This window comes from Odocoileus virginianus, chromosome 9 (genome assembly GCF_023699985.2).
Source record: "Odocoileus virginianus isolate 20LAN1187 ecotype Illinois chromosome 9, Ovbor_1.2, whole genome shotgun sequence".
NCBI classification, from domain to species: domain Eukaryota; kingdom Metazoa; phylum Chordata; class Mammalia; order Artiodactyla; family Cervidae; genus Odocoileus; species Odocoileus virginianus.
The window spans coordinates 76,032,543-76,093,893 of NC_069682.1; the positions used below are offsets into that span (position 1 = coordinate 76,032,543).

General features: G+C 46.7%; 2 long non-coding RNA genes across 2 annotated transcripts; one reads left to right on the forward strand and one right to left on the reverse strand.

Annotated features, from left to right (window-relative positions):
• Positions 1-4,593: 4,593 nt before the first annotated feature.
• LOC139036808 (uncharacterized) lies at positions 4,594-16,707 on the forward strand. Its single transcript, XR_011489673.1, has 2 exons — positions 4,594-4,706; positions 16,215-16,707. It is a non-coding gene; the product is annotated as an uncharacterized lncRNA (long non-coding RNA).
• A 7,092-nt stretch (positions 16,708-23,799) lies between these two features.
• Positions 23,800-51,398, reverse strand: LOC110151132 (uncharacterized). Its single transcript, XR_002317963.2, has 4 exons — positions 51,230-51,398; positions 50,446-50,605; positions 48,500-48,663; positions 23,800-26,116 (listed from the first exon to the last, which is right to left on the reverse strand). It is a non-coding gene; the product is annotated as an uncharacterized lncRNA (long non-coding RNA).
• Between the last annotated feature and the right edge of the window lie 9,953 nt (positions 51,399-61,351).

A 61,351-nucleotide genomic window follows, 5' to 3' on the forward strand; every position in this document is an offset into this window, starting at 1 on the left:
ATTTGCCGCTGAAATCTGATTTGATTTGACCTGACTCATTTGGCCGCAAAATAGGGCCTGAACTAACGCAAGGCTTTTGATGGCCTGTATTTATCTAATTCAGCCTTTCTCTGTTTCCCAGCAAACATAGCAGTGAGGTGGGTTAGGAGTGCCGCCCCAGGCTCTGCTGAGAAGCTGTGCAACATAACGACACAGCATCACTTTTCACTTCTGAAGTCCCCAATTCTCTAATTTCAGAAGCATATTCAGCCATAAGGGTTTGCATAAGAGATAGAGATGTATGTTCTTCCTCATTTCAAAGCTGAGGAATAGAGAGACTCAACTAAATAACAATGTTTATTCAGTGGACATTGTTGTTGTTTAGTCACTAAGTCACGTCCAACCATCTCTTTGCAACACTGTGGACTGTAGCCTGCCAGGCCCCTCCGTCCATGGGCCTTTCCAGGCAAGAACAGTGCAGTGGGTTGCCATTTCCTCCTCCAGGGGATCTTCCTGACCCAGGGACTCCTGCACTGGCAGGTGGATTCTTTACCACTGAACCATCACGGAAGCCCAAGGAGTAGACAGATGAGACTGAATAACAATGCAGACCTGAATGCAGGACTCTGACCCCTGAGTCGCCTCTGGACCCACTCGGCTCTCTCGGGAGAGGGGCTGGAACTGGTCAGCTGGCTGAACTAAGGGTCGGTGAAGCTGCCTGGGGCTTGTTCCCACCCCTGTGCTGGTTGGCCTACTGCTGGGGCCTCCTGCCTTTACTCTGTCAGAACATCCTTCCAGGCCAAGTGTCGAAGTTACAAATGTGCATGTAAAACACGCGATGCAAGCAAACACGCACATACACGTCCCCCTTAGAAAGGAGCCTCACACAATTCTACTTCCTGGAGCTTCGTGTCCTCCTCCTGTTTGCAGTAAGCGCATCTGTATGAATCAGGTGACAAAACCCACTAGTCGGCTGGCAGGGGAAAGAAAGCAGATGCTTTCCCCGCCGGGTAGGATTGAGCTGAGCAGTTTGTCACTGTGGTTAAACTCTTGTCTCTCTCAAGGCACATCCCCTTGTTAAAAAAAAAAGAAAAGAAAAATCATGACTGTTCTGTCTCTGGCTTTGGGAGCTGCTCTGGTCTGGGCGCTCAAAGCCGCAGCCCTCAGGAAAAGTGTAATTTGTCTGTTGCGGACAGAGATGAGAACAGGGCGAGGGGGCGTGGTAACGCTGCTTCCGGGGGCTTGAAGGCATTGGCTTCCTTCAGTCAGGAGGGGAAGTGAGCCGCCCCTCGCGTGCTTCAAAGCTTCCTTAAGAAGTTGTCTCCAGAAGGCAGTGGAAAGTTAACATGGTTTCAGCATGCAAGATTATCTTTGAAAAAGCTCAGAGAAGTGAGACAGGCTGAGCTTCGCCAGGAGGAGACACTGTTGATTAAACACAGTTGTAGACTACGAATACTATATGGTTTCCTCTTTGGGTAAGACAAGAGCACGAGTGTGTGTGTGTGTGTGTGTGTGTGTGTGTGTGTGTGTGTGTGACAATACAGAAGACGGATAAGAAGAATACACCCTCAGTGTTAACACAGGAAGTAAACGAGAAACAGGCGGGGGTGGAGGAAGGCGTGTGTGTCGGAGAAGGGGGGCAATTTTCTATTTTCAATCAAATACATGCCAGTATTCTTCCATTGTTTGTATAATCAATCAATCAATAAACAAATAAATCCAATAAAATTGACTGGTAAGAACAGACGAGCAAACAAAAAAGTCCCTCAAGGCATCACTTCAAAATAAACAGAAATCCCTTGACTTCTAAGAATGAGGAGGCTCCAGATACCAAAGGTCTTCCTGGTTTGGGGCATTCCTAGTTCATTCATTTTTGGAAGCTGACCTCAAATGCTACCCCACCCCCAGAACAAGGTGGACTCCTTATGTTGTTATGGACGCTTGACTGCTGAACAAAAAGGAAGTGTTTCATTCCCTGCTCTCTCACATACTCTCCTTAAAGTTTTGAAGATTAAAAAAAAAAAAGAATCATCCAAATGACTGATGTTCTTTGTAATTCATCCTTTAAAGCCACATCTTACTAGATTAAGGCATCAAACCCTACCTTGGAATGCTAAACAGCAAAATCACATCTAAAAACCAACCTTTTTAATAACCTATAAGGGAAAAGAATCTAAGAAAAAGAATATGTATACATATATACATAGACACGTGTGTGTGTGTGTGTGTGTAACTGAAGCACTTTGCTCTATACCTGAAACTAATACAACATTGTATATCAAGTATACTTCACTAAAAATAAATAAATGACTAAAAAATAACCTCTTTCAGAGACTAAGAGTGTGCTGTGTGTAGAGTTGCTTCAGTCCTGTTCAACTCTTTGCGACCCCCTGGACTGTCCCCCGCCAGGCTCCTCTGTCCATGGGATTCTCCAGGCAAGAACACTGGAGTGGGCTGCCATGCCCATGGGAGGATTTAAAGATTTGTGAAGCAGCAAACTATTCTCTGAGGACTGAGACTTTTAGCTTTACAGGATACTTCTCTGGTTGGCAAAAGTTTGTCAAAATCCCTCAGGTTTGCAGACTTAGGAAAGTGTGTTAGAAAAAGTCTATTTGCACCCACATTTTAGAATTTTTTTTTTTAATAAGGATCATATAAGAAATTTTGTTTTCATTGATCAAGTGAGATGAAAAAAAAAACTTTGAAAGCTTGGTCCAAATGTTAGGTTTTGTTCCTGTCCTTTTCAAAGCACCTCTTGTCATATTATTTCTGCTTTGATCCTCGTAGCAACGTGAAGGCTGTCAGAGTGAGTAACTACTATGTTACAGAGGAGAGAGAGGCATAAAAGGTTAATTCATGCATGTAAATAACTGGCCAGAGAGCGTTTAGGATTCCCAGTCTTTTTCGCTTAACCTTTTGAGCAGAGACAGGTGTAATCTCTATCACATTTTATTCAGGTGCAATTCAGTCAATTCCTGGCTTCATCTTGTACTAAAGGTTCTGGAAAAATTTCCAAGAGTACAATAGAATTCAAAGAAGAGGTTTATTTAACTATGATTCACCCCACCGAATACCTATTTCAGACTTTGGGGAAAGGACTGATTTCACCTTTGTCATCAGATACACACCACAAGCATTTGCAAGTCCTGCCAGGAGCTTGTCTATTTTTACTTTATTACCTGAGGTGACTGTACAGCTGTTGGTCTTCTAGGACCACACTAGGTCTCCAGGAGTGGACAGCGACGTGATTCTGTGGACGTAGATAATTCGCGGCAATCCCAGGCTCGCTTTTACTCCGGGGTGTGCCCCTTCATTTACAGAAAGGAAGACTGAGTCATGGAATGGAAAACAGCTATGACACAGCAGGTCAATGACAGAGCAGGAAACAAAAGAATGGGCTGACTCTTATTCCCCAGCTTAACTTTTAGACTAAATTGTCTCGAAGGCAGCCTTTGATCCCAAACTTGAGTCCTTTTTCACGGCAGCAGAAACTCAAATGTCTCGATCCACTTAGACTCGATGTCTAAGTGGGTGATCATTTGGGTTTTGCTCAAGGAAAGATAAAACTAACCTGATTGTTGTTTAGCCACTAAGTCTTGTCTGACTTTTATAGCCTACCAGGCTCCTCTGTCCATGAGATTCCCCAGGCGGGAACACTGGAGTGGGTTGCCATTTCCTCCTCCAGGGCATCTTTCTGACCTAGAAACCGAACCTAGGAATCTCTTGCACTGGCAGGCAGATTCTTTACCACTGAGTCACCTGGGAAGCCCGAAATTAACTTTGTTCAAGTACAAAACATGGAAGTCAGGAATTTAGTGGTGATGAGGAGCAAGTAATAGTTTTCAAGCATGTACAAAAGTGATGTAAAATTAGCAACAATAATAAAGCTAATCATAAATAATAGTAAGAGCTCACTTATAGCTATATATCAGACACTGCTTTAGGTGCTTTGCACATATTGTTTCATTTAATGCTCACATCAACTCTGTAAGGTGGTTGTTATTCTTATTCCCACTGGAGACCTGAGAAAGCCAGGGTGCAGTGAAGTTAAGACCCTTGCTCAAGGCTGGTGGTGAAGAGACATTACAGTCATCATCCTTGCCCTGGTGATGCTTGCTGTTGCTGTTCAGTTGTGTCCGACTCTTTGCGACCCCATGGACTGTAGGCTCCAGGCTCCCCTGTCCATGGGATTTCCCAGGCAGGAACACTGGAGTGGGTAGCCATTCCCTTCTCCAGGGGATCTTCCAGACCCAGGGATCGAACCTGCGTCCCCTGAGGAGCACGCGGATTCTGAGCCAGCAGGGAAGGCCCTGGGGCGACTGCAGATGCAGTCTCGGTTGCTCGTCCTCCTCATTCGTGGCTGCTCTTTCACCAGGACACGGGCTCTCCTGCCTCCGGGCCACCTCACTTCTGCCGCTCCCTCTGCCTGGACTGCTTTTCTCCCAAAGAGTCTGTGGACAGCCATTCACCAACACTTTCTTCTGTCTCTACTCCCACATCGCCTCTCCGGAAAGTCTTCTCCAAACGCCCCCGAACCCCAGCTCGGAGCCCCTTCCCCTGCCGGCCCCTCCCTCGGCTCCACCCTCCTTCGTGTCTAGCACGCGAACGGAAGGTTCCCAGGGGCTCCTGCTTGTCAGCCGCCGGGTCCAGATGCTGCCTGAGACCACGAGGCGATATTGAAGGCAGTTGCTCTGAGCCCAGGAGCTGGTGTCTTCACTCTTCCCCAGGTGAGAGCTTCGAAATGAGTCTTGAACTATTTCATCAGAAAGAACGTGGGGAGTGGCGATAAGGGCAAAGCTAAACAAACGTAGAGAAACTGCCGTCCGCCCAGGTCAGGAAGAAAAGGAGAGCGTTCTGCGTGCGCAGATGTTTTTAAAGATGCTGTTTGCCAGAGCACTGTCCCGGGCCATCTGCCGCCGCAGGTCCGCCCGCGTTCCTTTGAAGAGCAGCGGCTCTCCTCCTCCGTGCCTCCTAAGCCGACCAGGATAAATACTGCTGATGGCGAGGGGGTGAAAGAAGAATCCCACTCAGCTATTTTTAGTTTCCCCTTGAAGTCTTACATTTCACGTTTTAAGTTTGTTTTCAGAGTTCTCTTCCAACCCAAATAAACCCAGGCTCAGAAATGAAAGGACTTGGGTTATTACTTTCTGAGTCCCCGGGGAGCAGGCAAGGAAGCCAACTTCCCCTGGGCTCCCCGGCGAGCGAGGCCTTCTGGACGAGGACCCGGGCCGGCCGGGGCTCGCTGCGCAGCCGCCCGGCTGCTCCTCGCGAGGGGGCGAGCGGCTTCCTCTGCCCTTCGGGATAGCCCACTGAGATCCACTCTCCAGGACTTTCTGTCTGCATTCTGTAAAGGCTTTCTAGTTGAATTTCTCCATCCCTTGCTGATTTGACTCATTCATTCATTCAACATTCATTCACTCATTCATTCAACAAATTATGGGGCGCCTACTGTATGCCTGGTATTGTGCTCAAGAGTCCCCCCTCTCAGGTTACTTCTTTTCTCCTAGTGAAAGTGAAGTCGCTCAGTCGTGTCCGACTCTTTGCGACCCCACGGACTGCAGCCTCCCAGGCTCCTCCGTCCATGGGATTCTCCAGGCAAGAACACTGGAGTGGGCTGCCATTTCCGTCTCCTTTTCTACTAGGGGAGGTAGTAAAACACGAAGTAACAAGTGAATGAACTTATAAATCAATGCAGAGTTGACTAGATTGCCTGTTATATTTATAATAACTACAATGAGTAAAAGAACTGTATTAACACACGAAGAATCTTGACAGAGTACTTATTACATGCTGGGTGGTCATGAATCTGAGCAAACTCCAGAGATAGTGGAGGACAGAGGAGCCTGGTGGGCTACAGTCGATGGGGTCGCAAAGAGTTGAACGTGACAGCAAAATTTTACAAATGGGGAATCTAAGAAACCGAAAGGTTAAGTATCTTTTTGAAAGCCAGCTGCATGGTCAGTGGGATTTGGAGGTCAATCATATGGATTTAGAGTCTTATAACCATATGACTGGCCCAAGTCTGATTATTTTCTAAATGAATTAGGTAATTGTATTTTTGGCTGCTCTGGGTCCTTGCGGCAGGCGGGGCCCACTCTCCGTTGCAGTGCGCAGGCCTCACTGCTGTGGCCTCTCGGGCAGAGCACGGGCCTGAGGACGCAACGACTTCGGGAGCTGCACATGGGGGCTGGGTGGCCTTGGAGCACGGGCTCCATGGTTGTGGCCACGGGCCTGGTTGCCAGCTGGCATGTGGCGTCGTCCCGGGTCAGGGATCTAACGCATGTCCCCTGCATTGGCAGCTGGATTCTTTAACCACTGGACCACCAGGGAAGTCCCTCAGTCTCATCTTTAAGACAGCAGATTAACAAGTAGATGGGACGGTGGCAGGAAGTGACAAGCACCACGAGGGGGGCAGTGGCCTGGGGGGCGAGGAGTGTGACTGGTGGGTCGGCGGGCAAGCGCCCTGAGGAGCCAGAGGGCCGCACGCGTGCCCAGGGCGTGCGCTGGGCAAAGCTGGTTAGCGGGGAGCCACGGAGGCACGCGCAGGCTGGGCGGAGGGGGCAGATCCTGATGGGTTTTCAACCCAGCCGCTCTCCAAAACAGGAAGTTCCTTAATGGGTCATCTTGCTGGGGGCTCTGTGGGGGCCTGTGGTGACTGGCATTTGTCGGAGCTCGGGGTATGCAGGAAACCTGTTTCACAGCAGCCCTCGGGGCTGAAAACCTTGGAGCATTTTCGAGTCCGTCCTTCCACAGTAAGTCTCTGAGCATAACCGAGTCGCTTGAATGATCGGTGGTCTGACCTGGCTTATAGTCAGGACCTGGTGACCCATGGTCAACGCCAGTGAACCTGTAACCATCTGAGTGAGTAACCATACTCACAAAAACTCACGCAGTGTTTCCTTGGTTGTGGTTTAAAAATAAAACTTGAAGATTAGGTTATCTTCCTATGATTTACATGATGTTTAAAAGTGGGCACCGGACTGAAAATCAGAAAAAAAGGAGGTGGGCTTTATGCAATCCATTTCTAGTGCATCAGGACATTTCTGTCATTTGTGTATGCCTCCACGGTGGGGACTCTTTACAGACCTATGGCTTGGGTGGGGAAATGAAAGGTCTGAGTTAAGGGAAAATAAATAGCCTAGCCAATGACCAGATACTTTGGTCAGAAATACCTGCACTGGCCCCACCTGGGATGGAGTAATAGTCTGAGCAGAACAATCGAAACCTGCTGGCAGCCCTGTTTCTTAAAGCGCCTCGCCACAGACAGATCCCGTGAAGGGCAAGGCAAGCCTGCTGCAGCTGCTCTTGGGGGGGCGACACTCGGAGGCTTCACAGAACGCTCGTCAGGAGGGAGTAAGGGGTCGGCCAACCTCAGCGAGAACTCCCAAATCCTCTGTTCCGTGATGTGTGACATCACCTTCCTGGCCTCAACCTCCTTATCTGCAAAATGGGTATAACAGTGGCATCCACTTCCCAGGGCTGTCCTGAGGATCATCGATACCCTGGTTCATAGTAGGGTGAACCCACGTAAAGCAGAGAGTCCAGAACCTTATGTGAGCGTGACCTCGACATGCCTTTCTCCATGCTGCTTCTTCCATCGTCCCTTTCCAGCCCGCAGCCTGTGGCCCTGGCAAAGTGCACAGAACGTTTCAAATTTACTGTTTTTAGGGGACGTCCCTGCTGGTCCAGTGACTGAGGCTCCATGCTCCCGACACAGGGACCACAGGCTCCATCCCCGGGTGGGAAACTAAGATCCCACATGCCGAAACAAAGTGGGATCTTTGATCCCAATTGCAGCAACTAAGACCTAGGGCAGCCAAGTAAATAAATAAGAAAAATATTAAAAAAGGGGCGGGTGGGAGGGAGGCTCAAGAGGGAAGGTATATGTGTATGCAGATGGCTGATTCTGTATGGCAGAAACTAGTACAGCGTTGTAAAGCAGCTAAAATATAAAATAAACAATAAAACCTGTTTTTTAAAAACCTTTAACTAAATTACATACCCCTATTGGGGTTCTCAGGCGGCACTAGTGGTAAAGAGCCCGCCAGCCAGTGCAGGTTCCATCCCTGGGGCGGGAAGACCCCCTGGAGGAGGGCATGGCCACCCCCTCCAGTCTTCTTGCCTGGAGAAGCCCACAGACAGAGGAGCCTGGAGGGCTACAGTCTATGGGGTCACACAGACCGAAGCCACACGTATAGCCTTACTGCTGGGGGAAGGGAGGAAGAGAGGCTGGAGGAAGGATGAAAAGGAAGGAAGGAAGGGACAGAGAGAGAGGGGGAAGGAAGCGGGGTGAGGAACTGTGTCCACAGCAAAACCGAAACAGATCAGAACACACACTCCTACACATCACTACAGAAGTTTGATAAAATATGCTCGAAAACCACTGTTTCTATGTGTGAATCTATATATCAAAGTATCTCTGGGCCTAACTCTCACACAGGTGTTCAGAGCAAAGGCTCCTAGATGGGAAACCCAGGGGCTTGGATCTCAGCTCCAGTCCTCATGAAACATGTGCTAGTGGCCAAGCTGCTTCACTTGCCCAAGCCTCAGTTTGTTCATCTGTGAACGGGAGCGATCACGATGCCTCACTTGGCACAGTGCCTGAAACACTCACTCATCGTGGCCTCTTAATATTTGCAAAAATATGTATGGCATATGCCATGTGCCGAACACAGAGCTAAGCTCTTCCCACAAGTTGGCTCATATGCTGAATGATGAACTGATGAAACAGGTATTTATTTCATTCCCAGGCTATAGGTAAGGAGCCTGCCGTTTAAAGAGTAACCAGCCAGGAGGGGGACGAGCAGGCAAAGAGCTTAGCAGTTGGCTCTCTCAATGACTCTGCTGTCTGCTACCATTCAGAACTCTGAAGTCTTCCCTAAACACAGCAGAGAGAGGCTCTGTCTCTCTCCACTTCAGGATGTCTCGCCTTGGGATAATCCAGGAATCTTAAGGTACTTCCTAAGATTTTTTATTAGGATCAGTTATTTTCTGCTCTCACTTGCCATTCAGGAAATCCGCGGAAATATCCCCAATTCAAAAAGGCCGCAGGAACCTTGGAGACGCCTGAGCTCTGGGATTTGCTGCAGTTTCTCGAGAACCTAGTCAGGGCAGCGACGTTCTGTCACTTCTGTGTGTTCTACGGTCACATGGACCAATCCTGATACAAGCGGGAGGGAATTTCAGAAGAATGGGGACAGGAGACACCATCTCAGAGGCTGGCCAGCACACCAACCACACGCTGGTGTACAGAAAATTTTTAAAAGAAAATAGGCTTTGGCTGGAAAACTGACTTTTATGAAAGATTTAGCCTCACATTAGAGGTGATTACTTCACTTGAAAAGTTACTCTTGGGAAATATTATAAACTCCCTTCATGTAAAAGATAAAAGAGAAATATGGTATATTAGGTTGGTCTCTATTTGAGTTTAGATCTGGAAAAGCAAATTAGATAGAAACCTCTACTTTGATGAACAGATAGTGAAGCTAATGTATGTAGTTCTAAAACTGATATCTCTCTAAGAATACAGTAAGTGTTGTCTGAAATGAAAATGACTCATGGTACAACAACTTGTATATACTAACGATGTTAGCAACACTAACATGAAGTCATAGTTCACCAACATAATAAAAATGTACAGCAATTTTAAAAAAATAGTAAATTAGTAAGATGAGTAAACCCAAATCCTTTAGAAACATATGCTTGGTCAGCCTTTGAGATTCTATTTGTACATCCAGGGTTAAAGATTAGCTAGGTACAATTCTGGGCCCAGTGGTAAAGAAACCACCTGCCAGTGCAGGAGACACAAAGCACACAGGTTTGATCCCTGGGTCAGGAAGATCCCCGGAGGAGGAAACAGCATCCTGCTCCAGAATTCTTGCCTGGGAAATTTCAGGGGCAGAGGAGCCTGGCGGTCCACGAGGTCGCAAAGAGCTGGACATGACTGAACGTGTACACACACACACACACACACACACACACGTCCTTTGATAAACCATAATGGAATTTATGTATGCAGAGCTGAATCACTTTACTGTACAGCAGAAATTAACACAGCATGGTAAATCAACTATACTTTAATAAAATTAGATGTGTATCCTGTCAGTAGACAGGAAGAAATAATTTTTTTGAATATCACATTTAATTTTTCATAAAGTGCTATTAGCTCCAAGGCCCAGCAATGGACATGAGCTTGAGCAAACTCTGAGTGACAGTGAAGGGCAGGGAAGCCTGGAGTGCCGCAGCCCACGGGGCCCCAGAGTCGGGCACGACTGGGCGCCTGAAGGTGTGTGACCTGAGCCCTGCTCGGAGGTGAGCCGCACCTCACCCGCCACACTCTCGCTGTGATGGACAGCTTTCTTTCTAATTTCTGGTCACACCACACAGCACGTGGGAATCTTAGTTCCCTGACCAGGGGTCAAAACGGTGCCCCCTGTGTTGGGAGGATGGAGCCTTCACCACTGAACCGCCGTGACTCCTCCACAGTGGGCGACTTCCTAGCTGTCAAACGCAAGCCAGCGCCCTTCCTCGGGGCCTTCCCCCTTTCCACTGGCTTCGTTCCTCTAGGCGCGCACCGCAACCTCACTGACCTTTACTTTCTAAACTGTTTGTTGCCCATCTGCCCCTAAACATATAAGCTGCATCTCAAACACGTTTGTCTCTCCCCAGTACCCTAGAACCATATCTTGCCCACAACAGGTGCTAAATAAATCTTCTCTGAATTTGTTTTTGACTTTCTGAATTTACACATAGGTGACCAACATTTGGCTGCAATCACTTTGGATTGGTTGTTGTTCGGTCGCTAAGTCGTGTCTGATTCTTTGCAGCCTCATGGGCTGTATTTCCAGTTGCTAAAGGTTGCCTCATTTAGGGATGACAACCCCAAAACATTTGCTGTCTCGTGTACCGTGATCGTGAAGCTGAAATGTCAGGTGACACCAGAGAGAATCAGTCATGGCAGCTCTTTAAACATGTTAAACACATCAAACATTCAGCGTATCAGTGTGGGGCTCACGGAGAATTCCAGCCTTCCCTTAGCACATGGCAAGTTGGGGTTTACAGTCAAAGTCCACTTATAGCAAATGTTTATCCTACGAGTGCTTTCCTTTTGTTTCCTGTAAGTATAGCTTCACGCCCTGCCAGGATCTGAGGTCACAGAAACACGAGGAGGTTATTAACATATCAATGGAGAGATCTCTCTGGAATCCAGAATTTGGAATAATATTTGCATCTCAAGCTCAGAAGCCGCCCAGGCAAGCCTGCTTATTGATTGCCTTTAATTTCCCCTTAAAACAGTGTCTGCTTCTGAATAAAAGATTAATAGAGGAGGGTTCAGTTTGTCGAGTGATTTATACTCAAGTTCTGCCTCCTTTTCATTCAGGAGTGCGGTGCACACACGTCTCCACCCCTGAGACGTTCCTTCTCCAAGAAAAATAGCTCCTGGCCACTGAAGCCTGCAGCTTAATTGAATTTGTCTTTGTCCACTTAATCTTCACGCTTACAAAAAGTGGGGTAGATGGGATTTGTGCAGGAAAAACATACCTGAAAAATACATATGATCACTAGAAGGATGGGCAGAGATAAGGGGTAAAATGCCTGTAAAACATGAAAATCAAGGATGCCACTATTGGTCTGGGCTACACTTCCTTTTGCTTTAGTAGTAACAGATTGACCAGCATCGTCCCAGTATAAACATGGTGACCTAAAAAAGTAAACTATTGCGCCAACTTAGAGCAGTGTTATCATTTTTGTCCTGGCCGCAAATTTCTGTTTCCTTTTGAGGAAGAAAAAAAATGAGAGGAAAGGGAAGATTTCTGTTTCGTGTAAAGAATGGAGACCTCTTTTTTTATAAATGAAGGATTGTTAATAACATTAATAATAGCAATCATTTATCAAGCACTTTTTCCCCTAACCATTGTACTAAATGATTTATAGTCTATCTCACTTAATCTTGGCTCCAAAACTCTAAGGAGGTCCTACTAATAATCTCACATAGACAAGCCCTGGAGAAGTAGGAAGCCCAGGTTGTAAAGTGGCGTAAGCTGGGTGCATTGACTTGAAAAGCCAAGGCTCTGATCCTCCCAAGACAAGTGCAGCCCTACGGGCTGGCCTCACCTGCACTTCTTTCTTCAATGTGGCAGATGAAGGACGAACCTTCCAGGTGGGCAGCTGGCTAGGACGCAGCAAGCCTCTGAGCCCCGAATCTGCTTCTTACTCCCTACTCTTCCCTCGCGGCTCAGTCAGTAAAGAATCTGCCTGCAATGTGGGAGACCCAGGCTGGATCCCTGGGTCGGGAAGATTCCCTGCAGGAGTCATGGCAACCCGCTCCAGTATCGTTGCCTGGAGAACTCCTTGGACAGAGGAGCCTGGTGGGCTACAGTCCGTGGGGTTGCAAAGAGTCAGACATGACGGAGCAACTCACACACACCCACTGTCTCCCATGGCCAAGCAGGATCCCTGGGGCCAGCTCTCGCAATCTGTCGACTTTACCTACTACAAAGTCACTTTCCACGCAAGTAATTTCTGTGCTGTCAAGATGTAGGAAACAGAGTAAAGCTGGATCAGTAAGAACTAGAATATCCAACGGGACGCATTCCACCCCAGCCAGAGAGAACCACATCCTAGGCACAGATAGAGGGAATGACACTCCTGAGATGTCGCTCACTTGAAAAGCAACAATTTTGCCCTAAATACTCCTAATGATGTTCCAGGTTGGTTTTCCAGCTCCAGAGCTGCCCATTTTGAAGTTTTTAAAGTTTCCCTTCTTTGATTGGACACGTGGAGGATAATTCTTGACCTGGGGATCAACGTGGAGCTAGAGTTAAGGTTCTGGGGGAAAGAGTGAGACCTGATTTTGGAAGGCAGGAAGCAAACGCGCCTGCTTTCTGGGTTAGGATAATGACTCTCCCATTCTGTGACTCTCCGCACATCCCCTTCCCCGCTCCAGTGACCACTTCCATGACTCAAACCGAAAAATCAAGAGAAACAGAGGATACTGTCGGAGCACGGACCACGTGCCGGGCTCTCACAGGCACTGTGTCTGACACGTCAAGCAAGACAAGTTTCTTACAGCTGATTACATGGAGACATACACTGAACAAATACAGCCTCACAGGCTAACATAATTACCATTTAATATTTGCTATGAAAAGGTCTGTATCGTCAAAGCTATGGTTTTTCCGGTAGTCATGTTCAGGTGTGAGAGTTGGACCATAAAGAAGGCTGAGTGCCGAAGAATTAATGCTTTCGAACTGTGGTGCTGGAGAAGACTCTTGAGCATCTTTTGGACAGCAAGGAGATCAAACCAGTCAATCCTAAAGGAAATCAACCCTGAATATTCATTGGAAGGACTCATGTTAAAGCTGAAGCTCTGATATTTTGGCCACTTGATTCAAAGAGCCCACCCACTCACTGGAAAAGACACTGATGCTGGGAAAGATTGAGGGCAGGAGGAGAAGGGGACAACAGAGGATGAGATGGTTGGATGGCATCACCAACTCAATGGACATGAGTTTGAGCAAGCTCTGGGAGATAGTGAAGGACAGGGAGGCCAGGCGTGCTGCAGTCTGTGGGGTCGCAAAGAGTCGGACATGACTGAGCGACTGAAAAACAACGAGAAGTAACGAACTTCAGAGGAGATGAGGGTCTATCTGAGCTGCGTTCGCGCTTCCATCATACCTCCTGCCTCCTTGTGCTTCCTTTCCTATTTGTTTCGATGCAGGGGACTGGCTAAGCATGTAGATCCCGAAGTGCCTCCCTCCAGAGGGTTTCAAATCCTGTTACCAATCAGTGGTGGTGACCGCAAGAGAAGTTACTGAACCTACATGAGCCTAGGTCCCTCAGCTACAGAATGGGAATAGCAGAAGTCCACGTTCCTAGATTCATCACTAGAATCAGAGGAGATACTCTCAGGTGAAACCTTGAGCTGAAGAGATGAGCACCCTGAGAGTGCTTGATTAAGGGCTGCTAGTCTCTGAAGGTGGTGTCTCTTCTCTTCCATCCCCTACGCCCAGAGACACTGGACTGCTTGCTCAGGATGTGACAGGGGCATGACTTGGAGAATGCCTCGCCAGGTCAGAAGCCTGGAAACCCTGCAACAGCTGTGTGTCTCTGGGCAAGTCAGGTAGCCTCTCTGGATCCCACTTCCTTCATCTACAAAGGGAAGACCTCAGATTCTTTGGAGAATTAGAGCTGATGCACATAGAACACGTAGTAAACAGCAGCTGCTATTAATATTACCACCTTCTTATTTTTAGACTTTATATAAAACAGAACAAAGCCTAATGATGCCTTTTAATCCCACAGGGTTAGTGGTGTTTATATCCCACTTTCAAAGTGGGATTCTGAAAGTCTCTCTCCCTAGAGTGGATTGTCTCTATCCCTCAACATTTTTCCTGAAAGCTTTTATTTGGTGAGCAAAATTTACAGCAGGGATGGGAGATAAGGGATTCATGTGGAGTTTGTCCTTAAAACACTTCTTTAATCTCCACAGTTGCCGTGGAATTCATGTCATTCTTGCTTGGGTGATTAGATTACGTTTCATAAACAATATCCCCTATGTTTAAAAATCTTTAAACAGCCACTTGTAAGTGGCTTGACATGGACTCCAGCTAATGCCGTGTTTGACGTGGCTTTTCCACCGTCAACCGTGCTGACAATCCACTGTTTATGTGTGCATCAGACTCCGAAGTAGAGACCTGTATATTTCAGAATCCTCTTTTTTAATCTGAAATATTTCCTGAGTCTTCTGATAACCTCCTATTGAAGAATCGGAGAACACCGACTATCTCTCGTAACCTTCCCCAAATTGGAATTATTGTTGCACCTTTAGATTTCTTATTTTCCCCGGTGTTCATCTTTGTTTTCTTCACTCCAGAACTTTCAAACATCAAAACTGCCAACTCACCCTCCATCAGCATGCTGGGGCAGTTGGAGCAAGCTGAAAATCTTAAAGTGCTTTCTCAAGTTGGGTCTTAACTAAATTACAACTTTCAAATTGCAAGATTTAAGCTCCTTTTGTTTATAGACTGCTCTGCAGGTGACTCATTTGATTGGGGCTATTCAATTAATACTCTTCTCCACAGAGTCCTAGCAGGTTTTTATCTCCACAAATGGATCACAGATCCTTTCCCTGGTACTCCCCACCCCTTTTTATTTGGATGGTGCATCTGCCTGCTTTTTTCCTCTGTATTTATTCATTTCTGAGGCTGCTCTGGGTCTTCACTGCTGCTCCTGGGCTTTCTCTCGTTGCAGCGAGCAGGGGGCCGCTCTCCAGCTGCGATGCGTGTCATCGCGGTGGTCTTGTTGCGGAGCATGGGCTCTGGACATGCGGACTTCAGTAGCTGTGGTGCAGGGCTCAGCGGCCCCAAGGCTTCTGGGATCTTCCCTGACTAGGGGTCGAACCCGTGTCCGCTGCGTTGACCGGTGGATTCTTACCCACTGGACCAGCAGGAAGTGCCATCTACCCGCTTTTCTTGTTTCATTCTTGCCCTGCTTCAACAGATTGTTCACAGAGCAGCCAGAATGGCTTTTTAAAATGCACAGTTGACCAGGCCAGCTCCCTATGTAAAACCTTCCCACTGGGTTCCCATACTTCGAATAAGAAAAAATTTTCAGCAGGTGTCTGGCCCCTGCTCCTCCCTGAATCACCTCCAGGTGCCTCCACTCACTGGATTGCAGCCACACTCTGGCAACCTCCTCTTTCTTGAACAAGCCAGGCGTGGCTGGGCCTGAAAGCTTTGCGCTCTCTCTCTCTCTCTCTCTCTCTCTCTCTCTCTGCTCTCTCTCTCTCGGGCCTCCAGGGCTTGTCTCCTAGACACTAGGGTGCCCAGCTCCTTCCTGTCGGTATTCAGCGGAAGCGTCCTGTCCTCAAGGAGCCCGTGGCTTCCCTGGTGACTCAGTGGTGAAGAAGCCGCCTGCGATGCAGGAGATGTGAGTTTGCTCCTGGAGTTGGGAAGATCCCCTGGAGGAGGAAATGGCAATCCGCTCCAGTGCTCTTGCCTGGAGAATCCCACGGACAGAGAAGCCTGGCTAGCTGCAGTCCACGGGGTCGCAGAGAGTCAGACAGGCTGGGTGAGCATGGTGCACACAGGCGCCCGCCCTGACGCCCCCTCTGTCCCAGGCAAGAGCCATCCCGGCCACTCTGTCCATGCCTGGATTCACTGACTTCGTGGCACGGAGCGGTATCAGGCCTTGCCTTTCACTTGTTTATTCTAACTTTGTTTTCTCTTTTCCAGGACAGGGTGGGGCAGGAGGGGTCAGCCTCGGCACTCCTGACAGCGGGGCCAGACAACATTGTGTCTGGGGCTGCGGGCTGTCCGTGCATCGCAGGGTCTTCGGCTGCACCTCTGGTCTCTACCCACCACATGCATCTTCCTCTGCGCCCCGAGTCGTGACAACAAAAAAGATCTCCAATGCTGACACAGAGAATGGACCTGTGGACGCCGCCGGGGGAGAGGGCGGGCTGAACCGAGAGCGCAGCAGTGAAATATGTACATGACTGCGTGTGGAACAGTGAGCGAGAGGGAAGCGGCTGTAACACAGGGAGCTCAGCTCAGTGCCCTAGGAGGGCCTGGGCGGCAGGGGGATGGAAGTGAGCGGGAGGACGACCCGAGAGAGAGGAAATGCACTGAACTTACGCTGACTCACACCGATGAACGGCAGAAACCAACACAATATTGTAAAGCGGTTATCCTCCAATTAAAAAAAACTTAAAAAAAAGAAGAAAAATGCCTCCAGATGTTGCCAGTGTTCTTTAAAAGGCAAAAATGCTCTTCATGGGGAAGTTCTGGTCTAGATTTTAAGGTCTTGTCTCAGCTTAAAACAGTGCCTGGCACGTTGTTGGTAAGGAGTTAAGAGTTTACGTGTTGAAAAAACGAACACTATTCACTCATGGTGTAGTGATCCCCACTGCACGCAGCTGCTGAGGGTCTGTGGCCGACCTGAGCTGCTCAGGGTGATGCAGCGGGCGTTGGAGCTGGCTTCCACCCAGGTTGGTCTGAAGTCAAAATTCAATCTCTTTACACCACATTAATATACAGATAATATAAGGATACCACTACCTAGGTGTTTTTCATAGTGATCGTTTCTACATGCTACCTTGAATAACCTCAATTTTCACTACGTTCTATGCAGGCGGTACCATTACAAGCACATTATTTAGCTAATTTCATCTATTTTTTTACACAGTGCAGAGAAACAAAAACATTTTAACATCAAGCAGCAACATCCTCTTAGAAAATTATTGTTGCCCTATACACCTTGATAGCTTTTTTTAAACAAGTCAAGCTTTTGAGTATTAATGCACTCACATGGTTTGAAAAGATAACATATAAAAGGAACGGCACGAGGAGTCCTATGCCTGCTCACACTGACCCATTCCTACCTGCTCTGGCCCCTTTCTGTTAGTTTCCTGGGTGTCCTCTCGGAGTCTTCTTTTGTACGCGAGGCACGCACCAACATTTTCTTGTTCAATGGTTTACTTTCTCAAGGCAAACTCTCGTGTAACATACATCTTCTTAGATATCTTATTTCACTTATCTTGGTGTCTTTTCACATTAGTGCAAAGAGAGCTTCTTGCCTCTTTTTTACAACTGCAAAAGATCCTCCTTTATGACCACATGCAGGTTTGTTTGACTGGTTCTTGGTTGCTGAATATTTGGATGGCTGCTTTCTTGTCTGCTATAAACAGTGCTGACACGAATAGTCTCAATGGGCAGTATTTTCCTGAGCTTACCAGAGAGATAAACCTTCAGATTATATAGAACTGCTGGGTCAAAAGGACAGGGCTTTTCATAGATACTGCGATGGTCTCTTTGAGTAGAAGAGTCCAGCTATCTAAGTATGGTTATCAGAAGGGTTAAGGGATAGATATGAAAAATTGATGAGGATCAGTTAGAACAATGGAATGGGGAAAAGGTGGAATTTCAAGGTAGGCAGAAGTTTCCAGAACCTAGAGGAGATATAGACAGAAGAGGTCAAAGATGGGAGGGTGGGGTGGTGGGAGGCAGGATAATGAAGACCACATATTTCTAGTGAAAATTTTCCAATGGCCAAGATGGGGGAGGGGCTTCAGAAAACACCTTCATTTCCTCCTGCTGTTCAGTCAATTTCAGCTACATTGGGGGGGGGGGGGAAATCTAGAGTGGCCACAAGACTGGAGAAATGGAGGACCCCTGGTGGTATGTGAGGTCAGTTCCACTCGTATTCCCATTTTCCAGATGTGGAAGGTGAGGTTTGAAGAAGCTGGCCTGACTCCATAACTGAGATCTGCACTGTGGGTCTGAGGACAGCTCCTGTTTTGTTAAGCGCTCTGTTAAAGGCCATTAGGTAACAACAACGACAAACGTCTTTTTTTTTCTTATGTGGATTACTTTTTTTAAAAGTCTTTATTGAGTTTGTTACAATCCTGTCTCTGTTCCACGTTTCAGTTTTTTGGCCACAAGGCATGTGGGATCCTAACTCCCCAACCAGGAACCCAAGCTGCAGCCCCTGCACTGGAAGGCGAAGTCCTAACCACTGGCCCACCAGGGAAGTCCCAACAAATGAACAAGTCTTATTTAAGCATTAAAAATGCAAATAAACCTGATGAAAAGTCCAGGACTTTTGTTATTGTTACCTATGTCTTCTTGTGTCATTAAAACCAACCAATTATCATGTCTTTGTGTTTATGTCTTCTGTGTTTCTAAAGGCTAAAGGGACCCATCAGACAGTTTGCCTGAAAACTGTTAACACTGAGAAACATAAAGTTAAGCTAGCCAGAGGCTCATAGGACAGGTTTGCCTGCAGAATGCCCAGTGAGTGTCGCTATGATGTGAATTTCCTGTCCTGGGAGGGTGCGTCTCTGGAAATGGGAGCCTCCTTTGAATCAGCATTAAATGCCTGCTTTGCTCTGTCCAACTTGGTCACGTTCCCATCAGGACTCTGGTCCCACCTCTCTCACCGGTTCTTCAAGGTCGTCCGTGACATCTCCTCTGGCCGCCACGATGGCCGTGGCTCCTTCATCCTGCCCCATCACTCTTCTGCTCCCTGGGCCTTTTATCCTTGCCTGCATTCAAACTTCCAGTAGTACCTTTCCTTTTTTTTTTTTTTAATGCATGCAGAGACTTCGTGGTGGTCTAGTGGTTAAGAATCCTCCGTGCAATGCAGGGAACCTAGGCTTGACACTTGGCTGGGGGAACTGAGATTCCGCGTGCCTCAGGGCACCTGAGCCCGCGCCACCCCTGCAGTGATCTCTGTGCTGCAGCTGAGACCTCAGGCAGCCAACAGGGGCTTCCCGGGGGCGCCAGTGGTAAGGAACCTGCCAGCGCCTGAGAGGCGAGAGACTTGGGTTTGACCCCTGGGTCAGGAAGACCCCCTGGAGGAGGGCATGGCAACCCACTCCAGTCTTCTTGCCTGGAGAATCCCATGGACAGAGGAGCCTGGAGGGCTACAGTCCATAGGGTCACAAAGAGTCGGATACAACTGAAGCAACTTAGCAGGCACACAGCCAAATAAGTCAATAAATATTTGTTTTTAAAAATGCATGCAGGAGATCACGCAGGACTCAGAATCAGCACTGCACTCAAGTCTGAATCATGGAATGCTACAATGCCCTGGTCAGAGGAAAAAGGCATGGCCACCAGGAAACTGAGATCATATGATAGGACTCAGAGCAAGGGGAGGCGTGTGTGTGTGTGTGTGTGTGTGTGTGTGTGTGTGTGTGCGTGCACTTGTGTGAGTGTATTAGATTATTATGAATTTATTTCAGGGATTTGCACAAAAAGGTATCAAAACAAAGCCTCACAAGGAATTCCTGACACTCAGGGCAGTATTAAATAGGAGATGAATCAAAGTGCAAAACTTCAAAGGGTTACTCGCTCAGTCATGTCTGACTCTTCGTGACCCCAAGAATTGTAGCCCACCAGGCTCCTCTGTCCATGGGATTTCCCCAGCAAGAATACTGGAGTGGGAGCCATTCCCTTTGCCAGGAGATCTTCCCAACGCAGGAATCAAACCCAGGTCTCCTGCACTGCAGGTGGGTTCTTTACCAGCTGAGCCACCAGGAAGCCCTGGAGGAGACGAAAGGCATCAAACTTGCTGGCTCTGGCTCTGGTCTCCATTCAGCCAGTAACACCAAGTTCTTCAGTGAGAGATATTAACCCACAAAACTAGAAGGCATGATGGTTGAGGATGGATTGGCAAGTGATGATCCAGGGACAAAATTCAGTTTATGTCTAGTTTTGTAACTTAAAGGTCATATTTGAGCTGCATTCTTAGGTAGGGTTTTGCCATGCAGATTTGGAAGGAAGAACATTCTAGGATGGGTTGGCAAACCTCAGTCTGTGAGCCAAGTGGGGTGCACCTGCTTGCTTTTATGAAGTTTCATTTGAGGACGACCATGTCCATTACTCACATATAGTCTGCTGCTGCCTTCCCTTTGCAAAGACAGAAACTAGATGGCCCCTGAACTCTGAAATATGTACTGTCTGATCGTCTACAGAATATAATTTGCTCACCTCTTGTGTTTGGGTTAAGCACTTAGGTTGTCAACAGCCTTTATTCAAATCTCAGAAAAAAACCTGCCTTCTGTGTAATTTGGTCACAAACCTATAAAACTGGAATACAAATACGTCAGGGTTGATGTGAGAAGTAAGTTCAATAAACCTAGTGCTGTTGACTCTGTGAGAGTTATTCAGATTCATCTAAATTAAAGGTTTCCAGAGCTTTCTCCATATTCTTGGGTCTTTTCTATCCTTATAAAAATGAAACATCAAAAACATTTGAGGAATTTGTGCAGCCACCCTTCCTGTTCCAGGAATATAAAACCATAAAATACTTGAAGTGTATTTTTAGTATATTTAATGTTGATTAATAGAGGCATGGCAACTTAGGAAGTATCCATTGGTGTGCCTTGGAATACTGATTTTTGGTCTATTCTGGGTATCACTGCACTTCAGGACTGAAAAATTAAGGCATACAGATGAAATTTCTAAGAGACCAAAACTTGATATAATAGGATCAGGATTCACAATGACCCTCCATAGCACCAGACGAAGCCATGGAAGAAATAAGAACATTTACCAGGGATTCCTGTGGATTCTGGCATCAATTATTTAAGTCTGGGAATGGGGAGACGTGGCCAGACAGCAGCTCCTGGGAAGCAGATCTGGGGCTTCTAGTTGGCCACAAGCTCAATTTGAGCCAGATGTATGCAGCTGCCAAGGAAATGATCGTAGGCTGCGTGAGCAGGGGCAGGAGAGGGTGGGTCCAGGGAAGGTACGAGGCTCCAAGGCAGGCAGAGGAAGAACACAGTTTAAAGGAGCGAGGCAGCCCACATCTGGACCAGGGAGGTGAGCCGCGGAGACAGGGGCGCTGCAAGTCGTGCAGACTGAAGGGGCGGTGGGGAAGTCAGGCTGATGAGTCAGCGGCATCCGTCAGAGTGAGGGGCGACCCAAGGACCTAGGGATGTTTCCCAGGGAAGGAGACGACCACAAGGCAAGATGGAGCTCCTTTTTTTCTGTTTCAATAATTTCTATTTGTGTGCGTGCTCAGTTGGCCCATGGACTGTAGCCCGAGAGGCTCTTCCGTCCCTGGAATTTCCCAGGCAAGAATAGGAGTAGGGTGCCTCCCTTCCCGGCCCAGGGAGGGAACCCGGTCTCCTGCATCGGCGGGTGGGCTCTTTGCCACTGCACCACCTGGGAAGCCCCAGGGCTTGTTTATTAGCTCACTTATGGCTGTGCCTGGTCTCCGCTGTGGTTCAGGCTTTTCTCTAGCTGTGGTTATCAGGGGGTGCTCTTCACTGTGGGGGGTGGGCTTCTCCCTGCAGCGGCTTCTCTTGTGGAGCACGGGTTCCAGGGCACACGGGCTCAGTAGTTGCAGAGTATGGGCTTAGTTGCGCCAAGGCATGTGGGATCTTCCCAGACCAGGGATTGAACCTGTGTCTCCTGCATTGGCAGGCAGATTCTTTACCACTGAGCCACCAGGGGAGCCCAAGAGGGAGCTTTTTGAAAGCCCCAAAGTTCTTCCACATGGAGGAAGCTGGCTTACTATCTGTATAGTTTTTTGGCAAACTTTGGGGGGGATAAATGTGATACCTCTTGGGGTATCAGTTCAGCTCACAACAGCTTCTCCATCACTCCTGTGTGTACCCCTAGTCCACGATCTCAAGTGAGGTGAGTCCCTGGAGGACGCATTTGTCCACAACCCTGCCTTCCTGTGACAGCTGATGCGACAAGGCGTGGATGCTTGCCAGAAGCCAGATCGATCCATCCTTGCTCTGGGGAATGTGGAATTGCCTTGGGGATGGACTGCCAGGCTGCTTCTCCGTATGATAGCATCTGATATGTGTAAACATGGGACAGCCATTTGCCGCCATAATAAGAGAGTAGTGGAGAGAGCAATCACAGAAGAAAAGAATGTAGAATGCAGAGAGGCAGAGGTGGAAGATGGAGGGTCTTGTCTGGCTGGATTCTCTCATCCTCACTTTTTTCTTTAGCACTGACTTTGGCTGTGCTGGGTCTTGTTTTGGTGCACAGGCTCTAGATCACCTGGGCTCAGCAGCTGCGTTAAGTGGGATCTAGCTCCCAGTGTGTGCGGGCACGCCCAGTTGCTCAGTCCTGTCTGACTCTTTGCGATCCCACGGGCTGTGGCGCAGAGCAGGGCCCAGACCCAGACCCCCTGCACTGGGAACAGCGTCTTACCCAGTGACCACCTGGCGAGTCCACGGGCTCCCGCTTCTCGGCATTCTTTCTTCCGAAAGCCTGACTGCCTTCCTGGACACAGGACTCCTTTGTGCCCTTGTTATAAATCCCCTCCCTTTTTTATTTCCACTAGTCCAACTGGGCTGCTTCCCTAGTAACTGAGTGTCTTAAGTACTGCAGAGTGCAGCAGAAGGTGGCTCAGTGTGCAGAAGACATAATAGCAAGTCCAGTTCAGCCGCTGGAGGAGCAGCCTCAGGAAGTCAGCATATTTATGTCTCTGGGATCATTTAAGTAGGAGCTGAATGACCCTAGGTAACTGGGAATCATAAGGAGATGGTTGGATGTCATCACCGACTCAACGGACATGAGTCTGAGCAAACTCCGGGAGATGGTGATCGACAGGGGAGCCTGGCGTGCTGCAGTCCACGGCGTCACAAAGTCGGACACAACCTAGCAACTACACAACAAGGAGAATCCTGCACTTGATTTCAGAGTTTTGAAACTGACTGTGGGTTTTGCCACTCCGTTGCTTTGGGCTCTTGAACAATGTTCTTAAGTTTCAGTGGTCCTATTTTTTTTTTTTTCTGCAGAAAGGGGGAGAATAGGCAACCTCATAGAACTATTGTGAGGATAACGTAACCTAATATGCTAGTTTCTTACTACTCCTGTTCCAGTTCCAGTTCAGTCGCTCACTCATGTCCGACTCTTTGCAACCCCATGAACTGCAGCATGCCAGGCTTCCCTGTCCATCACCAACTCCCGGAGTCCACCAAAACCTATGTCCATTGTGTCAGTGATGCCATCCAGCCATCTCCTTTGTCGTCCCCTTCTCCTCCTGGCCCCAATTCCTCCCAGCATCAGGGTCTTTTCAAATCAGTTAGCTCTCTGCATCAGGTGGCCAAAGTACTGGAATTTCAGCTTCAGCATCAGTCCCTCCAATGAACACCCAGGACTGATCTCCTTTAGGATGGACTGGTTGGATCTCCTTGCAGTCCAAGGGACTCTCAAGCGTCTTCTCCAACACCACAGTTCAAAAGCATCAATTCTTTGGTGCTCAGCTTTCTTTATAGTCCAACTCTCACATCCGTACATGACCACTGGAAAAACCATAGCCAGAAACAGCAACAAACTTAGTGGCTTGAAAAAGAACAAATTTATTATTTTCCAGTTCTGGAGGTCAGACATCCCCTCTGGAGGTTCTAGGGGAGAACCCACTTCCTTGGCTTTTCCAGCTTCTGGAGGCTATGTGCCTTCCTTGACTCACGGTCCCTTCCTGCATCTTCAAAGAGCATCTCTTCAGTCTCCGCCTCCATAGTCACAGCTCCTCTGATGCTAAGCCTCCCGCCTCCATCATTCACTTACAGAGACCTTGTGATTATACTGGACCCTCTGGGTGATCAAAGATACTCTCTTAAACCCATCTGCAGGGCAGCAGTGGAGACACAGACATAGAGAACAGACCTGTGGACACAGTGGGGGAGGGAGAGCGGGATGAATGGAGAGAGTGGCAGGAAAGACGCACATCATCATTTCGGACAGTCCGGGAGAGCTCAGCCCCGTGCTCTGCGACGACCCAGAGGGGTAGGACAGGGTGGGAGGCGGAGGGGCGTTCAAGGGGGAGTGGACGAATGGTACCTGAGGCTGTCATGTTGATGTACGGCAGAGAGCAACACAATATTGTAATAAAGCAGTTGTCCTCCAATTGAAAATTTTTTTAAAAAAGACACTCTCTCATGTAAATCCTTAGCTTCATCACACCAGCAGCATCTCTATTGCCACAGGAGGCACTATACTCACAGATTGCAGGATCGGGATGCAGGCATCTTCAGGGGGCCGCTATTCTGCCTTCATACCTAACGATAGGAAGAGCTAACTTTTATTGAAAGCTGTCTAAGAGGCACTGTGCTAAATTCTTTTATGCAGATTGCTTTATTGAAGCATCACCACAGTTCTGGCAAAGAGACTCAGGAAGGTGAAATGACTGGCCTCAGAACATCCAGTTGGGAAGTGGCAAAGCCGAGACCCGAGACTCGTCATCTTATCTCGGGGTCCTCTCTGAACCACCCGTGAGGGCTGCAAGGCCGCATGCCTAACTTCAGGCTGCAGTCTGTGGGAACCAGAAAGGACTCAGGCCTTCTTCCGAGCTCAGTGGCTGTGGAGCTCCAGCCCAAAGGCGCCAGTGTTCCTGCAGAATCCCGATGTCAGCATCATTCATGTGACATGGCCCAATTATGACATGCTGGAAATCAACTCAAATGTTTAAAAAAACTTTGTGCAGACAAATAATATGGACTGATGGGTGTACCTCACCCCTACACTATCAATTTAAGATATCTTCAGTAATAAACTATATATATATTGGTATTTGAAGATCTCTGGCTCATCGTAATGACTAACAGGTGGTTAGCAGTTACTATATGCCTGGCATGATGCTACATGCTTTACTGTCTTATTTCATTCACTAGTCTGGATTCCTAATTAAGAATTTAATTCCTTAGTTGGAAAGTTATTTTTATTTTTAATAGGATTCTTACTGGCAAGTGTAAGATGTTGACGAAGGCTCTTCTAGAGCAAAGGTTTAATCTTGGGCTTTCCTGGAGGCTCAGATGGTAAAGAATCTGCCTGTAATGTGGGAGACAGGGTTTGATCCCTGGGTCAGGAAGATCCCCTGGAGAAGGGAATGGCCACCAACTCCAGTATTCTTGCCTAGAGAATCCCATGGACAGAGAAGCCTGGTGGGTCCATGGGGTCGCAAAGAGTTGGACACAACTGAGTGACTAACACTTTTCAGTTGATCTTGGTTCCAAACTTGGCTACCCCATTTTACTAACTGTGATGGTGAGCAAGTTAATGTACCTCTCTGAAGGTATTTTCTCATCTATAAAGTTTGTTCATAGCTTTCTGAAAGGATCTCTATGACAACATGATCGTAGGTGGAAGCACTTTCTGAAGCACCATACAGATATTACTTATAATTCACACGTAATTTACCAGAAGAACTGACTCAGGAGGTAGACAGCACAGAGACTGTGGTTCCTGTTATAAATAGATGATGGAGATTTTTTTTTTTTATTGGCTTTGTTTAGCTCACAAAGCCTCCAAAAATTTGCGTGCTGAAGCGCTCATTGCTCCCCTCAGACTTGATGATGGAGATTAAATGTGACGTTTCCAGCTAGAACGCGTCATGTATCGAGGCTCAGGGCTGCAGGGAGCCTCCACCGCACAACTTCAAGCGTCCTGGAGCAAAGACGGACATTTGCTGGCTGGGAGACAGGAGTTACAAGTATTACCTTCTTGAGTTTCTAACTCACTGGAAAGATCTGTTTTCTACAGTGGAGACTCACAGACCCAAACTGGCAGCAAAGACTGGGTCTCAGGGAATTCAGGTGCCGCCCGCAAACTGGTCACAAATAAGATGGCTTTAGGACTTTTCCGTTTTCTTGACTCAGTTTTCCCACCTGGCAAATGGGGCAAATTGGAAAAAAATTATGTAATCTCTAATATGATCTAGCCTGTTACTTAAAAAAAAAAAGAACTAAAAAGAGATATATGAATTCCTTGCCAAGCAGCTTTAGAACTTTTTGTATTTTCCAAAGCCGTTTCTGTCTTGGAGAGTAGAATGGTGGTTACTAGAAGCTGGGGTGGGGACAGGTGATGGAATAGGAGAGACGTTTAAGGTACCAACTTGTAACTGGTAGAAAAAGAAGTTCTGGATCTAGCACACAGCATCGTGACTGCTACAAACAATACCGTACTAGAAACAACACATTTGCTAACAGACTAGATCCTAATTACTTCCGCCACAAACAAAAAATTATGAGACTCGATGGACACATTAGCTAACACGACAGTGGCAATCACATTGCAATTATAAATTAATCAACCCACTGTGTAGATCATAAACTTACACAATGTTATATGTCAAACACATTTTAATTTAAAAAATGCTTTCTGTTTTAAAGGCATCTGGATTAAAGAAAATTTAAGAGAGAGAAATAATGAAAGAACCATTCAGTAATATCCCAACAACCTAAAGACAACCAATAATTGATTTTCATTCTTTTTTTCTATCCCTAAACTCTGGGTTGCTGGGGGATGGGGTGGGCTGGGGGTGGCGGGGGCGGAGGAAGGGATAGTTAAGGACTTTGGGAAGGTCACGTACACACAGCTTTATTTAAAATGGAGAACCAAGAAGAACCTACTGAATGGCACAGGGAACTCTGCCCGACGTCTGTGGCATCCTGGACGGGAGGGGCTGCGGGAGGACGGATCCATGTGTATGTGTGGCTGAGTCCCTTCGCTGCCCACCTCACACTGTCACAGCATTGTTAATTGGCTATACCCCAGTACATAATGTTTCTGGTATTAAATAAATAAAAAATAATTGTACTCACGAATATAAAAAAATAAAGGCATCTGGACATCAGAAAAAATGTAAATGAAACTTTTATAATATTCATGTTGTCAAAGCTAAATGTTCAGACAAGACCTCCCTCTTTTGGTCATGACCTTCCAGCTTTCACCTTCAGAGGCAGCCACAGTCACAGGGTTCTGGTATGTTCTCCAGAGACGGTCTGTACCAGTGGCTCTCCGCTGGGGGTGATCTGACCTCGGGGACAGTGGGCAATGTCTGGAGACAGCTTCGGCTGTGACTGCTGAACGAGCTGCACAATGGGCACCTAGCGGGCAGAAGCCAGGGGTCTTAGCGTTGTCCCGGGCCACCCCACAGCAAAGAAGCATCTGGCTCCGAATGTCAACAGTGCCGAGGCTGAGAACCCTTGTTGTGTGCACATATTAGCACATACAAGTGTGCATGCACACGCAAACACAGGTACACACCTGCTCTCTTATATACGAGCAGCAGACACACCACCCACTTCACTTCGCCTTTTCCTTTCCACTGAGCCGTGGAGCTTGTTCTGTATCTGCACAGACAGACTCCTTCAAGCTGCAGAGTATGCTGCTGCATAAATGATCGTTTATTTGCTCAGCCTCCTGTTGAGAGACATTTAGATAGTTTCCAGCTTCCACAAACAATACTGCGGCGATTATTTTACTGCACTTATTTATTTCTGGCTGCCCTGCGTTCTTTGCCTGAGCGTTCTCTGTTTGAGGCGAGTGGGACGACCCCTCGCTGCTGTGTCTGCTTCGCGGGGAGGCGGCTCGTCTCGCTGAGCAGCCCGGGCTCCAGGGCGCGCGGGCTCCGTGGTCTCAGCAGTGGCGGCCGTGGGCTCTTCAACACGGGCTCGGTGGGCGCGCTGCACGGGCTTAGCTGCCCCCTACTTGTAGGATCTTCCGGGCCCCAGGATCCAACCCATGTCCCCGGCATCGGCAGGTGGATTCTTATCTGCTGCGCCGCCAGGGAAGTCCAATAGTGCTATCATGCTTGTTCACAAATGCCCACGTGCTCGCGTTGTCTGCCTGACAGCTCCTGTAAGCGGGGTAACCAGATCAAACAGCACGCGGCTTTAAAATGTCGACATATGTTGTTCTGTTTGTGTGTGCTCAGTAGCGTGGTCATGTCCAACTCTTTGTGGCCTCATGGACTGTAGCATGTCAGGCTCCTCCGTCCATGGAATTTTTTAGGCAGGAATACTGGTTGCCATTTCCTTCTTCAGAGGATCTTCCTGATTCAGGGATCGAACAGACCCGAGTCTCTTGCATCTCCTGGCAGGTGGATTGTTTACCACTGTGTCACCTGGGAAACCTACAATGTCAATCGGTGTTACCAAAGGTCCTGAAAAGACAACTGATTTTACATTCTTCCTGAGGATGGAGAGAGCAAATCTTGTTGGCACCTCACCAACAGAGTACTGCCTTTCTGTCTTTCAGTGGATTCAGTTTCAATTAATTGCACACTTTAAACCAACTGCAATTTCCAACCATTCATTTTTCAACAAATATTTAATTCTTTGTGTCAGGTCCTGGGGTGAGGTGGGAGGGGAAGAATAGATTTTTAAAAAAAAATTTTTACCTTATATTGGGGAATAACCAATTAGCAATGTTGCGATGGTTTCCGGTGGACAGCAAAGGGACTCAGCCACACAGATACATGTGTCCACTCTCCCCCACACTCCTCTCCCACTCAGGCTGCCGAAAAAACCCTGAGCAGAGTTCCCTGTGCGAATGCAGCAGGTTCTTGTTGGTTATCCACTTTAAATAGAGCAGTGTATACATGTCCATCCCAAAATCCCAATCTCTTTCCCCACTGGAAGAATAAATCTTGGTGTCCACCCTCAGAGGTACTCCCAGAAGATAGACGGACACGGTTTGTGCTAGTGTGTGATAAATTCTGTAAATTTGGCCCAGCATAGCAGGGTGCCTGGGGGCTTCCCCGGGGGCTCAGCAGTAAAGAATTGACCTGCAATGCAGAAGATGCAGGTTTGATCCCTGGGTCAAAAAGATCCCCTGCAGGAGGGCATGGCAATCCACCTCAGTATTTTTGCCAGGAAAGTGCCGTGGACAGAGGAGCCTGGTGGACTATGGTTAATGCAGTTGCAAAGAATCAGACGTGACTGAAGCAACTGAACATGCAACTAAGCACGCACGCACAGAAGGGCACCTCGTTCTGCTTTTTGCTTCCATGTGGGCCCACTGTGTGTCTTTTAATTTTTTAAGACATGTTCAGAAAGTAGAGCTTTATATGACAGCTCCTTATTTTGAAATGTGGGCAAAAAATTCAAATGATTAAAAGACATTATGAGAGTCAGAGAACCAGGTTTGAAGGGAGGCGCTAGCATGGGGACTGTAAACCGTAAACCTCTGATGCCCAGCTTTCATTGCTTCTCGAGGAGACTAATGGATGCAAAACCTCCCTCCACAGGGCCCAGGGCTGTGCTGCTTATCTGCATGCATCCTTATTTCTTCAGGATAAACTCTCACAAGTGGGACTGTTTGATAAAATAAGGATCCAAGGCATTTGATATATATTGCCAAGGCTTTCCCAGGTTCCCTTGCCAATGCTGGGAATTAATAATAAAAGCACCCTTCTCCTAGTTTTATAGTTAAAATATTGTCATTGTTATATTATTTTATTATTTATGATATTCTTGGCTAAAAATTTTGGTGATTACATAGATCTGGAACACTCACACAGCACTGGTAGGAATGCAGAATGGTACAGCTGCTTGGCAAAATAGTTGCCAGTTTCTCAAAATGTTAAACATATACCTAATCTATGACTCAGCCATTCCATAATTAGGTGTTTTCCCAAGAGAAGAGGAAATAGATATGAAGACTGGTGCACAAATGTTTATAAAGGCTCTAATAGCAGTAGCCCCAGATTGAAAATAACCCACATACATGTCCATCAACAGATGCATGGGTAAACAAATTACGGTTTGGCCATTCGATGGCATATTATTTGGAATCAAAAGGAATGAATTGTTGACACATGTGATAATATGAATGAATCTTAAGCTCATTATGCTCAAAGATGCCAGACAAAAAAAGATTTACATGCTGTATGATTCCGCTTACTCTAAAATTTCTAGAAAATACACATTGATCTATAACGACAAAAAGCAGTTTTGGTTGCCTGGTGATGGTACTGGGGACAGAAAAGAAAGATTACAAAGGAAATTTGAGAATAAAGGACACACTCATTGGTAGTGGTGGTTTTACAGGGATACACGCAGGACCGAGCATATTAATACCAAACTGTACTCATTAAAAATGTGCAGTTTATCAAGTGTTAATTACATGTCAATAAAACCACTTTTTACAACCTCCCCAAATATTACCTTCTGCTTGTTGTCTTGTTACTGTCATTGCTGTCGTCTGGTACGCAAGGACCCTGACTCGATGAGGCTGCCTGAGCTGCGCAGCTCCGGGAGTTCACTGCAGACAGGCCAGGACGTGAGCGCGCCCCCTGGAGGTGCGTAGTGAAGGCAACAGCCTCGCTAACAGGTTGGATAAACACCCCCGGGGTTCACGGACAGCTTCTTCTATTTCTTCTTGTGGGGCCTGTCTTTTGGAAACCATTCACAAGCCCTCTCTGCATATCAAGTCAGGCTCTCAAGGGAGCGCCTGTCATCCGGGTGGCAAAGCTGCTCTCCAGCTCTGCATTCTGGAGCTGACTTTGCTGCTGAGGAACCGGTGACATTTACTTCTGATCTGATAACTTATTTCTTGGCAAAGCACTGCCTTGTGAACGCCTTTCCTGGCACCTAGGACCAGGGCTTCAGCACTTGTTACTTTAGAAAACAGGTTTGTCCAGCAGCTTGTATTCGTAATCTTCTGTGTGATTTGTTTGACCGAGCCCACTGTCCCTGAGGTTAGTGCCATCGGCTTACAGGTCAAATGCATTTCTTTGATGGGCATCCTGAGGTGCTTGCCAAAAATGCCACTCAACAAAGTGACCGTCAAGAGTGCTTCTCTTCTTCTCTTCTTGGCATTTTTAGTGATCACCATCACTTATCTAGGTACTGCGAGCTCTATTTTTTCATACAAGGATGCTAACTTTAAGAGAAGTGAAAAATCTCATCCAGGGTCACTTGGGGAGTAGGTGAAGAAGCTACTGAGCTCATATTGGTCAGACTCCAAACCTCAAACTGTCTCCCAGTTATAATTCTGGGCTTCAGTCTGTTCATAGGGGGTCTGTCTGTCTTTATTTTAAAAGAGAAAGACAGAAACATGCTTCATCTTTTAACCCTGATAACAAACCTACGATCCTATGCACAATAGACCTTGAGGTCTGGTGGGTTTTCAGAGAAAAAATGAGTTCTGTGTGGGGTTAGATGGAGGAAGGGGTTTCTAAAATGTTTTCACTTCAGTCCCACAAACAAACATATAATGGATCCAAAGGCAGTCAGGCCACAGGCTCGCATTGTCACACGCTCCTCCAGTGGTCAGATTGTGTGTGATAACACCAGGAGTGAAGTTTCTCAACTTTAGCAGCACTGCAGCTTGGGGCAGGGAGTGAGTTCACAGTGGTGGGTGCAGTCCACGCACTGTCAGATGTTCACAGCACCCCTGGCCTCTCCTCACTAGATGTTCTGTGTGTGTAGGTGTGCTAAGTCGCCACAGTCGTGTCTGCCTCTCTGTGAACCCATGTCCGTGGGGCTCTCCAGGCAAGAATACTGGAGTGGGTTGCCATTTCCTCCTCCAGGGGATCTTCCCGACCCAGGGATCAAACCCGCATCTCTTATGTCTCCTGCATTAGTAGGCGGGTTCTTTACCACTAGCACCACCTGGGAAGCTGAGATGCTCTGTGGTGATGGGCAAAATTGTTTCCAGACATTGCCAAATGTCCTCGGGGGCAGGAGGTGTGGATAGAATTGCCCCTGTGAATTAATCACTAGTCTGTGATTAAAAAAGGATTAACAATGACTTTCAGAGCCCCAAAGAAATATCCTTAGACTATAGGGTACACTGGGCATTTCTCTCTCTCACCCTGACTCGCAGAAACTCCTAGTGGAAGCTAAATGTTTGATCAGCACACTAAGAAGCCTGAGAAACATTTAAACATATGGTTGATTCAAAGAAAACATTTATCATCCTTTTCTCATCACAGATGACACTCACTGAATTCATACTATTTGTCAGTCTCAGTGCGAAGTTCCTTCACGCATTTTATCTCATTTAATACTCAGAGCTTTAAAAAATAGGAATAAACATGATCCCCGGGTTACTGATGAAGAAACAGATATTGAGGGAGATGAAATAACTTCTTCAAACTCATTCAGAAGAACTGATGCATCTGGGACCTTCACCCAAATTTGTTTCATGATAGGTTCACTCACCATATTGACTTCCAAAATTATATTCACTCACAGTGGGGAATTTAAAAGCCCCAAAACAAAAAAAAGAGAGAGAGAGAAAAAAAATCACTGCTAATCTCACCATCTAGCAATCACCAGTGTTGACATTTTGTTACAAATCCATCTAGTCTTTTTTCTCTGCATTTAAAAACATATGTACTGCAGGAAAGTTAGGACATGTTTAATATTCTATTTTTTTCTCTTGACATCTGGGACTGCTTTTCCATCACAATGTTAAATATTCTTCACTAGCATCATTTAAAAGGGCTGTGGCATGTGCCAGTAGGGAACATTTAAGCAAATCTCTCATTCCGGTTTGCATTTTTTCCTCTCTCCTTTTCCCCTTCCTTCCTCTTCCACGATATCTACTCAGGATGAATTCCTGGCTATTGAATCCTCAAGTAGTGGTTGTCATAGCTTTAAAGCTCTTGATGCATGTTGTATAATTATATTCTTCCAAAGGTTGTACTGATTTACAGTTTACCTGCACAGTGTGGATGGATATATTTGTTTCTTCCAAGAAACTCAAGACTTTAAACTTAAAACACACACACACTTGCAGATGTTACGAAGGAAATCGTATTTGGTTTTTATTTGCATTTTTTGACTCCTAGTAAGTTTGAAATTTCTTTATGAAATGTATGAGAAATATATGTTCTTAAAAAAAAGTTCTGGGGCAGCAGTGGTGAAATATAGTTCTCTGAAATGTGAGTAATATTCAAATCCCTTTCAAAGAAAAGATAGCCTTGTAAATGCTCTGTTAACATTTACACTGAATCACACAACACAAACGCAGAGCAATTTAAGAGAAGGCCTCCGTTTCTTACCCTCACAGCTCTTCAGGAACCCTAAGGTCAAAGCAAACTCACAGATTAACACAAAACAAAGCTGTGAAAACTGCCAAACCCAAATTAGCCACAATAATTTAATATGGTGGTTGAAACAACTGCACAGAAGTGAAATCTGGAAATCTGTGCAGGCAGCATGGACCCCAGGCACACGCGCTTTCTGACGATGCGATGACTCAGCCCGCCCACCACTCTTCATCTCTGGGACCAAAGGGAGACAAACAAAGCCTCCCCGGGGCGCAGAGGCACCCTCGACATGTTCAGCCTGCCTCTCATTCCTTCCCAGTCATTCCACAAAGTGATGTAACTCGGGCCAGTGACTGTCAACCCGAGCACAGGAGCCAGAGGGATGCTCAGTTAGAATACAGAAAGATTTATTTCTAGATGACTTGTAAAAAAGGAACAGAACATGTAAATTATTTTCTTTTCCTTTTAAACTTTAAAAAATTGGAATATGATCAGTTTACAATGCTGTGTTAGTTTCTGCTATACAATGACATCCTCCTCTTAAGACAACTCGAAAAGCTGACTTTGCTGGATTCTGAAAGCATAGAGCAAGGATAAGACAAACTCAAAGCAAGTCAGAGCCACAACTTTCTCATCTGTAAAATGGAACAATAATAACTACCTCATGGGATTGGAGTGGGTTGAGTAAGAATAATGCAGATAGGCTGCTCAAAACACGCCAACATGTTCTCAGTTCCTCAATTGGTTTCTGTGGGATTTTAAAATGACTCTAACTATGTTGTCTTTACAGGAGAAATGCTGCATTCCAAATTGGGACCACGAGTGATTTTCTAAAAAGTCCCCAAAATACATGCTCCAGGGTTCCCACACTTGCTCCCCTTAGCCGAGGGGTAGCTGGAGGGCTCTACAAGAGGATTTGCGTCCATTTCTCTTGGTCTGATTCAATTTGATCAGTCTCCCTGATCAAACAGTGGGCTGTATTTGAAGGGATTCTTCTAAGTGAGAGAATTACTGGCTTCTATACTGCATAAACAGCTTCCCTGGTGGCTCAGATGGTAAAGAATCTGTCCGCAAAGCAGGAGATGTGGGTTCGATCCCTGGGCCAAGAAGATCCCCTGGAGAAGGCAATGGCTCACCCACTCCAGTATTCTTGCCTGGAGAATTCCATGGACAGAGGAGCCTGGTGGGCTACAGTTCATGGGCTCGCAGAGAGTCAGACACGACTGAGCGACTAAAGAACAACGCCAACATGCTGCCTCAAGAGCAGGAAGCTGACTCCCAGCTTTCTGCTTGGGGCCTGACTCCTGCGGAAGGCTCCCCAGAGATCTCTGCTCTCCTTCCTGCCATGCCCCTCCAGGAAGACAGCGTTTCAGCCCTTCCTGCCAGCAAACTCCTGGGAAAATAAAGCTGGCCTCACTGGAGACAAACCCCTGTCACGCCAGCTGGCAGGAATGGAATTACATGCATGTTCTGTTGATGCTTCCTGCGTGTCTCCTGAAGATATAAATGTACTCCCTCCTTTCCGTAGTAGCAGGAGTGAGTGAGGACACATTTAATGCTCACATCAAGGCCCCGTGGGTCCTCAGCCCTTAGCCCATGCCTCCCTAAAGAGGAGACTCATGGAGCTGCACGCTCACAGGGAAAGCCTGCCAGCTCCTCCAAACCTTTCTGAGAAAGCCTTTGGAAGCCTGCCTTGATGATGACGAACTGGGGTCCAAATTTACATATGATAAATTGCAAAAACTTCCAGGAGTTTCACCATTTTGACAAATGCCTACATTTGTGCTACGGCCCTAACTGAACAGAACCTACCCTTACTCCCCCTCCCCGTAAACTCCCTCGGGCCTCCTCCCAGTAATAACTGCCCACCCCCACAGCAGTTCTCACAGCTCAGAACAGGCTTGCCAGTTCTAGAGCTTCACGTAAATAGAACCAGGCAAAATGTACACAAATGTTTGTGTCTGGCTTCTTTCATAATTCTAATGTGTTCTGCTTGTTTTTTATTAAAACAGGTTTATTTACTTGTTTCTGGCTGCACTGGGTCTTCACTGCCACACACGGGTTCCTCTGCTTGTGGTGCGGGGGCCCCTCTTTGTTCCAGAGCATGCGCTCTAGGTGTGTAGGTTTCACTCGCTGTGGCGGGGGGCTTCGCGGCTCTGAGGCAGGTGGGATCTCCCCCTGACCAGTAACTGCACAAGGCCCCCCACAGAGGCAGGAGACTCCCGACCACAGAACCACTCGGGAAGCCCCTACAGTGCTCCTGAGCCTCATTCGTGTTGTCGTGGGCATCGTAGTTCATGCCTGTTGATTTATTTCTGCTTGCTTTGTTGCCCATGCCACTGGACCTGCAGACTCTCAGTTCCCCACCAGGGGTCCTGACTTCCCCCTTGTTGCTGTTGTTTCGTTGCTGAGTTGTGTCTGGCTCTTTGTGACCCCGTGGACTGTAGCCCACCAGGCTCCTCTGTCCATGGGATTTCCCAGGCAAGAACACTGGAGTGGGTTGCCATTTCCTTCTCTAAGGGACCTTCCCAACCCAGGGATCAAACCAGTGATCTCTGGGTCTCCTGCATTGGCAGGCATATTCTTTACAGCTGAGCCACTGCGGAAGCCTGATCACTGAGTAATAAAACATGTCAAACGTTGGTAACTTGAGAGAGTCACCCCCCCCCCCCCCACATACAATTCTGAGGTTGACAGGGCTCAGACGGACAGTTTTCCTGCTCCACCATGTCAGCTGGAGCTTCAGCCACTAGACACAGAGTTGGCAAAAGATGTGCAATAATGCCATGTACCATTTCCACCATACAAGTTAAGTAATCTCAATTTTACCAAAAGTAAAATGTAGGAAAACCATTAGAAAGTTATGAGTTTTGAGTATTTGTTTCAAGTTATATATGTGTTGTAAAATATACATCAAATTGACCACTTGAGCCATTAAGCGTCCAATCCAGGGGCATTAGCTATATTTACAATGTTGCATAACCATCACCACTATTTCCAGGATGTTTTCATCATCCCAGTCAGCAGCTCTGTCCCCATCAATCAATAACTCCTATTCCCTTCTCCCTCCTCAAGTCCCTGGGAATCTCTATCCTTTCTGTCTCTATGAATGTCCCTATTCCAGGTACCTCATAAAAGTAGAATGTCACAGTATTTGTCCTTTTATGTCTAGCTTCTTTCACTTAGCTTATCCTTTGTATTTAACATCCTTTATTTAACTGTTCATTTGTAGAATTTTAAATTTTTCATAAACTATATTTAGTAGGGAAAACAATATGAAATATGTGTGTGTATATGAGCATACACATGTATGTATCACTGAGTCACTGTGTTGTACAGCAGAATTAACACAACACTGCAAACCAGCCCTACTTCAACAGAATCAGTTTTTTTTAAAAGCTGTGTTTAACATCCAGCTTGCGAGCTTCCTGCAGATTTAACCGTCAGTTCCCACATGCCCATGGAGTGGCCTCTAACACCGTCCTGAGCCCACCGGTGGTCCAGCCATTCATGGGTCCAGAATCCCAGCTTGGAACTCTCACCCCCACAGCCCTGCTCTTTGTCTGGGTCCCAGTGGACTTGCCAACCTCATTCTATCTCATCAGCAGCAACCTCATCACAAACCATGGCAGAAGCCAGGCATACTAACCACCCATCTAGAAACGTGGCTGACGAACACCTGGGAACACAGATGGTGTTTCTGTAGCAAGGCCAACCCTTACTGACTCACGTTACACCAAATCCATGCTACACTGGACCCTCCCCTTAAAAAGCAGAGGTGTCAGTTTGCCGACAAAGTTTCGTATAGTCAAAGCTATGGTTTTCCCAGTAGTCACGTACAGATGTGAGACTTGGACCATAAAGAAGGTTGAGCATCGAAGGATTGATGCTTTTGAACTGTGGTATTTGAGAAGACTCTTGAGAGTCCCTTGGACAGCAAGAAGATCAAACGAGTCAATCTTAAAGGAAATCAACCCTGAATATTCATTGGAAGGACTGACACTAAAGCTGAAGCTCCAATACTTTGGGCACCTGATACAAAGAGCCAGTACACTGGAAAAAACCCTGATGCTGGGAAAGATTGAAGGCAAGAAGAGGAGGGGGTAGCAGAAGATGAGATGGTTAGATAGCATTGATGACTCAATGGACATGAATTTGGGCAAACTGGGAGATAGTACAGCACAGGGCAGCCTGGCATGTTGCAGTCCATGGGGTTGCAAAGAGCTGGACATGACTTAGAGACTGAACGACGACAAAGTCAGTCTGCATTTTGTTAAGAGAAGAAAATTGAGAAAACAACTTGCTCTTGAAATAGCAGTGTCATGCAAATTTTCTTCATAGCTTAGAAATGAAAGTCTCTCACCAGGATTACATATTCACATCCCTCAATCACTCGAACCTAACTAGTCTGGGCAGAAGCCTTTTAATACACAAGGACTGTGCATGCACCCTAATTTTATAAATTTTTGGACAGAACGTGAGGATATGACTTACACATTACAGTTTAACTTTTCCCCCCATTTTCTTTGCGAGGGTTTAGCCACTTCCCTCCTAGGAACGTAAGCTCACAATGAAATGACTCAGTTAGTGCATCTGACAATGAGATCAGAAGGGCTGGATATCCAGTGAGGCAGCAAAGGCCGGAGGCCAGCTCCCATGGGGACTGCAGCTGGGGCTGGGCGCCCGCACACCAATCTTCAGGTCTGCTGGGGGCTCTCACCTCTGGGCCTCCAGGCAGGCTGCTCAGTCCCTCTGCGCCTCTCTCGGTCATCCACCTGAGGCCGGTTGGGGTGGACGGCTGCCATGCCAGCCTCTCACCCATTTTCCGTGTTCCCTCTGCCACCCCCCACACTCCTCAACACAGCCACGCACTCCTGCCACGGGGCCCCTCCCTCCAGGTGCCCTGCCAGACGTTCCCCAGACACTCACTGTGCTGATGCCCTCACTCGAGTCCATCTTGGCCGAGGTGCCACCTCTTCAAACGGGAATTTCTTGACCACTTCATCTGAAAGCACACCCCTCTCTGCCAAAATCACTCTATCCCCTCATTCTGCTCTGTTTCCTCCATAGTAATTTTCTCCGTGATGGTCCAGGATGTACTTGTTTTGTTCTTAACAGCATTATTGAGACATCATTCACAAACCATATAATTCATCCATTTAAAGTGTGCAATTTCATGGTTTTTAGTATATTCATAGCCTTGTGTAACCATCACCACAGTCAATTTTAGAACATTTTCATCATCTCAAAAAGGAACTCGGTACCCTCTGGATATCACTCTTTATTATCCCCTTTCTCAGCCCTTAGCACACCACTCATCTACTTTTTGTCTTAGGTTTGCCTATTTTGGACGTTTCCTATAGACACAATCATGTAATGTGTGGTCTTTTGTGACTGGCTTCTTTCACTTAGCATAGGGTTTGCAAGGCCCACCCAGGGTGTCGCATACTTTGGGGCATCATTCCTTTGTACAGCCTAATAATTCTCCACTGTATAGACGCGTCACATAGCTTTCTAAGACATTCAGTAGCTGGTGGACGTTGGGTTGTGCCTTCCTTCTGGCTATCATAAATAACTCTGCCAGTAAACTTTCAAGTGTTTGTGTAGACACGTTTTTTCATTTTCTCTTGGGTGCAGATCTGTAAGTGAATTTCTGGGTCATATGGTAACTCTATATGTAAATGCTGGAGGAGCCGCCAGCTGGTTTTCCAGAGTGGCTGGCGTTTTACATTTCCACCGGCAGCGAATCAGTGTCCAGCTTCCCCACACCCTTGCCAGCCAAGGTGTATTTGTTCACCAGTCCACTGTCTCCACTTCTGGAATGTAAGTGGCCTGAGGGAGGGGACTTGGTTGAAGCCGTTCACCTCTGTACACTCTTCGCCACTGCAGAACACAGTGGATGAAAATATCGGATGAATGAATGATTCTAGTTTCCTCTTTTTGTAGAAAGTAGCATTGCCCTTGGCATCTTTAAAACTTGAAAACGCTGGTGATTGCAGAGTCAGTTTGAAACGCTGCATGGTACACTTAATTTTTAGGCTGAATTTAATTCACCTGTCCCCCTTCCCTCCTCCCAAAGACACACATTTTCACGATGACCACTCTCCCCGTTAATTCTCACAACTGCAAACAAATCTATGGACTCCCATCAAGGCCACAGAGACCGAACATGGGTGCGTGGAGCTGAGCCCCGCGATAAGCAAGGCCGCTTTCCAGCTCTGCACCACCCACCCTCCCTGCTGGGACATCGTCCGAGGATGGGGAGATGTGACTGCCCGCAAGCACGTGGGTACGGACAGGTCCCCTGTGTGCATTCCTTTAGTCTGGCTCAGAGGATCTCCAACCTTGAACGTGTACAAAACGGGCCCCAGAGCTGTATGTGCCAGGCCATACCCACACCATGGGAGATTTAGGCTCAAGGGATTCTCAGGCATAACTTGACTAATGTGATTTTAGGTTAATCCTGGCTTTCAAAGTTATCTTCCACCTCACATACTGCCTCAGGAAGGATGCCTCTTCATCGTGGCCCCAGAAACGGACTCCAGCAAAGGAAGAGAGCCCATGGGCTTAGCAGGGGGACGGCTGGCGGCACATGAGGCGGCACTTGCCAGTCGCGTGCTGTGCGTGCTCAGCCACTGCGGTTGGGTCTGCCTCTTTGCGACGCCATGGATGCAGCCGGTTGATAAGCAAACTGGCAAGCATCTCCTGAAGCACATACAGGTACCAGCAGACCTTCCCAGCATTTCCGAAAGGACCACAGAGGAGGAGCCACAAGGATGGGTACCATCTCCTGGACGCAGAAGACCCTGTTGCTATGTCAGATGAGTTCATTTCTTTCTAAAAGTACAGCCTGCTCTTGCTAGCCACTGCCCAAGGTATACAGGAGATGGAGTCAGTGATTAAAACTGAGTATCTGCTTCAGGGAATGTATAGATCAATGGAGAATCAAGTAACAGATAACTGAATATAACGGTTTATAATTAATATTAGGGACTTCCCTGGTGGTTCAGTGGTTAAGAATCTGCCTTTCAGGGGAGGGGAGGGGAGGGGGGGAGGGGGGGAGGGGGGGGAGGGGGAGGGGGGAGGGGGGAGGGGGGAGGGGGGAGGAGGGGAGGAGGGGAGGAGGGGGAGGAGGGGGGGGAGGGGGAGGAGGGGGGGGGAGGGGAGAGAGTAACACGGAAACTTACACCGCCGTATGTAAAATAGCCACCGGGAATTGGCTGTAGTCTCAGGGAACTCAAACAGAGGCTCTGAATCAACCCAGAGGGGTGGGGTGGGGAGGAAGGCGGGATGGGGGGTCGAGAGGGAGGGGACGCATGTATACCTATGGCTGAGTCATGCTGGTATTTGACAGAAAACAGCAAAATTCTGTAAAGCAATTATCCTTCAATTTAAAAATAAGTTTATTAAAAAAAAAGACAAAGACCCTGCCTTTCTATGCAGGGAATGTAGGTCTGACCAAGACCCTGGCTAACGAGCTGAGATCGCGCATGTCGTGGGGCAACTCAGCCTGCATGCGGCAACTACAGAGGAGCCCGTGTGCTGCCGTGAAGGGCCACACACTCTGGAGACAGGCAGAGCCCAGCGCAGCCAAGGCAGAACTAATACACGCAGGGCCAGGGTGACAAACGTGTAGCACGGACAGGAATAGGGAGTGACAGGGAAGCCGCTTGAGACGATGACCAGGGAAGCTCTCTCTGGAGAGCTGTCGCTGATACAGAGGCTATGGTGAGGAGATCTCAGGACCAGCGTCCCGGGCAGAGGGGGCGGCAAGCGCAAAGGCCCAGAGGAGGCGTCAGCGTGGTGTGCAAGGACCAGTGTGAAGGCCAGCGCTTGCACGGAGGGATCAGAGGGAGACAGGAAGGGCTATGTTGGAAGTTACCCAAGGACGAGACTGTGTAGGACATCGTAAGCCACGATAAGGACTTTGGGTTTTATTACTAAGTTTTATTTGGATGGAAGTCATTGGAGGGGTGGTTATATATTACTTCCCTTAATCCTTATGAAAAATATTATCTTACTTAATCCTTATAATAATACTGTGGGGATAAACATTGTTATTCCCACTGGGACATCAAAACAGTGAGGCTCAGAGAAGGAAAAAAATAACATAACCAGGGTCACGCAAATGGTAAACAGCAGAGTCAGGGTTTGAGTCCAGTTATTAATAGCATGACCAACCAGCCTGACTGCCCCAGGACTGGCTCAGTTTTCACAGTAGAAACCCCGCATCTGGAAAACCTCTCCAATCCAGGGAAAGCAGGACGGTTGGTTACTTCACTGCCAGGTTTCTTTGCCTCCAAAGCCCCTGCGTGCCTACTTGCTCAGTTGCTTCACTTGTGTCCAACTCTTTGCAAACCTTCAGACTGAGCCCTCCAGGACCCTCTGCCCATGGGATTCTCCAAGCAAGAACTCTGGAGAGGGTTACCATTTCCTCCTCCAGGAGATCTTCCGCACCCAGGGATCGAACCCATGTCTCCTGTGTCTCTGCACTGCAGGTGGATTCTTTACCCACTGAGCCACCTTGGGAAACGCCCAAAGCCCATATACTAGAATGATTCCAGAACCCTGGAAGAAAAGGACCAGAAATCCAGAGCCTGCAAACATCCTTTCTGAGTTCTGCCAAGGAAGGGAAAATGTGTTATATTAAGTGTTCCTTCAAAAATTTTCATCAGGGGCTTGGGTGCTCAGTGGGAAGGGTGGTCCTTACCCACAGTAACTATCTAATACAGCATACAAACTGGGATGCTATGAAGAGCAGAAAGGATGCTATTAAGAATCACATGGAGGACCTTACTTGTGGTCCAGTGGTTAAGAATCTGCCTGTCAACGCAGGGGACATGGGTTTGATCCCCAGTCCAGGAAGATCCCACATGCCGCAGGGTAGCTAAGCCCACAGGCCACAGCGGCTGGGCCCGTGTGCAGCAACTCCTGAGGCCTGCCCTGTACTAAGAGGAGCCACTGCAGGAAGAAGCCTGTGCACCACAATGAAGAACGGAACCCTCTTCTGCACCCTGAGAAAACCCTCTTGCAGCAACGAAGACCCAGCGCAGTCATATATAAAAAATTAACTAAAAAATAAAAAAGAACCCCATAAACTACAAGCACTAACCAGGGAAGTCCTGGGCAAGCTGGCTGGAGGACCACCCAATCTGGGTCCGCTGCAGCATCTGGAGGGCGGATGTCACTGGCAAGGCTTCCGTACCCTTGTGTATTCCTCTTTGGCCTCTTAGCTCCTCTGATCAAGGTGATTTCTAATAAAAAGCCCGAAGTCCTCTTAGAAGAATCAGATGATACACACGGGCCCTCTGCTGTCTGCCCCATGACAGGTTCCCGCCCTAAGTTACCAATGGGGCTTCCCGCGTGGCTCAGGCGGTAAAGAATCCGCCTGCCTGCAGTGCAGGAGACCGCCTGCAATCAGGAGACCAGGGTTTGATCCCTGGTCAGGAAGACCCCCTGCAGTAGGAGACAGCAACCCACTCCAGTATTCTTACCTGGAGAACCCCATGGACAGGGGAGCCTGGTGGGCTATATAGTCCACGAGGTTGCAAAGAGCTGGATGTGACAGAGAGACAAACACTTTAACTTGAGTCACCAGTGAATGACTCAGTTTGATTCTGTTAAAAGCACTGGAGCTTCCCAGTCAAAAAGAACTGGCGTAATTAAAATAGAAATAGTAGCTGCCATTTTCTGGGCATTGATTATATGTTAGGCATGGTTCTATATCACTTAAGCATCGAAACAGACCTTGGAGGTGACTGTCATTAGCCCCATTTTGCAAATAATGACACCGAAGCTCAGAGTAGTTAAGGAACGTGTCCAAGGTCACAAAGCCTGCAAGAGGCAGGCATAGGAAGCTGAATTCAGGAACATCTGACAGAACATCTTGGCTTTTCATTTGCAGAGTCTCTCTTTTTTTTTTTTGCTTGTTCAATAAGTTTATTATTGTCTTATCTGAAAAATCTTGATAGAAAACTGTGGTTTGGTTTAACTCTCAGCAGCTTGTTCCTGAGCTCTGAGGAAGCTTGCCTTCTTCTGAGCTACCGGATCTTTCTTCTGGGCAAGTGACATTTGGGGATGGTTCCACTTCTTCTTTTTAACTTCCTTCTTAGGCTTCTTCTCATACACTGGATCCTTTCATATTGCAGCATAAGCTTTCTTACACATCTCCTCCATCATGTCTGGAGTTACACTGTTCTTTATGTACTGAGAGAATTGCTTCTTGTAAGCATCTTCATCTTTTTCAATCAGGTAACGCATGTAATCTGCAACGTTCTGCCCCATGGTGTGCTTCCAGTGTACCTCAGTACTGAATTCTTTGCTTTCTGAATCATAGCCAGGGAACCGTTTCGTACTGAAATAAAGTTTTCGGTATTTTAGTATATACTGGTTGAAATCAGTTTACTAGCAGGAATTCATTTCAGTAGCTGCCATCAGAGTCTTTTTCTTATGTGGAGACTTCTGATCTGAATTCCTTTGAATCCTTGGGCTAATGGATCTCTCCACAGGAATCTTTAACCTGGTGCCCATGGACTCCCCCCCCCCAAGTGATTCTTACATAAAATTCAAGATGAATAGATAAATACACAACACTAACCTGAATGTTATTATTTTTCTCATTTTAAAAATGAGAAAAAATTAGGAGTAATTGAAACTTTGTCACCAGTGGAAATCAAATATTTTCATATCACATCAGTCACAGATTATTTGAAATATCGTTTACTGTTATTGCTACTTCAAAATTACAGTTATTAGACTTCCCACTGGTCTTATCATTTAATGTGTTAATAAAAAACACATATTATCATATTATGTTAGATTTTTTTTAAAGTAACTGCATTTTAATATAATTGGTTTTCTTTGCCTGCTAATGGGTTTTTATAGATTTAAAAACAATTCTGAGGAAGGAAGAATCAAGAGGGAGGAGACTATGTATACCTGTCACTGATTTCATGTTGACATATGGCAGAAACCAACACAATATTGTAAAGCAATTATCTTCCAATTAAAAATAAATGAATTTAAATTTAAAAAAATTCTGAGAGGACATCACGGGCTTACTCAAGACTCCCAACAGGTTCCAGGACATAAAAAAGACAGAGCTTAAAAAAAAAAAAAAAGAAGACGACAGAGCTCCTGCAAAGAGCTGGAAAGTGAGCTAGCCATTTATTTAATAAAAATTTACTCTTTGGTCACAAAGTTTTACATAACTTTACAATATCACCAAAACTTGTACATGTAAGTCGTGGAGAAAGCCTGAATGGAAATATTCATTCATGGAGGCCTTAAACAAATGTTCTTTGGGCACCTACTATGTATAAAGCTCTGGAAGTGTCCTTGTCCTGGAGGCAGGACAGATCAGAAAGCTGGTTTCACGGAACTGAGCTCTCGAAGGGTCAAGACAATAGAACAGTCATCTCACATATAATTAGGCAACACAAGGCAGACAGGGCCTGCGGTGTGCTCTGAGAATTTCCTGACCAAAGACTACTGAGGTATGAAGCTTGTGTGTTCAGTAGTGTCTGACTCTTTGCGACCCCATGGACTGTAGCCCACCAGGTGGGTTACTCTGTCCAAGGGATTTCCCAAGCAAGAATACTGGAGTGCGTTGCCATTTCCTTTGCCAGAGGATCTTCCTGATGCAGGGATTGAACTTGAGCATCCTCTATCTCCTGCACTGTAGGTGGTGCCTTTACCCGCTAAGCCCTGAAGGATGGGTAGGCATTAAATAAGCAAACAGGGGGTGGGGAGTGAATGGAATTGATTTACACAGGCTCACAAGAGTTGACTGGTAGATTTGAAGAAATTCTGTGATCAGTCATTAAACACAGCCATTATTAAAAAAAAAAAAGCTAAGAAACTGACAATTAAATGAATTACATTTAAAACAAAGAAAAGAAATGCCTCTAGCACTGTCCTGGACGTCACAACCCATGGGGCCTAGTGTATTCTTAATTCACTGGATGGCGAGGGTGATCACACCCCTCATTTCAAATGTCCCCTTCCCACTGAGAGTCCCCCAGCACCCCCAACAACTCCCTCTTCTCTGGTTGCTTTACTTCCCTCCATAATTTTTATCACTCCCTGCCACACTACATAACTGGATTATTCATCTCCTGTCTTTACACTCCAAGGCTGAATTCCATGAGAGTGAAGAATTTTTTTCCTATTTCCCTTTCATTCGAGGTCTCTAGTTCTGGAACTGTCCTGGAGTATAGGAAGCCTAAATAAATATTAATATTTGATGGACGAATGGATGCTGGGCTTTGAACACTTGTTAGGAGCTGATAATTTCAGAGTCTATTTCCTTGGCCCTCACCCCTTCCCAGCTGCAGCCGGGGCAACAAGGTACACCCACTCCACCCTCCGTTCTGACCCTCAAGCTACAGCGCCATCTGTATCCACTTGATGGTTGGGATACCTACCATGGGAGCCTACTCCATGGAAGGAGGAAAACTTACTTAATATTTAGAGAAAAGAAATAAAGGCATGTTTTACTGGTATGAAATTGAAGGGAGAAATAAAAGTCTTTCTCATTTGTTATCAACCATTTCCTAAAAAGTATTTACAATTAAGAGTCAGTATGATTCAGACTTTGATTGAGGATATCTTGGTACCAGAGGTTATCACTGAGAATATGAAATTATTCTGATCCAGTAGCAGGGCTAAGAGGTTGAACTGACTGATTATTGACACAAAACTATACCTGGAAATGTAAATCATTTGACTTTATCATTATTTTTCCCTTTCTTATAAAAATAGAATGCTTAGGCAGGAAGGTGGCTTATAATTATAGGTGCTAATTAATAGTCAAATACTTGAGAAACTGATACACATGTGTATAAGGAGTTCATTTTTTAACACCAGAGAAAATCTGTAATCTATGACTTGAACTTGAACCCCAGCTCTTCTTACGCAAGAAACTACAGATAAGATCCAAAAGGCTTTACAGAATTTTAAGGAAGAAAAGAGACAAGTCAGAAGTGTAACAAAGCGGCCCCCGATGAGCCCATCAATTGCTCTCTGACGTAGGAGTGCAGCTCCTCAGCGAGACGCACAGGAATCAGGTGTGCAGCCCTGGCGCAGCCTCAGGGCTCAGATCCTGACTGTGCCACTGGCCTTGCAGCCGCAGGGCTAGTGAATTAATCGCCTTCAGCCTCAGTTTGCTCATCTGTCAAATGGGCATAATAATATCACAGTTTGACCACTCCAAGAAGCCACTGAAATGCAGCATCATGAACCAGGAAGAAAAAAAAGGTTGTAACTAATTATAAAACGGCCCACTGACTTGAAGACTTATAGGTACTTTAGAAATGTTTTGAGTTGCCACATAAAATACAATATGTCCAGTTAAATTTAAAATTCAGATAAAAAATGAATAGTGCTTAGGATCAGTTTATCTTATTTGGAGCATACTACTTGGGATATGTCTATACAAAAAAAAAGAAAAAATATTGTTTATTCAGATTTCAAATGTAATTGGGATCCTGCAATTTATTTGCTAACTCGGGTAATTCTAGTTATAAAGGCCAAAAATGTATGTCCTAGACTGGGTGAAACGTGGTAGCATATGCTGCACTGGCAGACACGGGCTGCATGGATAAACAGGAAAAGTCTCAGCCCGGCGTCTGGCACACAGTGGGCCCTCGGAAAGTGATAGGTAGTGCAAAGAGCCCGAACCACCAGCCTGCAGCCCCGGCAGGACCCTCTGTTCCTCCCCAGGCCGTGGCTCAGACCTTCTCGCCCTGAAAGAATCCAATATATTTATTCAGTGAAGAGAGGCTCCTTTTTCTTTCTTTCTGAATGGAAAAATACCCCTTTAAAAAATTCAGTGAATGGGGAGCTTCCACTTTGTTTTTCGCCCCCTTTCTGTACTGATTCCCCTGTTCTCAATGCTTTGAAATGCCCCCAGGGCTGGGGGGGAGTCTGTTCCCAACAGTCTCTGAAGTCTGGAAGGAGAATCCTTCCAGATAAGCCCTGACTGAGCTCCTCGCCTCCACAGAGCCTACACCCCTCCAGGAGCGCCTCGGAGTCTCTACCTTTGAGATCTCAGGTGTCTGCTCCAATTACATTTCCGCCCAGCTCCAGAAGTGCTTAATTAGCCTAATTGCAGGGCAGGGCAGTAGGCTGCCTGGGGAGGGGTGTTAACCCCGTGTTTCCCGGGCACACTGCAGGTTCCCAGGACTCCCGGTGGTCCCTTGAGCCAAGTTTTCTTGCAGTGGCCAGAACCCACTACAGTTGTTCAGAGGCCCATCTGTCTCAAAACAACACTAATGTAAAAATAACAGTAACATGTACGCACAGCCAAAAATTTTAAATAAGAAGTGGTATCAGTTGAATGCTATGTACAGTTCATTACATGTTTTACATAGATATATTCACCCATATGTCTAGTCCATTTATTTTGCACAAATGAAATTATACTATATGCATAGGTGACCTGCCTTGGTGGCTGAAAGGTACACCTTGTCTTTAATGTCTACACTTTAGAGTCAACTGTTCTTTCTTATAAAGCTACGTCATAGTCAATAGGAGGGACATGTCATAATTCATTTAATGAGCTTCCTATTATGAAACACTTAGGTTGCTTCCAGATTTGTGCCAGGCATCCCCCCCCCCCCCCGCCCCCATCCCCGCCCCAATAACATGCAAAGAAACAAATGAAACATGGAAACATCCCTGATCTGGTGGTGGTACAGCCGAGTGTTGTCTGGACCAATCAGCAGGCAGTGAGAGGGAGCAGGGTCCTGGGGTTCCCCAGGGGAACCAGTGTTAACCCTTTAGTTGCTGGATCCTGGGACTCCCCAGATGGCTCCAGGGAGAGGCCAAGGCAACCTGGGGGGGCGGGGTGGACTGATGGGCTAGGGGAAGCAGCTTTTGACCATCAGTATAGAAACCCTCCTGTATCTTAACGTCAATGTTTCTCCTGGTCATCCTTGTTGACTATCATCCCTGTTTGAGTATATCCATAGATTTCTAACTCTAGAATTCCTGGGTCAAACAGTATGAACACTTCATTTCAATTATCAAACTTTATCCCTATTATCAAACTTTTCTTAGGAGTATTTTCTTGTGCGGAATTTAAAAAATAATATTAATAGATGATATTTATGAGAGCCAGGCACCTGACTGGCTACATCTGATAGCCTGCAATCTCCCCAAGAGCGCTATGCGGCTGGTATTTTTACCACACCCCTTCACAGGTGGGGAAACTGAGACTGACTTGAATCACATAGCAAGCCAGAGATGATGCTGGGTTTCAAACCTGTTTCCATAGGACCCTGCAGGGACCACTCCGTTGACTTTTTCCATCCTAAGGAGACGTGAAGAGGAGAGGGACGCCCACAGTTCTGGCCTCGAGGGGTCGTGAGCTCACGCAGACACAACACACACCCAGGTATAGATGGAGATAAGATGCTGTGATGAGACCTAAGGGGACAAAGAGACGAAAGAATGCAACAGATGTCAGGGTGCTGTCAACAGGAATCCATGGTGTCACAGGGGAGCTCCCTGTGATCGGCTACATGGGCTAGCCTTCTTGGAGTCTTGGGTTCTTTATCAGGAAATGTGAACAATAACCCAGCCTAGCGGGGCTGCAAAGGGAACCGAGTTAACCCACATGAAGGACTGTGGCCTGGCAGGTATTCTTTGGTCTATGCGTAAGTACAAAGGCCCCTTCAAACTTTCAAGAACGTAATTCTGTGATATCAGAAGGGGGAAGCCAGTCCTTTAAAGACTGACCATTCTGCCCAACAATGCCCTAGTCCTCCCAATCACCACTAAAAATTAAAAAAATCTCCCCAATGCTATAAAGAATTTTTATTTACCATAAAAAAATCAAGATATTTAATTATTTATTTATTTTTTTGCCACACTGCAAGCTTGCAGTATCTTAGTTTCCCGACCAGGGATTGAACCCAGATTGCCTGCATTGGAAGCTCATAGTCCTAACTACTGGACCACCAGGTAATTCCCTACACTGATAAGACTTTTTATATACTTTATCTATTTATTTTACTTCTTATATACTTGCTGCTGACGCCAAATATTCCATCACAGGTATCAGCCTGATCTTCCTACTATGGTCTATGAGGCTTGGACACAACGGGGACCACTTCATGCCTCGGATGGAAGGCCAGGAGTGGTTCTCTCTCCCCTCACTGTCTGAAGAGTGTCTGAAGTTGGTGTTTAAGATAGCCTAGGGAAGGAACACATTGCCAGTACATCCTTTACCTGTTCCCCATTCCGTCTTGCACGGAAGTACAGAGTCTGCACATTCTGGATGGTCTCTGTTTTCACTCTCTTCTGTCTCTATTCCCTTTCTGCCAGACTCAGGGTCTCTGCTTGTCGCTGAAGAATTGAGCCCACTTTCCTTGTTGAGCACAGTGATACCAAGGAAGTCCAGCGTCACCTTCTCTGGGAAGCCTCCTGCGTCTCCCTCCTGGTGGTCTGTCCCTGCTCCCCCCAACCCTTGTAGTAACCATGATCTCTGAACGCAGTGCCTTGTTTTGCTGGCTATCTGTCCCCACCATGGTCTATGAACCTCTGAAGGCAGCCAGCCATGTTCTGTGAACCAACTACATATCTAACATCTACCACTCGCGTGGCACTGACATCCTTCGCACTTAGCGAAGAGATGAACAAGTCTGGGAGGCCTTCACTTAAAGGAGCATCCAGGGCAGCATGTGTGTGTCTTCATCCTCCACGACCAGAGGTGGGCTGGGGGGTAAAGGAGGGACTGGGAATGTGCTCCTTCCCCAGCTGATCTCAGACGCCGGCTTCAGACACTCTCTACGAGTCACGCAGTGTCCAGCATTACTGCAACTCACTCCTAGCGTCATGAGCGCTGGCTCCACCCCTGGAGTCCATGCTAAAAAAGACCTCAGGAAACAGGAATAATGTTAGTGATGAATACCACACTGGCCTCCCCACAAGGTTCCCAGACCCTCCAGGTGTTTCACCCAGTTGCTAGTGAACAGAAACGAGTTTCAGCCACATTGCTCTGCACACAACTTTCTTCTGAAGTTCTCACCCTCTACTTTAACAGGTGTGCTCACAGGTGTCTTATTTTTCAAGTATCTGATGCACTGTGAGACACTGACCTTGGCACTGATGGGCTTGGTAGGCAGAGACCATGGAGAAAGTTTTGTGGAAGTAGAGTTGGTTCGTGTGTGTGTGAGAGAGAGAGCGGGTGAGAGCGGGCAAACGCACCTGAGGAGGCAGAGTGGATGCAGGTCCGTCTACAGAAGAGAGGACAGACCTCCGAGATGATTCTGGTTTGGGAGGCTCCTCAGCATCTGTCATCAGTGACCGTGGGTGTCAGGGTGGCGTCATCTTTCAAGCTGGGAGTGAGCAGATGTGTTTGGAGGGACTGGAAAGAGTGGAAAGAGGAGGCTGTAGCAGACCTGAGCTCTGGAAAAGAACCATCATCCCGTTCTCACCACTGAGAGAGAACCTGTGGCAGCACGGTGGTGTGTGTTCTTTAGAATTGTGTGTGTGTGTGTGTGTGTGTGTGTGTGTGTGTGTGTGTGATGCCATGCTGTACACACCCCTGCCCCACAGTTAGGTCAAGAACATTATAAGCATCCTTCCACGTCATTGAGCATGCTTTTATGCCTTGGTTTAGGGCTATCCAATGTTATATTTCCTATTTTCCGTACGCTGTGTGTGCTCAGTCGCTCAGTCAGGTCCGTCTCCGTGTGGCCCCACGGACTGTGGCCCACCAGGCTCCGCTGTCCATGGGGTTCTCCAGGCAAGAGCACTGCAGTGGGTTTCCACGCCCTCCTCCAGGGATCTTCCCGACCCAGGGACCGGACCTGCACCTCTTTACCTCTCCTGCGTGGGCAGGGAGGGTCTTTATCACTGAGCCACCTGTTATGACAGGACTATAATGTATTTTTCCTTCACTGTGAGATATTTAGGTTTGAACCAGTAAACCACATTAACAAGTCCTGAGAAATAAAAATAGAATCCAGGTAAGAAAATAAAGTCTAACCTTTTTTCTTCCTCATCCTTCGTGTTCAGTCTACTTTGACTGGCTCGCAGAGGCCGCGCGGAGAGGCCTCGCACCTGGAGCTTCAGGCCCTTCGGCAGTGTGGCTCTGTGAGGAGCACTTCAGTGGACGCCCACCTCAATCAAGATGGCGGCGGGGGGTGCACACGAGACTCGAGTCCAGAGCCTCGCGAGAACTCCGCCCCCTCCCGGCTGCCAGGCAAAGGGCCGCGCACAGCCTGTTGGGAGAGCTCGCGCTCTGGAGCAGGAGCTCGCCGGGTAGTTTCTTTGGCGAAGATACGACGCTTTCTTTTGCTTCTTAAGGGAACTGGGTCTCCTTATATTGGCTCCAAGGATGCCGGGCGGGAGGGCCCTTGCTGGCGCCCCACTTGGAAGGTGGGTAACAGTCCATTTTCTGTTGGTCACTATTTACTACAGTGCAGTTTGGCATTTAAAAATATCGAATTACCAAACGGCATGTGGGAAAAGGCTTAGTTAGTGAATACTCATGCTTTTTATTTCTTGCTCTTTTCATTGTCATCGTTGGTTCATTTGGGAGTGTTGCTGTCTTGGCCCCGATCCCATGGGAAGTGTTTGGAGAGCAGACCGTTCCTCATTCTGATCTTTAGGTGCCCCGACATCAAGACGACACAGACCACATGGTGGGCACCCAGTCGGGGAGGTGAGGTGTGACGTGGTGCTGATGGGTACAGCACCTTAAGCGTTCGTCACAGTTTGTTGTTGTTTCTAATTAAGAGGTAGGTTATTGAGATGCTTTTTTTGTTTCTTTCTAATTAAGAGGCAGGTTATTGTTAGTTTGTTTGTTTGGGGTTTCTTTGGGGGCCACATTTCGAGGCATGTGGAATCTTAGTTTCCACCAGAGATCTAACCCAGACCCTTGGCAGTGAAAGTGGGGAGTCTTAACCACTGGATCACCAGAGAATTGCTGATAACTTTTTATTATGAATAGGTCTGTTTTAAAATGTGTTTATATCATAAATGGCTCTATGGATTTTCACCCACTTGAACAAGCCTGAGTGAACAACCACCAGATAGAGACCTAGACTATTCTGGAACCCCAGAAACTCCTCTGGTACCCCCTTACATTCCACGCATTGTCTTCTGTTTGGTTCTGTATTGTTTTGCTTTGTGGTTATTGTAGGTGCTTTTGTTTTTCTTTTTTCAGATTCAATCTTAGGAAATGGAATCTTGCCTATAGCATCGGAAGGGCAAGCCCTCCTCATGGCGGGGGGAGGAGAGCTGTTGATGCAAATACAAAAAGGCACAATTTTAATAATAACAAAAAAAATTAAGGCATTTAGAAGAGCTGATGAGATGCAGTTGGAGGGTAAGAGCATTTACAGGAATGTCATCCTTTGAACCTCTTAGTTCAGACCTCTGCAGGAGAAAATTTATTCTTGGCATCGTCTGGCCCCCATGTTTAGTAGTCAATCATAGATTCATTTATTTTTCATTCTTCATTCATTCCACCAAGCAAATATGTTGATTGATTGCCATCTTCAGGTCTTAGGCCAATTGTGTTGCTGGAGAGAGAGCAGGATTCAGAATCAATAAAGGCCCTGCCCTCAGGGACTGACAAATAAATAAAAAAAGCATTGTTCTTGTGTTAGTCACTCAGTCCCATCCAGCTCTTTGCAACTTCATGGACTGTAGCCCGCCAGGCTCCTCCTCTGTCCATGGGATTCTCCAGGCAAGAATACTAGAGTGAGTTGTCATGCCCTCCTCCAGGGGATCTTCCCAATCCAGGGATTGACCCCAGGTCTCCTGCATTGCAGGCGGATTCTTTACTGTCTGAGCCACGGAGGAAGCCCAGGAAAAGCATGTTACATGTCAGATGGGTGCGGTGCTACCTGGAGAGGACAGGGAGCTCCAGCAAGTAGCCCTGTTTTCTGCAGGCAGGCAGAGGGGGACCTCCTCCCAGGGAAGCCTTTAGAAGAGGCAGATCCAGGAATAGTGTCCCAGCTAGGGCAGAGGCTCCAAGGCTTGAGCTACCAGGTGTATCTGAGGAGTGGGAAAGTGAAAGTTGCTCAGTCGTGTCTGATTCTTTGCGACCCCATGGATTGTAGCCTGCCAGGCTTCTCTGTCCATGGACTTCTCCGGGTAAGAATACCGTAGTGGGCAGCCGTTCCCTTCTCCAGGAGATCTTCCTGACCCAGGGATCGAACTGTGGGTCTCCCACACTGCAGGTGGATTCTTTACCACTGAGGAGTGGGAAGGAGACCCAAATGATTGAGGCCAGAGGATCAGGAGGAGGAGCTGGATGTGAGGTTAGGTTGTGTTTTAGTTTTATTTTTTGTACTGAATCTACTGTATGGCTACGATCTCTCCTGTGGGGCAGGAAGTATGATGTCAGGATGTTCCAGGTGGGCCTTCAGTATGAGAGCACGAAGAGGAGTAGCTGAGATTGATTCTGGGGCCCAAGTGTGTTTCACAGGTGCCGCAGGGGCGCCGTGTGTGGGCCTCGTGGGTGCTTGTGGCGACTCCGTGTTTACTCTGCGGGCCATGGGAGCCCTGGGGGTTGGGAACATAAGAGACACATGACCTGGACTGGATGACAAAGACCACGCTGACTGCCACTGAGATGTTACGAGGGTGAGAAGGCAATCAGGAAAACCAGTTTGGAGTCTAGTTGGGCTTCCCTTGTAGCTCAGCTGGTAAAGAATCTGCCTGCAATGCGGGTGACCTGGGTTCGATCCCTGGGTTGGGAGGATCCCCTGGAGAAGGGAAAGGCTACCCACTCCAGTATTCTGGTGTGGAGCATTCCATGGACTGTATAGTCCATGGGGTCGAAAAGAGTCAGACATGACTGACTGACTTTCACTTCACTTCACTTCAACACTCCAGAGGGGACCTTCCTGGTCCAGTGGCTAAGAGTCCAATGCAGGGGGCCCAGGTTTGATCCCTGGTCAGGGAACTAGATTCCACATGCCGCAATTAAGAGATCCTGCGTGCCACAGCTAAGACCCACTGCCACATCAATAAATATTAAAACAGACAAACAAACAACACTCCAGAGGAGAGAAGATCTCCCTCCCTGTTATTTATTATTGTTTAACAGATCACCCCCAAACTTGTGTCTTAAAACAGCAATAGTTTATTATTTCTCATGGTTCTGGGGGCTGCTCAGGCAGTTCTTTCACATCACAAGTATCAGCTGGGTCCTATTTTCCTCCCATCTTTGTAGGCCTAGTAATTTTTTTTTTTTTAAACCGTTCACCTATATGCATTTGACCTTGTTGGGTGTGAGGTGTTTTTAAGTTTCCATGAATATTCTCAAGCTTTGTTCTGGGATGCAGTTAAATGACCTGGAAATAGTTTGATCCTTTCAGGTCTTGCTTTTAAGATTTGTTCAGTAAGATCAGAGCAGTGTTTAGCGTCCAAGGCTCATTATTCATTGCTACTGAGGCAAGACCCTTCCGAATATCCTGCCCATTGTCTGGAAATTGTGAGGGTGTCCAGTCTGGATGAATGAGCTCTGGTGTTGGTGTGTGATGTGCAAAGTTGCTTCAGTCGTGTCCAACTCTCTGCACCCCTATTGACTGTAGCCCTCCAGGCTTCTCTGTCCATGGGATTCTCCAGGCAAGAATATCAGGGGGGGCTGCCATGCTCTCCTCCAGGGGATCTTCCTGACCCAGGGACTGAATACGTGTTTCTGTGTCTCCTGCATTGGCGGGCTGGTTCTTCACCACTGGCGTCACCACTCCAACCCAGGGTGGTTCTCTGTGAAGTCTTGTGAAGTTTCTTCTGGTGTGTGTGCTGACCAGTAGTCAGCCGATGCCTGCACATGGGTGCTTTGTCTCGAGTTCGGTCTCCCCACTGCGCTCCTCTCTCTGGTACCCTGCCCTCTGAACTTGGCCGCTTCAGTCTCCCGGGCCTCTCAGCTCCACTCTTCAGCTCAGAGTCCATGCTGCTCCTCCTGGGCCCTCCCTCTCCAAACGTGTTGACTTTGAGATGCTTCTTAACCATCCAATGGGGATTCCTTGAAATGTTTTCTGGAAGAATCCATTACAGCAGCCCAGACTTCTCGGATCAAGGTGAGTCAAAGACTCAGGTGCATCTCCTGTTATATTGTTTATCCAGTGATTGCCTTGACATTTGAGATCTGACTTTGGGCTCAGTCTGGTCGCTGTAACTCCTTCAATTCTTTCATGTACTGGTGTTTGTTCTGGTTGACGAGCCTCAAAACTTTAGCTTTGTTTCTACCCTGTTCAGCTAAAGGAAAACATACTTTGGTGATTTTGGTTATTCCTTATTTTCAGCATAGATCACACTTCCCTGGTGATCCAGTGGTTAAGATTGTGCTCCCAATGCAGGGGGTCTGGGTTTGATCCCTGGTCAGGAAACTAGGAGCTTCCCAGGTGGTTCAGTTAGAGAATCTGCCTGCCAGCACAGGAAACTTGGGTTTGATCTCTGGATTGGGAAGTTTCCCCTGGAGAAGGAAATGACACTCTACTGCGGTATTCTTGCCTGGAGAATCCCATGGACAGAGGAGCCTGGTGGGCTACGGTCCATGGGGTCACAAAGAGTTGGACAGAGCACAGCGCACAGGAACTAGACCCCACATGCCACAACTAAAGAGTTTGCATGCTGCCCTGAAGATCAACAGTCCTGTGCGCAGCAGCTGAGACCTGGTGCAACAAATAAATAAATAAAAATAAATATTATTTAAAAGTAATAATAAAATAAATATACTTGAAAGAGGCTTTGTTTTTAACTAGTGGACCTCAGTGCTATTTGTTAGTAGTAGGGGTTTCCACGGTGGCTCAGTGGTAAAGAATCTGTCTGCAATGCAGGAGACCTGGGTTTGATGCCTGGGTAAGGAAGATCCCTTGGAGGAGGGTATGGCTACCCACTCCAGCATTCTTGCCTGGAGAATCCCGTGGACGGAGGAGCCTGCGGACTACAGTCTATGGGATTGCAAAGAGTTGGCCATGACTGAGCGACTGGCTTTGGTAAATGACATAGTCTTAAAAACATTAGTTAGAAAGTATTTAAGGTATTCTTGTATCAGTCTCACTCACTTCTGCAGAAGCCAAGACTCTTGCTTGCAAATCACGGAAACCTCAAACTAGCATAAGCAAAAGTCCAAAAAGAAATCCCCTTACAAAATTGGAACTTGTAGGCTCATATAGATCCAGAGCTTAAGAGGAAAAGTGGCAGGGCCTGATTCCAGCCAAGTCTTCAGAATTCTCTCCCTCTTAGTTCTGCTTGCCTCTCCCTGTCTTCCTTCTCAGTCTGCTGGGCCCAAGTTTCTGTTGGCCTTTAGGTTTTGATCTCAGAGAGAAACAGAGAACATGTTCCCCAATACCTCTGGCAAAAGTCCTGTGGGCAGGGGGAGTCCCAGTTGCCCAGGCGTGGGTCCCGTGACCCCGCTTGGTGTGGGGTCAGGAGGAGGTCAGGGCCCCAGGGTGATGGGGCCAGAGGAGGTCTCTCGTCCCTGGCGGCACTGGTACACTGGGCCCTACAGCTCTTTGCCGGGGGCTGTCTGTGCATCGTTGGACCTCTCACAGTGCCCCCGCCTCTCTCCACTGGACGCCAGGGCTCACCTCCCTCCACCCATCAGATCTCCGAAAAGTACCTCCAGATATTGCCAGACGTCCCTCAGTGGGCAAAGTCACCCCCGTGGAGAACCGGCTCTCTGGAGGGAGAGTAGTTTTCTGTGGGAGGAGAAGCCGGGCTGGGAGGAGAGGCTTGCGACCCATCCCTGCGTGCTCTCTGAGCAGGATAGGAGGAGGGGGACCCGTTGCTGGGATCTGCTAATGTACTGTGAGCCACTGATAGGTGTGATCTAGTGCAGTGCTTTCATTCTTACGGAATCATCTTGTGACAGGGTTTACAAAAATTCGGGGATATCTGTGAGCATGTTTGAGATATATGAACGCTATAGCAGGATCAGGAAAAAAAACGAAACTGAAACTAAGGCTGAGACATGGAACAAGATCTCTTTTATTTTATTGTATTTGTGTTTTGGCCCGTAGCTTATGGGATTTTAATTCCCCCACCAGTGATCAAACCCAGGCCCCAGGAAGTGGAACTGCAGAGTCCTAACCACTGGCCCACCAGAGGATCCCCATACCAAGGTCTGTTTTGGCTCAGTCTTGCACCAGGGGCATGATCTTTCTTATTTATTTAACCTCCCTTAATCCTGGACTTTCTCCAGTATAAAAGATAATTAATGATATCAGATGACAAAGCAATGATACTATGTGAAAGTCCTGGATAAACTCTGAAGCGGCATGCAAATTGGAGGTATTATTTAAATGTACTCTTCAACTAATTGAACATGGAAGCTACTTGGGTGACTTGAGTTTTCAGAATAGTGCATCCAGGTGCGTCTTCATGGTTTATTCTGTGACTGTGGACCATTGTACTCTTTTTCTTATTCACTCTCTTTTTTTCCCCTCCCACTTTCCTCTCTCCCTCCTTTCTCTCTCCTTTTTGGTTTGTTGGTTAATCTAGAGATGTCAATGTTATAAGGAAGGGGACAGTTATTTTTTACTTTCTAGTATGTTCCAAGAGGCAAAAGAATTGCTCACCTCAGAATTAGGTCTCTTCTGTACTTGCTGCTTAAAAAAAAAAGAAGAAGAAGGAATAACATTTCCAGTTCATTGAACTAACTGGTGGGTGTGAGCCCTAGAATGATCCTGTCCTTATGAAGGCAGACTTTTATGTCCCAACAGTGCACGGTGTGTGTGTTTTCAGCTTTTTGGCTCTGTTCCATCTTGGTAATAACCCAACGGGTTAATTCAGTGGAATTTAAGCTTCTGGTCTTTGTCTGAAAAAATCAGAAATTGCCAGAAAACGTTTGAACAAATCACGGAACCCAGTTGTAGTCAAGGGTAGACTATATCCCAGAGACAAACAAACGACCTAACCCCATGTCAGAGGCAGGGACTAAATGATTCATCTCTGAAAGGAGTCTTATAGTCAGTGTTTACTTCCCAAGTGAAAGAGAGAAAATTCACTTCTTGATCTAAACCAGTTGTAGGAAAATTTCAGAGTGTCGTCTCTTGGAGCAAATATTGTTTGATTTTTGGATTAGATTTGTAATTTATTACACAAGACCGTCTTTTGAGTTTTGGGTTAAGAATGTCATGTTTGTTCCTCTTCTGTTTGTAGAGACAGGCTTTCGTGGGTGACGTCTCTTGTTGTGATCACTATCAGCGGGTCATTTTTCATATTCTTGTTTCAAATCTAACAATTGCTGAAATGAACACATACATTTCTCAACCAGTAAAATATCTCTTAAAAGATGGCTTTCTTCTCAGAAGAAAGCTTTGGAAACTTGCAGAGAAAGTCACCATTCTTTAAGTCAGAGGCTACACTAATAATCACGATTTACATGTGAATAGTATAAACTACAGGAAATCAGAGAGAAAGAGGGAGGGAGGCAGAAGAAAATTTTATTATGTGCTTGGCTAGGAGTCTTCGAGTGTTTATAGTCTGGGAACGGATACTGTGAAAGCCTTTCTGTCGTTAGGGAGAGCCCACATTCCCACCGCACACCCCCATTCTCAGTCCTCGCTTTGGAGTCAAAATAGTGCCCTTCCTACGCTCAATAGGATTAGGGGAGATGTTGATGTTGTTTTTTTTTCCCCCCTTGGCATATTTCTACAGCTGGAAACTAAGGAAGCAAAGAGGCTGATTAATTGCCTTCCACCTAAGTACATTAATACTATCCTCTTTGCATCTTCCAACAGTTTCTGTTTTAAGGACCTGTTTCCTTTCTAATGAAATTTTGTTATGACCTTCTTGTGTGAATGCATCTTTCTGGGCCTTTTGGGGTTTCCTTTACCAGCATTGTTATCTTGACCAGAGAGCTTATATCTGTGGACTGCTGCAGGCACGTGAATCGTGGGTAAGATAGAGATGAAATCTGTGTGAAAAATACAAACACATCATCAAACACACGTAGCTCTCCATTCATCGGGTATAAACTTGGTCTTTCCAGCTGCTTTTAAGTTTTGAAGGGCCAGTCAACAGAATAATAACCCAAATCATTCTTATTTTAGGGAATCTGAGAATTCTGGCCACAACCTAATTTTTCAAAGCGTAACATATTAGTGATTAGAACAGATTTTTTCCCAGGACTTTTCTAGGTAACTCCTCCCTAAATGATGGCTCAGATGTATGAGTCAGTCTCAGGAGCTGACCATTAAGCCACTGGCCACGCTTCTATTTTTAAGAATCACTAGGAAAAACTGGAAGCAATTTTAGAAAATAAAGGAAATACTCTGTTCTTTTTTTTTCTTGTGGGAGATGAGAAGAGACAGAGACTTTGATTCATGTATAGCCAAGATCTAGGCATAAAACAAACACAGTAGAACTCTGTCCTAAGTGGTGGTCACAGTCTTAATTCCCAGAGTCTGCTCTACATCAAGGTTTTGGTGTGTGGGGCTTGCTGTCAACCACACGGTATGATCTGTGATGTATCCAGGGCTCCCTGAGTATGAAAGCAGGAACTCTGAAACTGTTTCATTGGATTTGAATCCACTAAACAGCTCTTGAGTCATGTACACAATCTCATTGTTCTAATAGCAAACATTGTGTCCATCGTCAAGTGTAATTAAAAGGCAGTGAACCTGTGGCTCCTCTGGGTGATGGAATCCATCCACTAATAAACAGCTCTGTGAGTGCACACCTGACATTTTAAGGGCTCTCTGATGATCAAAGTTCAACTACATTTTATAGTTTCAGGAGTTGCACTGCTTCAGTTTGCGTTTATTTTCATTTCCCCGGGGCAGAACTCTAATCTGGGCCTAAGTTTTTATACCATACTTTTGAGAGGGCCTCAGATTACCTATCACAGTAATAGCAGTACTCTTAACATGAAAGATTTTATAAGTGATTCTGCCCTGTTGAACCACTACTGTGCATTTGTTCTGTAGATGCAGGAAACACAGTTATTGTTTGGAATAGAACTAGACACTGGGGACCTGAGGCTCTAATTGTCCCCACCCCCATCATCATCATCCATGGGTTTTATTTTATCAGAATTAAATAAAAATGAATGATGTGGTTGCCAATAGCTACAGGGAAAGGAAAATCTATTTGTAAGATCTTTACTACTTGTGCCTAAATAAGAGTGTTCTCTGATTATTTGTGACTGTTTATAAGAGAAAATCATTATTCTTGGCTGCTAAGTCTGGAAGTCATTCGTTTGAGGAGGCACAAAATATTTTACCTGTTTTTATTCCCTTAGTTTTCCTATGAGTATTCATTCAATGTTTTGACAGATAATACAGTGAAAGAGCAGGTTCTATGAAGTTCTTTTTGGAATCAAGCTTTATCTACTTCTTTGGATAATTAAATATTCCTTCCTCAGAAAGGCCTACCACGAGCAACCTAAAATACTGCCAGCGTCTCCCATCTCTCTCCATTTTCTTGCCCTGATTCACTTTTTCTTCAAAGCGCTCATCAGTACAGGGTATTGTGCTAATACCTGTATTTATATGTTAGCTTATAAATCCCTAGAACAGGGCCACCCAACAGACACCCAATGCAAACCACATAGGACATTAAAAATGTTGCAGGAAACACCCTGAAGCTAAAAAGAAACAGGTGAAATTAATTATAACAATGTTACAGCCACAGGCCCTTGGACTCTTTAATTAATAGGAACCGGGGGACTTCCCTGGTGGCCCGGTGGCTAAGATGTGGCACTCCCAATGCAGGGAGCCTGGGCTCCATTCCTGGTCAGGGAACTAGATCGCACACACCCCAGAGAAGATCGAAGATCTGCTGTGGTGCGACTTGAGACCAGGTGCAGCCAGACAATATAAATAAATATTAAAAAGATAAAGAAATCGAGAATTCCAGCCAAGGCTGTACTGGGGCTTGCGCTGCAGCAGGAGGGCGTGAGAACAAAAACTAGGTCCCTGGGGAGAGGAGCTGCTGGGCCCCACATGGGGGTGTTTGGGGTAATGGGCAGGTCTGTGGGCGGGGCGAGAAGCATAGTTTAGGGGGTCTGCACGCCCACTCGGTGGTGCCAGTGTGCACGGGTCATGGGCAGTCCCTGCTTTTGCTCCTGGCACCTCCAGAATGGCAGTTGGCTCGTGGTGGTTTCGCATCCTGTTGTTCGTATTTGCTCCAGCAGCCCACGCAT